Here is a 70,919-nt window from a genome sequence, read left to right on the forward strand (position 1 = left end):
AAAAATAGACTAATTTCAGTTTACCCCCCTGAAGTTTGGGGTCGACATCATGTTAGTCCCTGCAGTTTCAATTTAATCAGTAACACCCTCATACTTTTCAATTTCATCAACCGTGTCCAATGTCTCATTCTCCGTCCAATTTGGACGTTAACTCTAATACTTTAGAGGCTAAAATAGTCAATTCATAAAAAAAAAAAATTTAAAAAGAAGAAGAAGAAGAAAGAAAACACAAAACCTCCCCCTCCGTTCCTCTCTCTCTCTCTCTCTCTCTCTCAGCTCTTCTTCTTCATCTTCTTCTTTTTCTGATCTTCTTCTTCTTCTCATAGCAGTAACATAGAAACCAAAGACCCATCTCTGATTTCTTCTCAATTTTCACATTCCTCACCCCAAAATCAAATCTTTGGAATCACCCATTTCACAATGTCTATCGGAATCGTGACCCGGTTCAAGGAAGCCGGCCAATCGACCATGGCGGCACACCAGCTGTGGTCCAAATTCACCTACCCGACCGCCCTCAGCCTCCCTTCAAGCCTCTTCGATGCCTCGACCCAAGTCTTCCAGAACTTGACCCGGTTCTTTTTCTTCTTCTTATTCAGATAATCACATGCCTTGCCGAGGCCGGCGGGAACCTTGCCGGCGTTGTTGCGGAGGTCGGTGGAGAAGGAGGCGGTGATGATTGGGTCGTGGACGGAGGAGAAGGATCGGGGGATGGAGGGATTGGGCTCGGAAGGGGAGAGGCAGGAGAGAGTGGGCTGGAGGATGAAGAAGGTGGAGCCGATGAGAATGCCGACGAGGATAAAGAGGAGGCTCGATTGCTTGTGTAGTTGTTTCATGCTTTTGCACTCTGTCTCGTCTTCTTGTTCGTCGCAGAGATGGAGATGGATTAGGGTTGGTGGTGGATGATGGTGACGGAGTGTAGGGGTGGAATTTAATGTGTTGATTTAGGCATGTGGTTATTTGAAGCTATAGAAGAGGAAGGAGGAGGAGGAGGAGGAGGAGGAGGGGGGGGGGGGGGGGGGAGAAAGAGAGGGATCAAATTTGTCAGCCTTGAGGAGTGAACAAGGGGTCGACGAAGACGACGTATTTTTCCGGGAGGAGATTGGACGATCGGGGGTGGCTGCGGTGGGTTCAGATCATGGTTATGGAGGTGGTGATGGTGCTGGAAGAGGTCTTCCTGTGTTTTCAGGGGATTCATTAGATGTGTGATGATGTGTGATTTCTCTTTTGTCTTCTCTGGTTCAAATTCGGAAGATAGAGCCATGCTTTTTTTGGTTTAATAGAACTGAAAACACGAATGGAGGAATACTGAAGGATGAGGAAGAGGAGTTGGGCTGCGAAGAGAATGATGGTGATGGTGGAGCAGAGGCCAAGAGGCCAAACGACGTCGGATTAGCCCCTAAAGTGGGTTTTTTTTGTTCTGATATTTTTTTTGTCTTGAAATGACCACTTTAGCCCTTATAGTGGGCCCCCAACGTCAGATATAACGTCCAATTTAGACGGAACTCAAGTAATCGGACACGGTTGATGAAATTGAAAAGTATGAGGGTGTTACTGATTAAATTGAAACTGCAGGGACTAACATGATGTCGACCCCAAACTTCAGGGGGGTAAACTGAAATTAGTCCTAGAAAAATCATAGAACAGCAAAAAACGCTGGATTCTATGAAAAATATACTGAAGGACAAGAAAGTGTCTATAGTAAAAACAAAAAAAACTAATGGATTCAAACCATTAGAAAGACCAGATAAGAATCCTGTTCCAAACATGATTTTTCTGGAGCCATCTACTAGTATTCGGTATGAAAATCCTAAAGAAGATACTAGAGATGTCAAGATGATGAGCATCTTCGGAAAAAAGAAAGGAGTACAACTCCTAAATGCTGAAGAATACGAATTCAACGAAATTGAACAAGAGGTAAAAAACTCCTCAATTCCAAAGTTAGATTTTAAACAAATCTACAAAAGGGGAACATTTGACTTGATGGATAGCCATCATTTCAAATTACTGGAATTTACAACCCCTTCCACAACAGGAGAAACCGATCTTCTACTGATCACTCCTGAAGAAGTTGCCCGAGCAAGATAAAAAAACTATCAATTTATGCACATTGGAGCAGTCCAAGTAGGCATAAAATTGCTCGCTCGAGAAGGCATAAACTGTTCAGTTCTATGCGTCTTACAAGACAATAGACTGACAGATTTTCAAGCTAGTCTTTTGGGAACACTTGAAGCATCTTTGTGCAACCAAGTGGCTTATTTCAACTGCTTCCCAAACTTCTCAACCAGCTTGAAAGGTGCAGCGCATTGTCTCAGACTGAGAGTCAAGACAGATGGCATATCTATGAAAAATGATATGCAAGAACTGGCTATAGTATACAGAATATACTATAAACTGATGAGCACCACAGTAGAACCAAAGACAAGGATAACAAATAGCCAGAAGAACCATTCTCAACAGATTCACAAGGTTACTTGGAATGAAGTAACTTTTCCTATAGAAGGGAAACTGTCGGGTCCGAAGCAGCCCCCTGAAAGTGCTAAAGCAAAAGTTTATGAAAGCAGAAAGACTGGAGAAATCAGTCTCAATTTTGAAAATCACAGAAAAAGTGATTGTTGTCCTGAAAATACCAGGATAAACAAAAATCTTCTCAGAAGAAGTTACAGTACTAGAGAAGCTAGTACGAGTGGCACAAAATTCACTGTTGAAGAACCAACAGAGCCAATCACTGAAGAAGATTTAGAAGCTGATCTAAACAGACCAGTAAATATGCTTAGAGCAGAAAAGCTCTATGAACTCTATGATGAAGCAGAAACCTGCGAAAATCCTGAATGATTAGAAAAACTAATCGAAGAAATGAAAAATTTCCAGCCAGGAAAGGTTAGAAAAACCCTTCCCTTCCAGGATATAGAAATGGAAGAAGGAGATAGCTCCAATTCCAAAACAGTCATCATTAGAGAAAAGGGAAAAATAAAACTCCCTATTCAGAAGGCCCCTATGGGCAGAAATGGAGAAAGAAGTTCCCAAAGATTTGTCCCATAAGACAACATACCCAGAGTACCAATTTCTTCTTATGGTATCTGGCTAAATCTAGACAAAGCTCTAGACAAGAGAAAAACTCTTGACCAATGGGTAGACAGCCTGATGATGGCATCCGCTCTAACCCTTGGAAAATTTGAAGCACCAGATTTACAGGTGTACTATGAAACTACTCTCACTGGAGTAGCAAAGAATATTATCTCTCTTTCAAAGAGACCGCCAGAGGAAAAGACTGGCTTGAAGAAATAAAAAATTCAAAATCTCCGTATGATTTTGCAGTACCCCTGTATGATCAGTTCTGTGGAGATCTTTCAAATTTGAGTGAAAAAGCCAAAGAAATGGCAAAATCAAATATCTATGCTCTCAAAATCTGTGACAAGAGATATTTTGAAGAATACTTGAATGAATTTCAAGAATATTGATACCGGAATATAGCAACTGGAAGTAACTTACTGCTGTAAGATAGGACAGCTGATAGGTTGAGCTCGCCACTCCAAGGAATCCACCAAGAAGATAAGAGCAAAACTCGCCACTCTAGGAATCCACCTGAGAGATAAGAGTTTAAATAACAATTGGGAAGAATTTCTTCTCCAAGTTGAATTCTTATTTCTGATAAAAGTCAAGTCTGTTTACAATTGAAAGCAGATCCCCCTTTTGTAGGGTAAGGCTAGGAAAACAGAAAGACTACTTATTCAAACTTGAAAATAAAGATAGCTATTTTTAGCCTTGACTGCAGCTTCACCAATGTTTCTTAATTCCAAGGTCTGGGAACTCCATATCTGAATTGAATGTTCCTTGGAACTCAGTTCTTTCAATCAATGCTGCTACTCCTTTGTTATGTCCAGATTCAAAGTCTTCCTCGTTATCATTAAACTTCCGCTTCGCATGAACTCGTCACTGAGTTCTCTTCACAGTCATTCCCATAGTATGGAGAAAGATCCGCAACATTGAAAGTTGCTTGGACACCATAGTTCCCAGGGAGTTCAATCTTGTAAGCATTGTTGTTAATGCGTTGGAGTACCTTAAAAGGACCATCTGCTCTAGGCTTCAGCTTGCCATGCCTTCCTCTAGGGAACCTTTTTTTGCGAAGATGAATCCACACCAGATCCCTTTCTTTGAAAACAGCTGGCTTTCGGTGTTTGTTGGTTTGAGCTTGATATTTAGCATTTTTCTGGAGTATATTCTTTCGCACTTGCTCATGTAACTGCTTGATGTTCTTGGCTTGCTCTGTCGCATCACTGCTGAACTGAACTGTTGTTGGGAGAGGAGCTAAGTCCAAAGGACTCATTGGATTTCTTCCATAGACAACAAAAAATGGACTGGTACCAGTTGTTTGACTGGGAGACCGGTTGTAAGCAAATTCAGCTTGTGCCAAGATCAAGTCCCACTGACGTAGATTCTTTCCAACCAAACTTCGCAACAAGTTACCTAGGCTGCGGTTGACAACTTCAGTTTGCCCATCAGTTTGAGGGTGATGAGAAGAACTGAACTGTAGCTTGGTTCCCATCTTCCTCCATAAAGTGCGCCAAAAATGCCCAACAAATTTTGAATCTCGATCAGAAGTGATTGTTTTTGGAATGCCATGAAGTTTGACAACTTCTCTGAAGTATAAATCAGCAACGTTAGAAGCATCATTGGTTTTATTACATAGTATGAAATGGGTCATTTTTGAAAATCTATCAACCACCACCATGACTGAATCCTTGTTCCTCTGAGTCCGGGGCAAACCCGTCACAAAATCAAGGCTAACATCTTCCCAAGGCGCTGTGGGAACTGGCAGAGGAGTGTACAACCCTGTATCCTGACCTTGGGTTTTGGCCATATGACAAGTTCTGCATCTTTTAATATGCCGAGCAACATCCCGCTCCAATCGAGGCCAATAAAAATGCTCCTTGACTAGTGAAAGAGTCTTATCTCTACCAAAGTGCCCAGCTAACCCTCCAGCATGTGTTTCAGCAATTATGTTTTCTCGCAAGGACCCTTCAGGAATGCAGAGTCTATTTCCTTGGAAAAGATAGCCTTCTTGTAACAAATAAGAGCCAATAGGACCCTTAGAACAATTAGTCCAGATTTGCTTAAAGAATGGATCTTCTGAGTATTGCTCCTTAAGAATTTCAAACCCTGAAACTTTAACTTGCATTGTATTTAAAAAGGAATGTCTCCTGCTCAATGCATCTGCTACTTGATTCAACCTCCCAGACTTATGCTTGATATGAAAAGTATAGGCTTGCAAAAATTCCACCCATTTAGCATGTCTGTTATTCAACTTATGTTGTCCATTAATGAACCTCAAAGCCTCATGATCAGAAAAAAGAATGAACTCCTTGCAAATAAGATAATGCCTCCAATGATTTAAAGCTCTAATAATGGCATAGAATTCTTTATCATAAGTAGAGTACCTGGTGCGATAATGATTCAACTTCTCACTGAAAAAGGCAACAGGTTTACCTTCTTGGCTGAGGACAGCGCCAATCCCCACATTTGAAGCATCACAATCCACTTCAAAAACTTTGCTGAAATCAGGAAGCACTAAGATTGGGGCTTCTGTAATTTTTTTCTTTATTAGCTCAAAACTCTGCTGCGCTTTCGTGTTCCACTGAAATTTTCCCCCTTTCAAACACTCTGTTATTGGAGCTATAATGGTGCTGAACCCCTTTACGAATCGTCGATAAAAAGAAGCCAAGCCATGGAAGCTTCTGATGTCATGAAGTGTAGCAGGAATAGGCCAATTGACAATTGCTTCGACCTTGGTTGGATCCATTGTGATTCCATTGCACGAGATAACATATCCCAAAAAGATTAATTGGGAGGTCAGAAACTCACACTTCTTTAGGTTCACAAATAGCTTTTGCTCCCGCAACATCTGCAACACTTGTTGTAGGTGTCTAAGATGAGAACTTTGGTCCTTGTTGTAAATGAGAATGTCGTCAAAGTAGACAACCACAAATTGACCAATAAAAGACTTAAAAATGTGATTCATAAGCCTCATGAACGTGCTAGGGGCATTAGACAATCCAAAAGGCATTACCATCCATTCATACAAACCATCTCGAGTCTTGAAAGCAGTCTTCCACTCATCTCCTGGTCTCATGCGAATTTGATGATAACCACTTCGCAAATCAATTTTGGAAAAGACTGTAGCTCCATGAAGCTGGTCTAGCAAGTCATCAAGCCGAGGAATAGGGAATCGGTACTTGATGGTGATTTTATTCACTGCTCTACTGTCCACACACATCCGCCATGATCCGTCTTTCTTAGGCACAAGCAAAGCTGGTACAGCACACGGACTCATGTTTTCCCTTATTAATCCTTTAGACATCAACTCATCTACTTGTCTTTGTAATTCCTCAAATTCCTTGGGATTCATTCTGTACGCTGCCTTATTAGGAATAACAGCTCCAGGAACAAAATCGATATGATGTTGGATACCTCTCATTGGGGGAAGCCCAGCAGGAATTTCTTCAGTGACAACATCACTAAATTCATCAAACATCCCTTGCAACTCTGGTGAAGCTTTTGGGTGCTCCCGGGGTGCTTCCAAAATCACAAGCATAAAAACTGCACTTTGTTCTTGTAGCTCTTCAAGAAATTCTGATCTTGAAAGCAGGTTGTTGTTTCTGTTTCTTCTATTCGCAAAATCAACTTCAGATTTCTTAGCAGGCTCTTGTCTTTTTGCAGCCTCAATTTCCTTCACAGGGCCAAGAATAATCTGTGCTCCATCCTTCTCAAAACTATAGGTGTTTTTGTACCCATCATGAACAACCTTTCTGTCATATTGCCATGGTCTTCCCAGCAATAAATGACACGCATCCATGGGAACGACATCACACCAAACTTTATCTTTATAAATTGGACCAATTGAAAACTGAACTAAACACTTTTTGTCAACCTTTACCTCATTTCCTTTTCGTAACCAGGATAGCTTGTAAGGCCGAGGGTGTTTCTCAGTGTTGAGATTTAATTTTTCCACCATGGTAGTAGCAACCACATTTTCGCAGCTCCCTCCGTCAATGATAACTTCACAAACTTTACCATGAGCAGTGCACCTTGTATGAAAAAGATTGTTTCGCTGTGACTGATCTTCCTTTACAAGAGAAGTGTTTAGGCTGCGACGAACCACCAAACTTGTCCCTTGATCTCCATATGTGACTTCTTCATCAAAGATAGGTTCGTTGTCCCCTGCAAATCCTTCTTCCTCAGAGTCCTCCTCAACTTCTTCCACAAGAGATACAATTCTGCGATTAGGACACTCTGAGGCAATATGTCCCAATCCTTGACATTTGAAACATCGACGCGAGCTAGCACTCGAAGTATTGGCCTGCTGCTTATGACCAGATCCGTGTTCACCCTTAGATGAGGTCTTAGATAAAGGTTTGGCAGTTGGTGAAACCTTGGAATAAGAATCATTTCCTTTACTAGTTGAGGCATCACGACCTGAGTACCGAAAGCTACCCCCACGAGTTCCTTTTTGCTGTTTTTCCACTTTGAGGGCCAACTTACAGACATCATTGAAGGTCCAATACTGCTACAACTGAACCACATTACCAATCTCAGGTCTCAAACCCGCAAGATACCGAGCTATAGTCTGTTCTTCTGGCTCCACTAGATCGCATTTAATCATGAGATCCTCATATTCTCCAGTAAAATCTTCTACCGACATCTCCTTTTGTTTAAAATTGTGCAACTTGAGGAAGTTATCTTGTCGATAGTCTTCTGGTAAATACTTTCTTTTCAGTTCTCTTTTCATCTTCTCCCAAGTCACTATCTTGCCTCTTCCTTCTCGAGCTCTCTGACTCTTAAGTTTTTCCCACCAAGAGGAGGCACGTTTCCTTAACTTCACAACAACAATTTTCACCTTTTGATGCTCTGCAACTTCCTTCAAATCAAATACTCTCTCCACAGTATGAAGCCAATCAATGAACTCATCAGGTTGTGAACGACCCTCGAACTCCGGAACGTCAACCCTGATATCAAAATCTCGTTGGTGATGACGATGTCTTCTAGGATGAGGAGGAGGAGATTCCTCTTCACTGGAGTTTCGACTTGAAGCTCGGTGGAAAGGATTTTCATCATCACCATCTTCGCTGGAAACTTCATCTTCTGTATCATGAAGATTACGTCGATCCAAACGTTCTTGAAGTTCCTGCACTTGACTCTTTAATTCTTCTATCTCAAGGTCTCGATCACGAAACTCATCATTTTGCAATCGGCGACCACCACGACCATGTCCACCACGACGCCCAGCCATCTGCTCTGATACCAGAACTGATACCGGAATATAGCAGCTGGAAGTAACTTACTGCTGCAAGATAGGATAGCTGATAGGTTGAGCTCGCCACTCCAAGGAATCCACCAAGAAGATAAGAGCAAAACTCGCCACTCTAGGAATCCACCTGAGAGATAAGAGTTTAAATAACAATTGGGAAGAATTTCTTCTCCAAGTTGAATTCTTATTTCTGATAAAAGTCAAGTCTGTTTACAATTGAAAGCAGATCCCCCTTTTGTAGGGTAAGGCTAGGAAAACAGAAAGACTACTTATTCAAACTTGAAAATAAAGATAGCTATTTTTAGCCTTGACTGCAGCTTCACCAATGTTTCTTAATTCCAAGGTCTGAGAACTCCATATCTGAATTGAATGTTCCTTGGAACTCAGTTCTTTCAATCAATGCTGCTACTCCTTTGTTATGTCCAGATTCAAAGTCTTCCTCGTTATCAAATATTACTGTACAATTGGTGAACTAGAGAATACTGATCTAGTAAACTTGTTGCACAGAAAACTCCCTGAACCATGGAGAACAGCTGTGAGAGAAAGCATAGCTGAAAAACCAATTGAAAGATTCTCAGTTGGAGGGATTGCCGACAGAATCCGGCAATTGCTAAAAGAACAATGCAAAGCCAATCTTAGAGCAAAGATGGCTAAGAAACAACTCAAAGGAATTGAAAACTTCTGTTATGGAATATTGGATATGCCAACCAACTGGGGATGTCAAGACTCCAAGTTCCACAGAAAAAGAAAAGAAAAATATTACTCGAAAAAATTCAGAACGAGTAATAAGAAAAAAGATTGGAAATTCAAGAAGAGTTCCAATTTCAAGAAACAGCAGGATGAAGATCCTAAAAAGAAATTCTTCAAGAAAAAGAAGAATTATCAAAAGAACCATCAGAATGCACAACAAGGCAAGAAAGCCTGCAGATGTAAGTTATGTAAAGCTGAAGGGCACTATGCCAATGAATGCCCGGAAAAGGGTAAAAGATCTACTAAAGCTCTATTTGAAGAATACGAGTCTATAGTAGAAACAGCTAATATGAAAGGCTACGAAATAGCCTATTCTGATGATGAAGAAGATGACGACAGGTCAATTTACTCTGCCTGGTCTGAAGAAGAAGAATCATCTGATTCTGAAATAGATTCTGAAGTTGAATACTTCGAATCCAGACAGATGAATGTTCTCAGAGTCAAAAACTGGGAAGAAAGCAAGACGGAAGAAATAATGTCTTCTTATCAGGTGAACCCTGGTACATTCGTTTGTGACTACTGCTTATGTCATGAAAAGAATGGTCTCCCAATGTTCTGTGAAGAGTCGAAAAAGACTTATCACAAAGAATGCTTCATAGCTGAAGCAAGAAGAAAAACCAAAAATGGCCTTATAAGCCAATTGGTAGAACAAGAATATGAAGAATATCTCTGCGAAAAAAGAGATTCAGAAGTATTAAAGTCGGTTTCAACTTTTCTAAAAGAAGAAAAGATAGAACCAGTCATCGAAAAAATCGATGAAGATATTGAACTGGTTGAAACACCAGAAATTGTTCCAGAAGAATGTAAACCATTCATGCCACAAGAACAAGCTCAAGAAAATGAGCTTCAACAGTCGAAAATCGTCTCTACTAGTAGGTACAGCAACTACATAGAGATTGGATTAAAATTCCCTGATCACAAGAAATATCATCTACATGCCTTTGTAGATAATGGATCGGGATTCACTGTTGCAAAGAGATTTGCAATTCCAGAAGAACTCTGGAAAGAAGAAAAGAAAAGAATAGCTACTGGTGTCCAGTTTGATGGAAGCATCTAACAATGAATAAAGTAGCAAGAAATGTTCATATCACCATTGGTGGAGGAACATTTATCATCCATACTCTTTGGCAGTCTGAAGGCCAAGGATCCGATTTCTTGTTGGGAAATGATTTTATTCTCCCACAGAGATTTATCCAGGATGAAGAAGCGATAGGCTTCAGAAAAGGAGAACGGGTGTTCTGGGCAGATAGGCTTATTCAAGCCAAAAGTGTTGTATGACCAAACTTTACTACCCAATAACAGAGATTGCAACAGAATAGTGGTGATCTTACCCCCTACAAACCCAAATTTGAACTCATACTCCAAATCAAACAACAAGAAGAATTACTTGTTGAATAATCTTCTGAAGAAGAAGAAGAAACTAGTGAAGATGAAGAAGCTAGTTTCATACATGAGCATAACCTCAAGCACTTCCAGAATAAGCTTGAGTCTCAGAAAATTCCCACTCTTGAAAAAATCAAGAAACTACTCAAACAAAATATCAATGTAGATCCTCAGAAGTTTTGGGAAAAAGACCCAGTGGTCTGTGAATTAAGATTACATGATATGAATGCTATCTGTCATGTCAAAGCAATTCCTCAGTACAAAGAGGAAGATCAAAAAGAATTCAGAAAAGATATCGAAGATCTCCTGAACAAGAGATTAATTCGACCTTCCACTAGCCCTCATCATGCTCCAGCATTCTACGTGAGAAATCATGCAGAAAATCTTAGAGGAAAAGCTAGAATGGTAATTGACTACAGAGATGTCAATAAGAAGACTGTCAAAGACGGTTATCAAATTGCTCAAGTACGAGTACTGATAAACCAGCTCAGAGGAGCTAAGGTCTTTTCAAAATTCGATGCAAAGTCGGGTTTTTGGCAAGTCAAGATGCATCCTGAGAGTATTCCTCTCACTGCATTTGGAACACCTCAAGGCCATTTCGAATGGTTAGTAATGCCTTTTGGTCTAAAACAAGCTCCCTCAATCTTTCAGAGAAAGATGGACAACATCTTCAAACATGTTGCGGAGTTTTGCGTCGTCTACATTGATGACATCCTTGTCTTCTCCAAAAACAGAGAAGAACACATGAAACACCTCTACGAGGTTGTAAAGCTGATAGTTCATCATGGAATTATCCTAGGAGAGAAGAAAATCTTATTTATCCTCGATGAAGTTGATTTCCTAGGGATAAACATCAAGAATGGAGTGATAAAACTCCAACCCCACATTCTTGAGAAAATCTGGAAGTTCCCAGATAGCATTCTAAGAGTCTAGAGAGATTCTTAGGAGTCATAAACTATGGGAGAGATTTCATTCCCAAAATCTCGGGGCTAACAGCAATGTTATCTCCTAAAACAAGTTCCAAAAGAAAATGGAACTTCACAGAAGATGATGAAAAAATTGTGAAGCAGATAAAAAATCTCTACAAAAACCTCCCTCCTCTTCAACAACCAGAAGAAAATGATGAGATTATCCTCCAAACAGATGTGAGTGATAATTATTGGTCCGGTGTTGTTCTGGCAAAAACTCTAGGAACTAACATTGAAAAGATCTGTAAATTTTGTAGCGGCAAGTTCAGCCCTGCAGAACTAAATTATCCCACAGGGGAAAAAGAAATTTTGGCTGTCAAGAAAACAATTTTAAGTTCTCCAGCTTTCCTTGGAAAACCCTTTACTGTCAGCACCGATTGTGCTAGAGTAAAGAATTTCAAAAATTTTAAACTTGATAAAGCTGCTGATAGAGGAAGATTAGCAAACTGGAAATTATTTCTTAACCAATATGATTATAATGTTGAATTAATTGCAGGTAACAAGAATTATCTTCCAGACGCATTAACCAGAGAAATGGCAATGTTCAGCCGAAGAGACGACGATGAAGGTCGCAATCCCAGAAGCAGAAGAACTGGGAAGGAACATGAACCTAATGAGGATCCTAAAGAAAAACTCCTCAAAACATTCCTGCTAAATCCAAAAGGATTAGCAACAACTGATCAATCCCAGGGTAAAGGATTGGCTAGCCCGTCTCAAACGGCAGACGGTAAAGGCATATCAAGACCGTTGAAGGCTGTTGCTTTGCCAAAAAGCAAACCTACTCCAACCGGAGTAATAAATGTTTTTAATTACGAACTTCAAACGTTTGAAACTCCTGTGTTCAGAACTGGCAGGAGACTAGCTTACCACCAGAAGGCAATTCTCGACAACCTCTTATTCGCCTTTCAAGAAAGAAACAGTGGTATAATGTTCCCAGCTCTGTTCGCTCTAGCTGAAGAACTTTATGAGAATGCTAGACCACAGTTTGAAGAACATCATACACAGCAGAGTGCTGTCAGAAAAGAAAAAATTCACTTCCTCGAAGATCCAGAAGGTGCTAAAGTCCCTATCATAACACTCAATGAATCAGACTGGCATGAATTCCATAGTCTGATAGGAAATCATAATTCTGAAGACCGTATTCCTCCAACTCTCTTCATCGTCGCAGGACCCTATGTTGGAAGATACTTGGTCAATGTTCGGAGCGAACATCCTCAAGAACACACAAGCTTTGGCTTGTTGAAAATGGTTTTGTCCATAATCTGTGGACTAAAACAAATGATGATCTCAAAGGCTTACCCCCTATCATTGTCAACACAGTCAAAAACATAAGAAAAAATGACTGTATGCTGAGACTGAAGTTCAGATCCACTCCACCAGAATGGATACAGAAGGCAAATGGTGAAGTTGAATATATTTCTCCATATCATTATGTGAGGATTATTCAAAGAAGATATCTTCAGCCCGCCTGTGTTGCTTACAATGGCCAGCCAAACTCAAGCATTACATGGATGAAGGCCATGTCTCTAGAATATATTAAAAAGATCATCTCTAAAGACACCAATAATACCTTCCTGGCAGCAGGAGAAAAAACTATCATTACTGCTTACGATCATCCTGACGTAGTCAGCAGTGACCTATTCCTATCTCTCACCAGAAAAGAGATAGACTCGACACTGGCATGCTTACAGTGGGTAGAAAAGCTTTAAACAGACAACCACTACAAGATGTATGTTGATACAGATGTCGAAGATAATGCAACTACCGCTAGAATGGCCTAGGCAGATAACAACTCGTTTGTCTTCGGTCACAATTCAGAAACCGACGAGAACATGTGAAGCAGCAGGTGAGTTTTTAAATTGGGTTGTTTGCCTTGGATTGCTCATCCACCTTATCAATGTTTTTAAATTTATAAATATTCGTTTAAATCTGTTGTTTGCCTTGATTCCTATACTGTTTTTAAGTTTAGACTTTCTGTTTCTTAAGAAAATTTGCCCTAGCTTAAGATAGAAATAAGCAGCAGTGATTCCGCCTGTTAAAGTAACCGCTAGGCAAGAGGCCGTTAGGTGAAAGACGTTGGCATGTTGAAGGCTAGTTTTGTTTCTATTAAAGGTATGAACATGTTTTCTTAAGAAAAAGTAAAGGTTAGACCCAAAAGTCAGCATAGGATAGCTTTAGCACTACTTTAGAAAAGACTACCCTTATAGGTCTTTTCCTCTAAGATTTGTGTAATTGGGCACAATACAAACTCTTTGGTGCAAGTAGGCACAATACATGTGAATTCTGGGTAAACGGGAATTGTCTCAAATTTCAATACTGACAAGACAGGTTCCCAAAGGAAGGAGAGACCTCTCCAGCTAAATTATTATCTGGCACGGGGAAGATAGAATTGGGTTCCTATTACATTTTTCCTCCACCTAAATGAAACATTACGTTATGAAATCCACTTAACTATAATATTAAGAAAAGAAAATGCAGTAAAAGTTGACTTCCTTCAAACTGTTTGGACCCAAAATAAGCATTTTGGCCTGACAAGGCGTGTCTTGGAGAAATTGAGCCAATGTCAGTGGCTCAAGCTATATATTGTCGACAAGTTCGAAATATATATTTAGAGGCTAAATAAAGCCTACTATGAAAGCATGGAAGCATGGAAACATGAAAAGTCAACTTTAGCACATTTTCCTACTTCGGCTAGGAAAAACCGAGCTAGACAAGGAAGGAGGGGTGGCAGACTAACCAAATGAAATCGAAATGTGCTGAAACTTTCCAGATCCATTCTAGACAGCCCAAGGATCATTTCTTATGAAGAGTGCAAGAGCTTTTTTTGAGTGGAAGGCCTTCAAACAATCAGCCCAATTTTCTACAGAAGCAAAACTGGAAAACTGGACCTGTAAGAGGTCCAGCAGCATTTTCGGCCCAACCACATGGAATAAAAATCTGAAAATTTGTCAGGATGATCTACACTCATAGTGGAACATTTCATATGAAGAAGTCGAAGGCATATAATGAAGTCTTGTTGGAGAAATAATTGAAGGAATAAAGGGGCAGAAATTGACCTAAAACCAGCTCAATATTCACATGTTCATGTTTCCTACCCACATGAAGAAAGCTAGATGCTTTTCTCTTTTTCCTTGGATATATTTTTCTTCTACAATCTCTTTAATAGATCATTACCACTTCCATGTTGCTGCACCTTCATGCTTTGCTTTCATTTCATCTTTTCTCTATCTTTTCCATATTTTACAAGTGAACTTAGATCTACTTTCATTATTTTTCTTCCACTCATCATTTCACTCTTCTTTTTCTTCCCTATATAAACACATTGAGTTTTTCTATTGGAACCTCCAAATTTACTCACTTGACATCTATGCTTTTTACACCTCTTATCAAATTTTCAAATACTAAATTTACTCATTAAACCTCACTAAACTTCCTCAAATAACCTCACTCATATAATTTGCAAACAAATTAATGAATTATTATCTTTAAAATAAAAAATTTAGTCATTTCAATGATTTAATCACTCTATAAATCTTAAGTAAATATACATTTCTTAATCAAACTTGAGTTTCAAAAATTAATGTCTAATCAATAAGAAAATGCCATGAACTATTATGTTTTTTTTTTATATATATTTTTTCTATTTTAGCTGTGCAAAAAAAAATGAAGAAATCATTTGTTTTTATTCTCAAAAAAAAAAATCATTCGTTTTTTAATGTTTATTTTTTTTCTGTATTTTTTGTACCACATGATTAATTATTTAAATATATTTATTATTATTATTATTTTTTTTTTTTTGCGAATATAATGGATTGACTTAGATTTAGGTCATAAATCATAAGAGAATTTATTTTGTTTTTCCTCACCAGTATGCGTTCAACATATATATCATACATTTTTATGTCACATGATCTTAATCATATTTTTAATTCTTATTAAATATATATGAATGCTTTAATGAGTATGTAGTGAAATTGGAAAATGAAAATAGATAAGGAAAATAATAAGGAATACAATCTAATATTATTGAATTCGAAAGTCTACATAAAATAAATATAATATTTTTTTGGTATAATTATTGTCCTTAATAGTCATTTTATAGTAGGTTATATATGTCATTTAATAATTCATAATAGAGTGAGGTCAAGTGAGCAGATTTGGAGGTCCCAATAGAAACTCTCAAACACATTCTCTTCTCATTCTAAAACACACATTCACAACATCAAAACATCTCTAAGATGATCTAAGTTCTCTCTAGAGCAAACCTCTCTAAGAGCAACTCCTCTCCTTCTCTTTCTCTTAGCGGTGATCACACTCCTAGTCCTAGTCTTCTCAGAAGCCGACTTTCAGTGCCACCAAACCCTCTGTCAACGTGCTTCGGTCCTAGTCTCCTCGGGAGCCGACGGTAGTGCCGCGACCACAACGGTTACAGAACCAGCCAAGCAAGGGTAACGCCCTAGCAACCCAGCCAAGCTAAAGTCACGCTTTAGCAAGATCTCAACATTTCCCGGTGATGTCGCTCTGCTCGATCTACAATATTGAGTATCGATTGTGTTAACAAGAAGAAACTTCAGCAAAGTCCTCACCACGAGGCACAAAGAATCCCACGACGAGGTTGGTGCTCTCCTCGTCTACAATCGCTTGAAAGAAGTCAGGTCAAGGGACACCCCCGACGACCGGACCCGAACGGTGCTGGCACGCCCGCGCAAGAAAAGAGACTGTTGACCAGCTGCAGCAAAATTGGAGCCAAACATTTTGGCACGCTCAGTGGGACAAGGTTAGAATTTTTTTTTTTCTCTTTTCTTGAAGACATTCAACCACCGGGCTTCAAAACAAACATTTTGGCACGCCCAGTGAGACTACATAAGAAGTTTTTATCTTGAAGCACATTCAACCACCGGGCTTCAAGCCAAACATTTTGGCACGCCCAGTGGGACTATACTAGAGTCTTTTTTCGTCATCATTGAGATGCCAGGGGAAAATCTTTACCAAAAGAAATTCCTAAAGTGAATTGATGGACAATGTTGCCACCATTGGCGATACCGCCATTAATGATGAGTTTATGCCTATTCCCATCCCAGAGGGGGCAAGCATTGATGAACAGCTCGCGATCATCATGGCCAACATCGAGAGGAATAAAGAAAAGCAAGCCAGGGACATGGCCATTTTGATGGCAAAAACAAAGCAGAGGTTTCGCGATTGGGACCTAGAAATTGAGCAGAACGCTCGAGAAGAGGTCATTTATGAGGCTGATTTGCCTATAGGTGGCAATCAACCTAATGGCCTCACTGGTGAATCACAGCCTTACATAGAGGCTACTTATGGAGAACGTCATCAACAAGATTGTTCTTCAGACAAGAAAATTGTCTCTGAACAAATATCTGATGTCTCCACTGATCAAGCCAAATATGTGGCTACTGATCAGATGCATGGGGGGCAAGATATGACCCATGATGATCCCTTTGATCAAGAGAAGTTGGCGACAGTTGGCGACAAAGCCGATCTTGGGACACCGTCATCTTCCAAATTACAATTGGAGATCATGTCTCGTCAACCAACAAAGATACTTGGGGGGCAAGAATACCCCTCTCACGAGCCAAATTCCTCCAAATTCTTCAACGAGAAGTATCTTTGTTCTTTTTCTACAAGCTCTCATAGGAGGGATTTTTACACTACAAATTTTGATACATCGGAGCTTGGAGTGAAGCATAGATGGCCTCCCCCGTGGCCTTCTGGAGGTTAGCCAAATATAGTGCTGCTAACTTCTTTCTTTGTTTTTAAATTTCCTGTCAATTTTCAGTTTTCATTTTTATTTTCGTCATTTGTGAATCATAACGGAATAGGTGAAGTCTCTTTTGTTAATATTGGCCTAAACTCCTTATTGGTGCCTAGTTCAGGTCCCTTAAGGTTAAGGGCGGCTTTTATTAACACTTGTTGAACTGTCTTCACACTTATGACATTTCTCATCTTAGTAAGTATAGCCTATGTGAAATGGTGTCTAGAAAGGGGACAACGTTCATGACAGGTTCTTGAATCCAGAAGTGCGTGCAAATGGGCCTAAACCACTATGTGGGAGTAGCTCATGCCAAAATGGATTCTGCATCTCTTGTTCGCCCTCCCCCACCTGGCCATTTCAGTAAGGTTGCCCAAAGGATTTGAAAGAAAATTTGTGTCTAGACGATTATACTTGGGCCGCATGTCTAAACCTTGATTCACAATGTCTTATTAAAATTAAAAAAAAAAAATACAAAAATACAAAAAGAGTTTCAAATTTGTGCGTCGCGGAGGATGCAAAAAATTGTGTTCTTGCCTAATAGTGGCTGGAACTTGCTAATATACTTAAGAGGCCATTGGTATTGGTCTGGGCACATATACAAGAGGCATTTAATATGCCTAGTATGGTATTAGCAGTGGAGGAGGTCAAATCAATATTTTTGCCAATAATTGTGGCGAAAGCTGGGTTGCGAATTGTTGGCAGCGAAGTGGTTTTAATTACATGGCCTCGCAAAGGATGGTTCGCGAAGGAAGACTGGCGATTAATATATGTATGCTCACTATGTATAATTAAGAGGGAGAGAGGCTACTGTTCAAGTAATTTTAGTCAAGCCAATACAAGTGGCTTTGGAGCAACGACATTATAAGAGGAGTGCTGATTCAAGACCTCTTCAGTCAAGACGAAGACCTTTGACTTCGAGGTCTGGGGGGCAATGTTTGGACCCAAAATAAGCATTTTGGCCTGACAAGGCGTGTCTTGGAGAAATTGAGCCAATGTCAGTGGCTCAAGCTATATATTGTCGACAAGTTCGAAATATATATTTAGAGGCTAAATAAAGCCTACTATGAAAGCATGGAAGCATGGAAACATGAAAAGTCAACTTTAGCACATTTTCCTACTTCGGCTAGGAAAAACCGAGCTAGACAAGGAAGGAGGGGTGGCAGACTAACCAAATGAAATCGAAATGTGCTGAAACTTTCCAGATCCATTCTAGACAGCCCAAGGATCATTTCTTATGAAGAGTGCAAGAGCTTTTTTTGAGTGGAAGGCCTTCAAACAATCAGCCCAATTTTCTACAGAAGCAAAACTGGAAAACTGGACCTGTAAGAGGTCCAGCAGCATTTTCGGCCCAACCACATGGAATAAAAATCTGAAAATTTGTCAAGATGATCTACACTCATAGTGGAACATTTCATATGAAGAAGTCGAAGGCATATAATGAAGTCTTGTTGGAGAAATAATTGAAGGAATAAAGGGGCAGAAACTGACCTAAAACCAGCTCAATATTCACATGTTCATGTTTCCTACCCACATGAAGAAAGCTAGATGCTTTTCTCTTTTTCCTTAGATATATTTTTCTTCTACAATCTCTTTAATAGATCATCACCACTTCCATGTTGCTGCACCTTCATGCTTTGCTTTCATTTCATCTTTTCTCTATCTTTTCCATATTTTACAAGTGAACTTAGATCTACTTTCATTATTTTTCTTCCACTCATCATTTCACTCTTCTTTTTCTTCCCTATATAAACACATTCTCTTCTCATTTTAAAACACACATTCACAACATCAAAACATCTCTAAGATGATCTAAGTTCTCTCTAGAGCAAACCTCTCTAAGAGCAACTCCTCTCCTTCTCTTTCTCTTAGCGGTGATCACACTCCTAGTCCTAGTCTTCTCAGAAGCCGACTTTCAGTGCCACCAAACCCTCTGTCAACGTACTTCGGTCCTAGTCTCCTCGGGAGCCGACGGTAGTGCCGCGACCACAACGGTTACAGAACCAGCCAAGCAAGGGTAACGCCCTAGCAACCCAGCCAAGCTAAAGTCACGCTTTAGCAAGATCTCAACACTTCCCGGTGATGTCGCTCTGCTCGATCTACAATATTGAGTATCGATTGTGTTAACAAGAAGAAACTTCAGCAAAGTCCTCACCACGAGGCACAAAGAATCCCACGACGAGGTTGGTGCTCTCCTTGTCTACAATCACTTGATAGAAGTCAGGTCAAGGGACACCCCCGACGACCGCACCCGAACGGTGCTGGCACGCCCGCGCAAGAAAAGAGACTGTTGACCAGCTGCAGCAAAATTGGAGCCAAACACAAACTATTACTACTGTACTAATAATGCATCCATTTTTTTCCCAACACGACTGTTTTCGGTGTGTAGTTGCAATTATTGGGTCCAAGGGCAGTAAGCAGCACCGATTAATGTTGACTTTGTTCCAACTTCTAAGCATGTCTGTGGTCGTCTCTGTTTTCCTCTGTTTTGTTTATTGAATTTCTTCTATAACTGTATTTTCTAATTTGCATTTCAGTAATTACACGCCAATACAAATTTCATAAACCATATGTTGATTTTTCTAAGCATCTCGTATAACAATAACAAGGTGTGTTTTAATTTCCAGGAAATTAAGATATGACAAGCAAATCAATTTAATAAATCTGATAAAATGTGAAAACCGAAAGTACTGGTGAGGAGGCCTCCGAAATCTTCGGAGCGACCTCGTAGAGCAAGTCGGCGGCGGCGAACGCATGTTCCCCAGACCAAGCTTCGGCGAGGCTCCAGAAGAATGGCGGACCGCGACCCCTTGTCGGCTCCGGTCCCGACTTGGATCAACGGTGTAGAAGCCAACGAGTATGTTGGTGTCGGGGCTCGATTTGGACCTACCCTGGAATCAAAGGAAAAGCATGCCAATCATACTAGAGTGGTTCTGACAGACCCCCCTGATTGTTGTACCAAACCCAAGAATAAGGTATACTTGTTATGATCTTTCCATTCTACAACATCAATCTACACTACAATGTTTTACAGTAATTAGAAGTGATAATCTTCCTGATTGGAAGCTATCAGATATGCTCATCTGATTGTGTAGTGCATATCTTTTGGGTAGCTTGCACATGATGAGGTCATTTTGGTACACCGAGGAAATTGCAGTTTTACCACCAAGGCAAATATGGCTGAATCTGCTAATGCTTCAGCCATCCTCATCATAAATAACCGTCCAGGTATTTGCATCTAATTTTTCTTATCTTCATGGTCTAGAAAAGTCTCCATCCTAAAGTGCTCTAAATTCTCTTGCTGAGTAAAAATGTTCAATACATTTTTACAATTAATATGGGGGGAAACAGTAGCAACAGAAAAGAAAATTTCATTGTTATAATCGCTGTTCATTATAAAAAAAATGACTGTCAAAATTGATCAAGTGAAAATAAGTATAAGTAACAATAAGTATTGCTGTGTGTACTGTAGAAAAAAATGGTGGTCAAAATTGATTAGGTGAAAATAAGTATATGTTACAAAAAGTATTGCTGTGTGTCGTATAGAACTTTTCAAGATGGTTTGTGAAGACGACGAGCCTGATGTTGAGATAGGCATACCTGCTGTTATGCTTCCCAACAAAATTGGTGAAATCTTGGAAAATGGATTAACGAACAATTCCATAGGTATGCTTTTCCTTTTCTGTTCACATATACAACAATTTATTAGCCATCACAAAACATAATAATTTGAAAGGTTCTAGTTGAGAAGATTGCACTTAATGGATTGCAATTCAGATGCAGCATCACTGATATCCTTTCTGTTTGTGGGGGATTCAACAGAACATGCAATTCCTATACCAAGTATTAGAGTCAAGCACTCTTCAATTTTCTGTGCTCTCACACTCAATCGGCTTTGCCTGTGAGCTTCAGCTACATTGGTGGTGCCTTCTTGAAGAAGTAGGGATTCTGAAATCTCTGAAACCAGTTCAGGGAGAGCTGTTTTTACATAATTATGAAGATTCAAGCTATCATTGAACATGTGATCAGTGGGTCGCTTCCCCGTAAACATTTCTAACAAGAGAATGCCAAAGCTGTAGACATCCCCGTATGTGGATACCTCACTTCCCATACCATACTCTACAATTTAAACAATATCATAAATATTTGTCACTACATATTTATAAATCAAATAGCTCTTAGTGTTTTTGAAATATGTTACAGTAAAACAGGGCGAGAAAAAAATTCTGAAGCATATGAGGAAAATTACCTGGTGCAGCATAACCAACCGATCCTCTAATTCTAATGGAGCTTGATTGATTTCCAGAAACACTCATGGTTGGTTCTGAGAGAAACCTTGACAGCCCAAAGTCAGAAACATGTCCAGTCAGGTCACCATCCAAGAGAACATTACTTGGCTTGAGATCACAATGAACAATCGGTGTTTCACAATGGTTGTGAAGATAATCCAATGCACTAGCAACATCAATGGCAATGTTGAGCCTCTGAAAAAGACTTAAACTTTTGGGTGCTTCTGATACCTCTCCAGTTCCAGTAGATGAATGCAACCACTCTTCCAAGCTCCCGTTGTCCATGAACTGGTAAACAAGAGCCTTGAAATCATTGCCGCCAAAATCAATACTTGAACATGCAGTTAAGATCTTGACCAAATTTCGATGTCTGATATTTCTCAACGCCTCACATTCGGCCATGAAACTTTTAGCTGCTCCCCGTTGTAGCATGTTAAGGACCTTCACAGCGACAACAACTCTATCATCAGTAAGGATTCCTTTGTACACAAACCCAAAAGCACCCACACCTATCAAATTAGCTGAAGAAAAACCATCGGTAGCTCTGAGGAGTGTAGCATATGAAACTTGCAAAACAGAGTTCCCCAAAGTGCTTAAATTAGCTTCTTTCCTTTTCTTACCAAGAAGAAAAAGAGACAGCACCACAACCAGTCCCAAAAGAGTGAACCCAGAGACTAAAGAGATCATTAGTTTCATTCTCCGAGACAACCCTTCTCCTTTAGACTCATTAAGCTTGCACAGAGGAAGTCGAAGACTAGCCATACCTCCGCAGAGTCCAGCATTTCCAGCAACTGAAGTCGCACTTGCATTCTTAAAAATACCGCCAGTTGGTACTGCTCCCCAAAACTGGTTGAAGGAGAGGTTCAGGTACTCCAAGTTCATATTCTCAAGAAATTGTGGAATTTCTCCAGACAAATTGTTGCGAGAAAGGTCTAAGTATTGAATCCCTCTCAAGTCCTTCATAGATGAAGGAATGGCCCCCAAGAAGAAGTTGCCTTCCCAGGATAGGACTTCTAAGCTCTGGCAACTGCCGAGGCTACTGGGAAGTTCTCCTGATAACAAGTTGTTAGAAACGTCTAGTCTACCTAGATTCTTCAAATTTCCAATCTCCATGGGAAGGGAACCACTCAATTGGTTTCCATCCAATCCCAAAATTGTTGATAAAGATGAGAGACCAATAACTTGGGGCGGTATCGTGCCATTTAGATTGTTTCCAGAAAGAACCAATTTGATTAACCAATGGCATTTCCCTAGACTGGATGGGATGCTACCCTCTAGAATATTTTCCTGCAAGTGGAGACGTGTTAACAATGTTAAATTTCCAAGAGAAGATGGAATGCTCCCTGATAATTGGTTGTTGCCAAGATTCAAGTTGCCAAGACTTGAAAGCCTCCCAATGTCTGCGGGGATGCTTCCTGTGAAGGAGTTTCTTGACATATAGAGTAATTGCAAGTTAACAAGATTCCCTAATCCTGTTGGGATGCTTCCATGTAGGTGGTTTTCTCCCGTTGCAAGGGCTTGGAGATTGATTGAGAGATTGGATATTGATGTGGGCAACGTGCCTCCAAAATTGTTGAAGCTGAACCCCAACCGAGTTAGTTGTGTGGCATTGATCAATTCTGAGACAAAACTCAAGTCACCATCTTTACCGCTTCCCAGATTATTACCAAGGACAACGAACCACATAAGGTTATGAAGATTTCGTAAATTTGGCACCTGTCCAGAGAGTTTGTTTGAGGAACATTGAAACACCAGAAGATTTGTTGCCTTGGATATTGAGGAAGGGATGGCCCCAGTAAATTGATTGTCGAAAACGGAAAATATTTGAAGGTTGGGAAAAGCATTGCTCAAGTTTGATGGAAGACTTCCTTGAATTTGGTTTATTGCTACATTGAAACCAACTATACCAGAGAGGTTGTAAATGCAGGAAGGGATGACACCAGATAACCTATTTGATTCGAAATAGATATATGTTAATCTTTTCAACTGGCATAGAGAACTAGGGATGCTTCCTTCTAAGCTATTATTAACTATAGAAAATGTCTCGAGAGAAGACATGTTCCCCAAAGAAGGAGGGATCTCTCCTGTTAAATTGTTGTTTTGCAAAACAAAAGTCTGAAGCTTTGACAAGGAACTTAGTTCGGGAGGAATTTGACCCACTAGATTGTTTGCATCAAGACGGAGAGTGATGAGTTTGAACAAATTGGATATATTGGCAGGAATGGTGCCAGTAAATGAGTTATTGTGTAGATGCAATACCTGCAGTCTATGCAAATGGCCAATTTGAGGAGGGATTTGATGAGTGAAGCTATTGTTCTTAAAATTTACCTCTCTTAAGAAGCTTAGATTTCCTATGTGTGGAGATATGGATCCCACCAACGCTAGAGACCCCAGCTCCAGCTTCGTCACCCTTTGGTGATGTCGTCGACTGCAGGTGACGCCGTGCCACAGGCAAAAGTGAAGGGTTTCATTCCATGAGCTTGTGACCCGGTTAGGATCGTATTGTATTTGAGCTTTGATTGCTAGCAATGCTAGCCTATCCGTCTCATTCCCTTCGAGTCTCGGATTGTTCAATTGCATGAAGCTACAACAGAAAATGGACATGGAATTTAAAACTAATGAGTATATCAAAACCAATTTCATAACCAAAACTCCCCCCATTTTTAGTTTCTTCTTTGGACTAAAGGGGCTGAGATAAATATGGCTGGTGTTGAGTTGTGAAATAGGTAGTTTTGTGTTAGGCATGACAATCTAATTTATAGAATATGTGATCAAGAAGTACTCGAAGGGATGGAGATGTTGTAAAAAATATGGGACGGAATTCTTGTAAAAATAAAATAAAATAATATGGAAATATTTTGGGAAATAAGAATAATAATATAGATAAGAAAATAAAATAAAGTAAGGAAAAGTAATAATATATAGATTTATATATATAGGAAAACATACTGAGTCGAGGCGTGCAAACGCACTGTCCTAAGAGAAGATTCGTCCCCTACTGCACAGGGTTGAATGACGAACTTCCCCCAAGATACAACAACTCTTCGAGCTCCGTCGTGCAGCTAAGAAGCCCAATTGAACCTTAATCACCCGTGCACTCAAAATGGTGTATAAGTAAAGTATGTATATGTATATGTATATACCTATATGTATATGTATAGGTATTTGGCTAAAGTGGTTGCATTATGGTGGATTATACCATCATGTATACCCTCATTATCCGACAATCTAAACTCCCACACATGTGCATGTTTCATGTCTCACCATATGCCTTCCAACCATAGCCACATACCCTTATATAGGGCACACTTACCATACCATCAATAGCCTCATTAACCGTATAACGGTCAAATAATAATCATATATTTATAACATAAAACAGTTAAACCATAAATAGAGAAATAAACACAAAATAAAAATAACCCCCCAACATAAATAATGAAATAAATAAAATACATTTTAATTTTAAATCATAAAATTTCCAACAGGAGAACCACTGTTGATTGATTTATTGCATTCTTCCAAAAGAAGATTGACTTGACTCGCTTGCTTCCGACTAAAGACGACTCTCGTTTTCCAAAGGCAACTGTTGTTAGGGTGTTCCATGGGGCAAGCGTCTGCTGACCACCCCGAGTGGATGTCCAACTCGGTTTTAACAGTGCGTGGCTTTCACGTTCTGTTGATGTTTAGGAATACCAAAGAAAACTTTGAGGTTACTAAATTTATGTTTACTGCAATCACATGCGGTGCACATGTGTCATAACTGGATCAAAAATGATGACGACCGACCGAAATCCGCCGCACAGAGCAGCTTTGGCCGGTAAGAATCTGAAGGAGTTTGAATCTCATCAATCCAAACTTTTGCCTTCTGCTTTCGAAAAAAAAAAAAAAAAAAACTAAAATTCCCATTGATTTTTTTTTTTGGGTGTATTAACTAAACGAAAGGAGATTGTTCGTTGCTAAATAGGTGAGTTCCATTTGAGGCATAAAAAACTAAATTATAGATAGAAATTCCCTTTCTTTCCTACTCTTGTTCTCCAAAGACGACTGTTTAGTCCACGTATTAAAAACCGAGTTATCACTTATCAAAACCAAATTCAGAGCCAAAACTTACACCAGGGATTTTTTTTTTTTTTTGGTGGAACCAAAGAGAGGAAGATGTATGTGGGTGTTTGTTTGGTTATGCGGCGTTGGTTATCAAGTACAAGTTCGTTAGAGTCATAAAATCAATATATAGAATATATAATCAAGATGAGCACACTTACCTTGGCTTGATTATTGCTTCCTTGCAAAAGACTGACCGACTTATTTCTTTTCTTAACTATATTATAATTTCCTCTATCAAAGTAAAATATCTATCATAAGGGAAGAAGAAGCACCAAGACCAGTAGCATAACTGCATAAGCCATTGCCTACAACAATTAAGCTTCCCATCTTGTGAATAACGTGAAGCAGCAATCAAAGACCAATAAGCTAGTCTTCACTTCACATGCTATCACCATTAATTGTCTACAACAATTCACTCACATATGCACTACGTGAATCATGCAACAATGTACCAAGTACCGACCATGTCAATTGTCAAACATAGTGGCCACATTAATACGTGTGGGTCATTTCTTTTTGCATGAGAATGAACATCAATCTCAGAGAAGAAAGATTAGCCCCTAGCTCTTTCAAGTCCTGTGGTTTCTTTTGGCAAGCGTAACAACTCATGTAATATTATTTTCTTCAACTGAATGTGGTACAAGAAATGTGCTACACTATGATTTTCCACATTACGGGCAGGGGAAGAAAAACAATGTCAAAAAGAAGCCACATTCTTTTCTAAAATCTATTTTGAACTTCTTTGCCAATGAGTAATATAAAATAAAATTAACAATTGGGGTGGTGGAGGTGGTGACGGTCAATAAGGTAACTCTTAGAAGCCTGTTAGCATTTGGTCAAGATTGTTTTTTTTTTTTTTTTTATACGATTTGGTCAAGATTGTTAAATCAATTGTCGGTTAGAGAGATAATCATTTCCACTCTGGATTTGCTCCTGTATACAACAAGAGAAACAAATGACTAATCTGACACGGAATGAGTAACAGCTCCAGAGCCTATTGTTTGCAGGTCCTTATTTTTCAATGAACTTTGAGCTGATAAAACTAGATACACATTGGAATATTACTTGTGGAAGAAATCTTGTTTGGGTGAACAAATTACTCAAAGGCCAAAATCCAACTCCCTCTTCCAGGGGCCAAAAAGGCAATGCCAATATAAATTTCATCCTCACTTGGTAAGCTACAAAAGTACCAAATACCACATTTTTGAGTTGGAGACAAATAATTGACAGATATTAACTGGTCATGATAAATTGAGAGCTGTTCTTGATATTGGGTTTTCCTCTTATTAGCTAAACGAAATCCAATTACAATCCACTCATGTAAAGTTGAGTTTGGTTCGTGGTTCCAATAATAAAGGCCACTAAGCCAACAGGCAACAACCATGTTCATTCTGCTCTAAGGTCTCTGTTTTCCTCTGTTTACTTCAATCATAAATACTGACTTTTTTTTATGAGAATATATATACTGACTTTCTTCTAAAATTGTATTTTCTAATTTGCATTTCAGTAATTACAAGATAAGACAAAGTTCATAATCTGGATGTTGATTTTTCCGAGCATCGTATAGACTTATACTAATTACTTCATTAACATGGTGTGTTTTAATTCCAGGAAATTAAGATATGACAAGCAAATCAATTTGATATCTTTTAATGCCTTCTAGTTAACTGATTATGATAAACTTTATCAATTGATCTTAATCGCATGATTAATTCTATTAACAAGATAATTTTGAAGGAAGATGCTTGAAATTGTTTGATAAAAAATTGTCTGGTATCAAAAACTTGATTTCAGAGTTATCCATGGGGATTTATAAAACAGAGTTGGGATGAAATATGAACTCTATGTACCATTAAAAAGTTAACGGTACTCAGTAAGTTAGGAACTGATCAAATTTCAGTTTGCATGGGATCATGTGTTACAGATAAAGGGTAAGAGGTTACTAACACATTATGTAAGTTACCGTCTTGTATTCTTTTCATTACGTTCTCAGAGAGATCAAAATACAAGAAGGGCAAGAAGCATACAATCATATAAAATCGATCATAATATAGTAATTCAAGAAGATTTTTCCCTAATGGAGTGCAATTCAGATGGAACATCGATCAATCATATCTTTTCGGCTTGTTGGGAATTCAGTAGAACACGCAATTTCAATTCCAAATATTAATGTCAAGAACTCTTTGATTTTCTATTCTCTCACGCTGGTTTGTTTAGGAGCGTCATAAACATTGGTGATGCCTCCTTGAAGAACTCATGAATCCGCAACCTCTGCAACACGTTCAGGGAGAACAAATTTCACAAAATTATGACGACTCAAGCCGTCGCTAAACATATTTTCAGCGGGCGGTTTCCATATAAACATTTTTAACAAGAGAATATCAAAGCTGTAGACATCCCCATGTGCTGATACTTGCTCATTTTGATCAAATTTTTTTTTATTTTTTTTATTTATTTTTATAAAATCAATAAGAGGTTAGGCGATATTAGCTCATCAAGAGAGAGGGAGAAGACACATCGATCAGTTGGGTATTTGGGTGTGCATTTGGTAAGTTCTAAGTGAGGCACATGGAAAACTAATCTGCATGACAGAGTGACATAGAATTACATAAGAAGGTAAATTCATAACATTTGCATGGTGCACGTTTATTTTCCAGAAAGAAATGTATAAGGCCACTCTTATTTCTCCACCAATTCTTTTCTGGGGCATTCTTCCTTGACGTTCGTTTGTACAGGGAATGTGCATTTTCTCTTCCAATACACATTTATTACCAAAACATTGTCACGACGTGTTGTAACCAGATCGAAAGTTTGAACTCAATTTCTCTCACTCTTTCTAAATCTAAGCATGATCTATTATGGTTGATGAAAAGGTGCATCACATGCGGACTTGGGGTAGACTTTCATCTGGTTAGACAAAATTGATTCACACCAGACAAAATTTAGATAATAGTATTGTTCGTTTTTAACTATTTCCTCATCTCTCACCAAAAAAAAAAAAACTATTTCCTCATCAACCGTAGCGGAAACACAAAAATCACGCGCAGCACAAAAATACATGCTCAAGATCAATTTCATGCTCACTTGGTAAAATAAAAAATCACAACACAACCCAACAAACGTCAGGTTGATGCAGTACAACTGATCAAGCTGATGACAGCTCTTACTTGATTCATTGATTTGAATGGGATCATATACATGTTTCGATTTAGGATAACAGATTTACAGAATAAGTATTAGTACACTTTTTTATTCTTTTTAAGTTTTTAGTACATTACCATGAAAATTTCAAGAACCACTAAGGTAGCAACAAGACTTCAGAGACAATTCAAAAACAAAACAGATCAGAGTACAAGAACCATACAACAATTTATTAAAGCCATCTCAAACCATTAATAATTTGAAAGTTCTAGCCGAGAAGATTGCGCCTAATGGATTGCAATTGGGATGCAACATCACTGATATCTTTTCTGTTTGTGGGGGATTCAACAGAACATGCAATTCCTATACCAAGTATCAAAGTCAAGCACTCTTCAATTTTCTTTGCTCTCACACTCAATCGGCTGTGCCTGTGAGCTTCAGCCACATTGGTGGTGCCTTCTTGAAAAATTAGTGATTCTGAGATCTCTGAAACACGTTTAGGGAGAGCTGTCTTCACATAATTATGAAGATTTAAGCTGTCATTGAACATATGATCAGTGGGTCTCTTCCCTATAAACATTTCTAACAAGAGAATGCCAAAGCTGTAAACATCCCCGTATGTGGATACCTCACTTCCCATACCGTACTCTACTGTTCAAAAAGTATCAACAAATATTTGTCACTACATCTGTGAATAAATCAAACAGCTCTAATTGAAATATGTAAGAGTAAACCAAGGGAAGAGAAAATTCTGAAGCATATGAGAAAAATTACCTGGTGCAGCATAACCAACCGATCCTCTGATTCCAATGGAGCTTGACTGATTTCCAGACACATTATTGGTTGGTTCTATTAGAAACCTTGACAGCCCAAAGTCGGAAACATGTCCAGTCAGGTCACTATCCAAAAGAACATTACTTGGCTTGAGATCACAATGAACAATTGGTGTTTCACAGTGGTTGTGAAGATAATCCATTGCACTAGCAACATCAATGGCGATGTCGACCCTTTGAACTAGATTTAAACTTTTGGGTGCTTCTGTTAACTCTTCGGTTCCAGTAGATGGATGCAACCAATCCTCTAAGCTCCCGTTGTCCATGAACTCGTAAACAACAGCCTTAAAATCATTGCCATTGAAATCAATACTTGAGCATGCAGTTAGAATCTTGACCAGATTTCGGTGTCTGATGTTTCTCAATGCCTCACATTCGGAGATGAAACTCTTAGAAGCTCTCCGATGTAACATGTTAAACACCTTCACAGCGACAGTAGTGCTATTTTCAGCAAGAATTCCTTTGTACACAGACCCAAAAGCACCCACACCAATAAAATTAGCTGAAGAGAACCCATCAGTAGCTTTTAGAAGTGCAGCATATGAAACTTGCAAAACAGAGTTCCCCAAAGTGCTCAATTCAATTTCTTTCCTTTTCTTACGAAGAAGGAAAAAAGACAACAACATACCCAGTCCCAGAAGAGTGAACCCGGAAACCAGAGAGATCATTAACTTCATTCTATAAGACAACCCTCCTTCTTTAGTCTTGCACACCGGAAGTTGAAACTTAGCAATACCGCCGCAGAGCCTAGTGTTTCCAATAACTGAAGTCGCACTTGCATTCTTAAAAATACCACCAGTTGGTACAGCTCCCCAAAACTGATTGAAGGATAGGTTAAGATTCTCCAAGTTTCCAAAGCCCTCGAAGAACTGTGGAATACCTCCTGAGAAATTGTTGCGAGAAAGGTCTAAATCTCGAATCGCTCTCAATTCCTTCATAGATGAAGGGATGAGCCCATTGAAGAAGTTGCCTTGCAAGAGTAGGACTTCTAAACTCTGACAACTGCCGAGGCTACTAGGAAGTTCTCCTGATAACAAGTTGTTAGAAATGTTCAATACACCTAGATTCTTCAATTTTCCAATCTCCATAGGAAGGGAACCAGTGAATTGGTTTCCATCCAAATACAAAACTATTGATAAAGATGAGAGCCCAAAAACCTGAGGAGGTATTGTGCCATTCAGATTGTTTCCAAAAAGACACAATTCTTTTAACCAATGGCATTTCCCTAGGCTAGAAGGGATGCTGCCCTCTAGATTATTTTCTTGCAAATTGAGACTTATTAATAATGATAAGTTTCCAAGAGAAGGTGGAATGCTACCGGATAATTGGTTGTTATTAAGAAACAATCGCCCAAGCCCTGAAAGCTGCCCAATGTCTATGGGGATGCTACCTGTGAAGGAGTTTCCTTCCATAGCAAGTACTTGCAGGTTGATAAGATTCCCTAATCCAGTTGGGATGCTTCCATGTAGGTGGTTTCCTCCAACTCCAAGCCTTTGGAGATTGGTTGAGAGATTGGATATTGATGTGGGCAAGGTGCCTCCAAAATTGCTGTTATCAACCTGCAACCAGCTTAGCTCTGTGGCATTGATCAATTCTGAGACAAAAATCAAGTCACCATGTTTACCGCTTCCAAGATTATTATCACCAACAGTGAATTCCATAAGGTTATGAAGATTTCGTAAATTGGGCACATGTCCAGTGAGTTTGTTTGAATTACACTGAAACACCACTAGATTTGTTGCATTGGATAATGACAAAGGGATGGCCCCGGTAAACTGATTAATGGCAATGGAAAAAATTTGAAGATTGGGAAAAGCATTCACTACTAGAAATCTGTTCATAGACATCGCATGTTTTAAATCGGTCAGACTTGCACACGATGTAAAAACGTAATCTAACATCGTTTTAAGAAAATACCGATTTAAATGTATATCATTAACATCGGGTCTTAAAATGACCGGTGTTAAAAGTTTTGTTTGAAAATTTGCGGGAACCTATTTTTGCAAAACGCGCTAAGTTTTTAAGTAAAATGAAGAAGTAGGTACTAAAACTCAAAACTTTCACACTTAGAAAAAAATTGCGCCCGACCCCAAATGTGAAACAGATCGAAACCCTCGAGCTCAGTTGAGCTGGCTCCCAAACTCGAGCTCTTCCTCACCATCACAATCCTTCCTCCTCCATTTCCGGCGGAGTCTGAAACGCCAAGAGAGTCGAAGAAACATAGATCCTGACAATGTCGAAGAAACCCGAGCTCCTTCTCGACCTTTCTTCACCTTTGACCGAGATCAATTAGCTTCTCATCTCATCTCATCTCAGCTTCTCTCTCCAGATCGGTGTATGAATTTCTAAACCCAGCCCCCCTTTTCTTTTTCGCTCTTCGATGTTTTCTTCTAGTTGTTTTTATTCTATGGATTTGTGGGCTAGAGCCCGACCTCACATATAAGGAGAATGAGTTGGGTGAGTCAGTTTCCTGCTCTTCTTCCACCATGACCGATAAAGCTAAATCGTCCGACCCGTAATCCCTCAGATCCAATTCCTCTTCTTTTTGATTTTAAGCTAACTTTTTTGATTTTCTGAAATTTTTAGGGATTTTGATTTCTGATGCGATTGCTTTGAAAATTGTTGCAATAAGGGGACTAAGAGGGATTTCAGCTCTGCGATTCTCGAGCGGAAGAAGGCAGCGAATCGCCTTGTCGTCGATGAGGCCATCAATGATGTCAACTCTGTCGTCGCGCTCCACCCTGAGACCATGGAGAAGCTCCAGCTCTTTAGGGGCAACACAATCCTCATCAAGGTGCGATTTTGATGTCGTTTTGTTGGTTTATTCAGAATATTGTTGAAGAAAATTGATGGAATTTTACTTAATTAGGTTTTGGGTAGTGAGTGAAGGTAATAACCAAGATAAACTGTGGGATTGTCTGTTTTCAAGTCAAATGGTCATTGCTTGCATCTGGGTTTTATCTATTTTGGATGTTTGGAGGTTTAATTTTGAGATAAGGCTTCATGGTCTACATAGCCTCTGCAAGCCATGCAAGACTGAGTGCTTGACAGCTTAAAGATCACTGGGAGAGTTAGCAACTTAGCAATGAATTTCTTAACTTCTCTATTGCAAAGAATTTCTTAACTTCTCTATTGCAATGAATTTTGGTTTTAATTGCTTTATTCTATGATTTGTATGGTCACCTTGAGTTTGAACGTACTGTTGATTTTGTTATGGTTTTGAGATTGGACGGTCTGGAGGTTGAAATGTTTTTCTTGGGGATTTGGTGATTGAGGATTTAGCAAGCATGGCAGAAGTACATTGATATTGTTAGTGAGCTATATCGATCCTACTTGGACTGATGGTTTGATTGTACGTGGTGAGTGGTCTCGCTAGTCCTTGTTGTTTTTGATGTTTCTCTGTATTAGTACAGCGGTGTAGTTACTTACTTTCTGTTTGGTTTTCTTGTCGGATTGTTTGTTTTGTATTGCTAGAAGAGCAAAGGTGGAGATGGTAGCTCGATCGGTAATGATTCAAAAAGATCAATGGGACCGGTTTTCAGCACTTTTGTTTATGAGGAGGGATCTGAAAATGATTTGTAAGCTTCTTTACTACTGCTAACTATGGGAGGTTTGATATATTAGGAGTTCAGTTATATCTACATGGTTTTTCATGCTTTAAGTTCTGCTGAAACTGCCATAATCATGTTCAGCAATTTTTGTATGCTTGGGTTAGCTTTTTCGATCGTTGTTTAATTTATCAGCTCAGTTTGCGAACTAGAAGTGGAGATTACTTGTATCTTGGAATAGTGATTGTGGTGGTATTGTGTCTTGTCTGTGAAAACTATAAGTTGCACAATTGGAAGGCCGATAGAGTACTAGGTACTAATTATGTGAAGTTTTATACACAATATGATCTTGCTCTTTGTGTACAATATCTTGTAGAACTAAGAGTTCTAGTTATCTGGTGTCTAAGTGTTTAGTTATATAAATTTTGTTTTTCATAGTGCTTCAAAAGTAGTCATCTGAAGTCAATGAGCTAATCTTTGTCATATCTCTACAACTCAGTAGACGGACTTGGTAGTTGTCCAACAGAAAACATGAGATTCTGGATTTGGAGATTTACTTGCGACCAAGCTTTAGCCGTGACTACCTCAAATATCCTTACTTTAGAAATTTATGATTTTTGTTCTGTTATTTTCCCTTCAATGTCATTGGATCCTTGACTCTACGTACTTATTCATGCATTTATCCTCTTTGTTCAGGCAATTACTTTGTCAAACTGCATTGTTGCTCACAATAATGACTTGTTCGCTTTGCTGGTGTCCTATAACTTTGCCGAGATAAAAAGCAATGTGTTCAAGCGATATAGTAAGGAAAACATTCATAGCCTGGTATACTTTGGTGAGTTTGCTTCCTTTTATTGGCTTATAGCGACTATGTTAATTAAACTAGATCGATGTGGTTCTGTGTCCGATGAATTAAATTAGATTAGTCTTATATTCTTTTCAGATGGTCCTAAATCCTCTTTGATTTTATTTTATTTTTTGTTTGTGACCAGATTCTGTGGAGAGGTTCCACATTTATGCATTTATCATATTCATCCTAGCTCAAAACATTCTGGAGGAAACATTTGATGGGAAACTGTTTTAACATTTGGGTACTGCAGAACGCTGGTGTGGTATTCGTCTGTGAAATGATCATCGATATCGTAAAGCACTCGTTCATTGCTAAGTTCAATGACATAAAGCCCTTTGCATACTCTGAGTTTCTTGAAGGACCTATGCAAGCAGGTACTGTTTTGTTCAGCTTCAGCAAATGTTGAGTTTAGATCAGTTCAGCAAATGTTGACTTATGATTCTAAATTACACTACTCAATGAGTGGGATTGGAGATTTGAAAGGTGGAAGTGCGGGACGAGAACCTGAATATCGTGGCAGACGTTCAAACAGGATCAAGAGCTTTGCCTACTTTCATCAACTATACTCGTGATGGTATAGAGGTACATGTATAGTCATGACTTAATTGAAAATTTGAAATAACATTTGATGGCCTCTATGCTTCGCCTTCTATCAGGTAATACATCTTCTGTTGTACTGTCTCTTCCATCTATTTATTTTTTTTCTAAAGTATTAGCTCTTTTTTTCTTTAAAAAGTAAATGATGTAACTAAAATAGAGGTTTGCTTGCTTGCGTTAAGAAATACGTGCATTTAATTTGGTGCAACATGAGAATTCTAAAAGCGTGCATGTATGCACATGTATGGTATATGGGTGATTCATTTTTCTTGATTTATGTGTGTTTAAATTTGGTAAAGTCCAGTTATATTAGTATTGGATGTGACTTGTAGTTGTGCAGATCCATCTTGTAGTTCAGGTGCTGCAGTTTGTTTGTTTCTTTGTTTGAGTTTGTTTGTTTTGTTTTTGGGTTAATTAAATATTAACTTGTTTACCCAATGATTGTGACTTGATTGTGTTGGTTTATACAGTTGTAGTGGGCGGTAAAGACTCAGAAATCATATAGCCAACAGCGATGAGGTGTGCATTGAAGTGGCTGATTATATACAGACTTTGGTATAGAATTTTGACTACTAAAATGATTTGGAGTAAGGCTAGTTTTTTTCTTTGAGGCAATGTGTGTTGATAAAACTGATTGTAACTTGTTATTCATATGTCTCTAGGCTAGCTTTTGTAGGCTTGGAGTTTTCTGTTGGATCATGAATTTGGAAAGAAAATTAATGGAATGTCCCATTTTTGGATGATGTGCTTGAGTTAAGATGTTGAGATATATATATATATATATATATATATATATATATATATATATATATATATATATATATATATGAACTGATGTATATAAATGGGAACAAAACACTAATGTCAAAGAAAACGATGTCAATTCAGAGATTACAAATCAGTACCTAAAACTGGACTGATGTCTAATGATTATGAACATATCGAAATATCACCCAAAAATCGATGTACACAAAACCAATGCACATCGATATCTAAACACCAAACCGTTATCTATTGTCAACGTACAAATCAGCTGTTATAAAGTAAACTGATTTACCATGAAATACAGGACATCGGTTTTGAAAAATAGAAATGATGTCTACAAAATTACTAGACATCGTTTCAAATAACGAAAAACGATGTTCCTAGTAACATAAAACATCATTCTTAATAGATTAACTGATGTTGCCTAAAGGCACATACATCGTTCTCAGGAGAATAAAGTGGCAAGATGCACGTAAAAATAGACACGAACAAACAAATTTTTTTGGAGACTGATGTCTACGAGTGTACTGGACATCGCTTCTGGAATAGAAATCGATGCAAATGTTCAAGTAGGTATTGTTCGACATATACTTTTTTAAGCATAAAATGTGAAAATATGAAGAATTAGACATACCTAACATACAAAAATATTATGATTATAACGATTATACATCGATTTGTTTTTTAGAATCGATGTTGGTTGCTGTCTGGGACATCGGTTGAAAACGCGCTTATACTGATGTCTATACTTTTCTCTACACCCACTAAGACATCGGTCGAAAATTAGTTTAACATCGGTCTAGAACCGATGTATATGAACAAAATTCTAGTAGTGATTGCTCAAGTTTGGTGGAAGACTTCCTTGAATTTGGTTTTGTGTTACGGAGAATCCAACTATACCAGAGAGGTTATAAATGCAGGAAGGGATGATACCAGACAACCTATTTGAGTCTAAATAGAAAAAGGTTATTTTTTTCAACTGGCATAGAGAACTAGGGATGCTTCCTTCTAAGTTATTAGTAACTACAGAAAATGTCTCGAGAGACGAAAGGTTCCCCAAAGAAGGAGGGATTTCTCCTGTTAAATTATTGAGTTGCAAAACAAAAGTACGAAGCTTTGACAAGGAACCGAGTCGTAGAGGAATTTTTCCCACCAGATTGTTTACACCAAGATTGAGAAAATAGAGTTGGAAGCAATTGGATATATTGACAGGAATGGTACCAGTAAGTGAGTTATTGTTTAGATGCAATACCTGCAATCTATGCAAATGCCCAATTTGAGGAGGGATTTGATGAGTGAAGCTATTGTTCTTGAGATTTAGCACTCTTAAGAAGCTTAGATTTCCTATATGTGGGGATATGGAGCCGGCCAAGCCTTGGGAGCTGAGGTTGAGCATTGAGACCCTCTGTTGATGCCTTTGACTGCAGGTGACACCATGCCACTGGCAAAAATGAATGGAGTCATTCCATGATTTCATGACCCGGTTGGGATCGTGTTGTATTTGAGCTTTGATTGCTAGCAGTGCCTGCCTATCAATCTCATTCCCTTCGAGTCTTGGATGGTTCGATTGCAATGAGCTACAACGTAAAATGAACATTGCATTTAAAACTAAAGAGGATATCAAAACCAATTTCGTGACCAAAACTCCCCCCATTTTCAATTTTTTCTTTGGAATAAAGAGACTGAGATAAATATGGGTGGTGTTGGGTTGTGAAATAGGTAGTTTTATGCGAGACATGACAATCTAATTTATAGGACAGGAAGTTTTTTAATATTAAAAAACTTCCTGTCCTATAAATTAGATTGTCAAAGGGATGGAGAACTACTCTTGATTAATGATTCATTGCATTCTTCCAAAAGAAGACTGACTTAACTCACTTGCTTCCAACTACAGACTACTCTTGTTTTCCAAAGACAGCTGTTGTTAGTGTGTACTGTGTGATTACAATAGTTTGTTGAACAACGTGAAACTCATTTTAAGTGCAGGGTCCGATTGCGGCTATTATCTCTTTCTTGTCCGGTAGTTTCATTCGGCATGAAACTGATAAAATGTCAGCTGTCATATGACTTGAAGCAGGGAACTATTGAACCAGTTTGTGAACAAGTTCAAACATATTGACAAGTTATTTCCGAATTCTAAGGGAATACTCCCTTGCCGTCAACTCGGTTTTCTGCAATGTAAAGGACACTACTAGAAAAAGGGCCTAAGGGGACACATAACATGTGTGCCTTTTGATACCTATAGGGACAAATATGTGTCCCTATTGAGCTATAAAGACATATATCATATGTGTGCCTATTGCTAGTGTTCCTATTGCTAAATGGAACACATATCTCAAGTGTCCCCAAATAAAAGAGTAGGTCTCATGAGTCTCTCTACACTACAAATCTGGATTCTGTATCAATTATTGTACTACAGTTGTACAAATACATTAAAAATATGCTCACTCTTGGGGACACTTGTATATGTACCAATGACCTTTTTTTTTTCCGGTTGACAACAGCAGAGAGGTTATAGACGGAGGGATGGAGTGTGAAGCCTAAGAGCAAGTTCACCCGTAGTCAAGAAAAGGCAAAGTCGAGAAGTCAAGAATTCGACCAGTCAAGTTACTGTTCACTGCCACTGGACATGGGTTTCCACCCGTTTTTTTTCTTGACCGGTCAAGACTGTTCATATTTCACTGTTCATTTTCCATTGTTCATTTAGTGTTTTAACTGCTCATTTTTACTATGAACTCTAGTATTTTGGGTGTGAGATGTTAGAAAAAATTGTAGGTATTTATAGAGAAATTTTTAAGAATTTTTTACAATTTTTTTCTTACCGTTTTATTAACGTTACAATCCTATACATAGCTATTAATTCCATTACCGTCGGATCCACCTGTTTAATTGAAAACAACGGCCCAGATCAAAGGACCAATTCAATAACGCTAGGCGACAAACGCATGCATCCACGCGGTCAGCAAATGCGGCTCCCTGATTCGTGCGTGGGGACAACGCAGCCTCTCCTCCGCGTCTCTCTCTGCTTGGCTGACACTGACGTCAACCACGTTGCTTCTGGGCCGAGCTGGCAGCTGGGCAAGGAGGGTCAAATAATTAGTCACGGGCTTGCCTTTTATTTTGACTACGGTCATCAAAAGCCAAAATTTGGCTGGACAATCTTGGACCGGTGGAGGACAGTTTTTGCAATTGCCCGTTCACCACATCATCATTCCCTCGATTTGCCCGGTCAAAACAAGACCGCTGGACTTGCTCTAATGGTTGATCTTTTCAACTGGCCTACGGAACCTAGGAGTCTAGGAATACTCCCCTACAAGTTGTCACTATATGCATCAAACAATTCAAGTCTAGAGAGGCTCCCCAGGATGGAAGGATATCTCCTAATTAACTTATTATCTTGTTTGCAGGTCCATATTTTCAATGAACTTATAACAGATACTGTTTGGCTCCAATTTTGTTGCAGCTGGTCAACAGTCTCTTTTCTTGCGCGGGCGTGCCAGCACCGTTCGGGTGCGGTCGTCGGGGGTGTCCCTTGACCTGACTTCTATCAAGCGATTGTAGACGAGGAGAGCACCAACCTCGTCGTGGGATTCTTTGTGCCTCGTGGTGAGGACTTTGCTGAAGTTTCTTCTTGTTAACACAATCGATACTCAATATTGTAGATCGAGCAGAGCGACATCACCGGGAAGTGTTGAGATCTTGCTAAAGCGTGACTTAAGCTTGGCTGGGTTGCTAGGGCGTTACCCTTGCTTGGCTGGTTCTGTAACCGTTGTGGTCGCGGCACTACCGTCGGCTCCCGAGGAGACTAGGACCGAAGCACGTTGACAGAGGGTTTGGTGGCACTGAAAGTCGGCTTCTGAGAAGACTAGGACTAGGAGTGTGATCACCGGTAAGAGAAAGAGAAGGAGAGGAGTTTGCTCTTAGAGAGGTTGCTCTAGAGAGAACTTAGATCATCTTAGAGATGTTTTGATGTTGTGTTGTGAATGTGTGTGTTAGAATGAGAGGAGAAGGTGTTTATATAGGGAAGAAAAAGAAGAGTGAAATGATGAGTGGAAGAAAAATAATGAAAGTGGAGTATGAAAGTGATTTGTAAAATATGGAAAAGATAGAGAAATGATGAAATGATGAAATGAAAGCAAAGCATGAAGGTGTAGAAACATGGAAGTGATGATGATCTATTAAAGAGATTGTCTTGAAAAATATATCCAAGGAAAAGAAGAAAAGCATCTAGCTTTCTTCATGTGGGTAGGAAACATGAACATGTGAATATTGAGCTGGTTTTAGGTCAGTTTCTGCCCCTTTATTCCTTCAATTATTTCTCCAACAAGACTTCAGAATGAGCCTTCGACTTCTTCATAAAAAATGTTCCACTATGAGTGTAGATCATCCTGACAAATTTTCAGAGCTTTATTCCATGTGGTTGGGCTGGAAATGCTGCTGGACCTCTTACAGGTCCAATTTTCCAGTTTTGCTTCTGTAGAAAATTGGACTGATTGTTTGAAGGCCTTCCACTCAAAAATATCTCTGGCACTCTTCATAAGAAATGATCCTTCGGCTGTCTAGAATGGATCTGCAGAGTTTCAGCTCATTTCAAGTTCATTTGGTTAGTCTGCCGCCCCTACTTCCTTGTTTAGCTCGGTTTCTCCTAGCCGAAGTAGGAAAATGTGCTAAAGTTGACTTTTCATGCTTCCATGCTTCCATAGTAGGCTTTATTTAGCCTCTAAATATATATTTCGAGCTTGTCGAAAATATATAGCTTGAGCCACTGACATTGGCTCAATTTCTCCAACACATGCCTTGTCAGGCCAAAATGTTCATTTTGGGTCCAAACAGATACAACTAGATACACACTCTGGGATAGTACGTACTTGTGGAAGAAATCTTGTTAAGGTGAACAAATTAATCAAGGCCAAAAGCCAACTCCCTCTTCCAAGGATTAAAAAGGCAATACCAATATAAATTTCATCCTCACTTGGACAAAATACCTAAATCATGCTCACTTCGTAGAAAAGACCAATGAACACACACGAACTCCAAATTTCTAATTCCTTCAATTCTAACCAAAAATTGAACTTGAGTATAACAAAGATCATGTAATGTTTAGAGGGTCTATTAACGTCGGAAATTGACCGAAGTGAACTAAAACCACCGCTGCAAACCGTGAACCCCAAGCAGCCTCAACACCTCAAAATACCAATTCTTCCAAACCCAATTGAAATTGGAAATCACACAATCATGTAGAGTTCATCAAGTCGACCAACTTTTATACCTGAGTTGAAACCCAACGTCGCCGGAAAACACAGTACATGGCCTGAAAACTCACACACTTCGAATGCTTGATTCTCTCTCCCAAGTTGACGAATTGAAAAGAAAATACTACAGGCCTCTTCACCTCGCCAAGACGAAGCTATCGCCACCGGTCTCACTTGCAGCCGTGGACGGAGTAGGAAAATCTGCCGGAGAGCCCGAGAATCTTTCGGGCTTCGTTCTGCCGCCGTCGCTGCTAGTTCGGAGAAGGGAGAACCGGCTCTGCTTCGCGCCGCCTAAAGGAAGCTAACGGCGCTAGTGCGACGTTGGCCGATGGCCGGAAAGTGAAGAAATTGTCGGATCGCCCGTCGCTGCAAAACGGGTCGGGGAGAGGTCGGTTTGGGCTGTGATCTGAGGCTTTTCGAGCTGCTCCAAGTTAAGTATATAGTTAACTTCTATATAAGAATTGTCCAGATGTAGCCGCCTGTAATTTCTATTTTTAATTAAATTTCTGGATAATACAAATTTCCAAAAATCATTAAAAATAATTTGGGTTTCCAAAAATTCTCACGTAACGAATTCTAGTTTAATCATTCGGGCTTGAAAGATAAAATTTGAAAAATTAAAAATTTAAATAATTTTTAAAAGCTATATATAAAGAGTTTTAAAAATAATAGAAATTCAAATAAAATTAGCTCGAAATTATTTTTCTTTTCAAAAATAGAAAACCGAAATATCGAGATCTCACAATCCAACCTCCTTAAAAAGAATTTCATCCTGAAATTCAAATAAGAGTACTTGGTAGTAGAATTCTTTAATATCTGTCTCACAATGTTGTTTCAGTGCTATTTCTCCAGTCATAAATCTTACAGTGGAAAGTAGTACTGTCAATTTGCATTCATTAATCAATAAGCATTCAATTGCAGAACATCTAGGGGGATCCGACGATCAGTCGGGCCCAAATTTGAATTCAGTGTCGTAACTATATAAACACAGATAGCGAAGTCTGTTTATACTTTATTCACATTACTTTCTGTATACTGAACCACAATTAGCTCTCTTACCTCATTCATGTCACTTCAACTATTTGCCACTTCATACTCAATGCATTCTAACTTCACCACAAATAACCATATGCCAAATTACTAGTCTAATAACATCCAAATCAATGCCAATTTCCAATTTCCATTCTTCCAATATCAATTCCTTGATCCGTATATAAGAACCTTACTTATTATAACAAATAAATGTCAACAAGGAAATATCCTTCAGTATTCTAGATTCTGATTTCACATTTGTCAATCTCCGTCAAATTCTGCCTTCTGAGTATGTTCTCGATCGGCTATGTTAAAAGGTTTGAATGCTAGAAAAGATTTTTCCATGCCATTAATTTTCAATTTAGTTTTGTACAATGTCGGAGTCAAATGAGGAAATTCTTGATTTTTTTTAATTGACCTAGGTAACTAGGAGCAAGTTATTGCTATCTATAAGAAATCTCAATACTGACAAGACAGGTTCCCAAAGGAAGGAGAGACCTCTCCAGCTAAATTATTATCTGGCATGGTGAAGATAGAATTGGTTTCCTATTACATTTTTCATCCACCTAAATGAAACATTACCTTATGAAATCCACTTAAGTACAATACTAGCCTCTTAACACACGCTAACGCGTGTGTCAATTTGCTTTTTCTTTTTGTTATATATTTATGTAATATTAATCTGATTTTTTTTTGTTTTCAAATAAGAATACTCTTTGCAAACTGCAATTGCAGTTCTAATGCAGTTGGGAAAGAACTGCCCAGCCTCTCACTTTTTTTTTTGGGGGGTGAAATTTGCACCCCTAAAATTGCAAACCACACCCCCCTTTCATTTTTTTAATGATATTTCATATCACTTTGTTTGCAATTCCTAAAACACCCTGAAACACTCTCTCTCTCCCCCCTCTCTCTCTTCCAGACCACCACCAAAGTCCTCTCTCTCTCTCTCTCTCTCTCTCTCTCTCTTCTTCCCGATCTTCCTGAAAACCTTCTCATCATTCTCCTCATTCTCCCTCTGCCGAATCCTCAGCTGCATCAACAACCACTTGACGACACTTTCTCCTCCGGCGACGACGCCCCAGCCCGACTCTCCAGCAGCCGAGTATCTCCGGCCGAATCCGCCGCCGCCGATCCCGTCGCCTCGCTCCCGGTCTTCGCCTTCTCTTCCATCAAGCACCGCCGAGCCTCCTCCACTGCCGACTGCACCGTCTGCCTCTCGAAGTTCGAGCACGACGATCAGCTCCGGCTACTCCCTCTGCTGTCACGCCTTCCATGTAACACGTGGCTCCACCAGCAGACCTGCGCCGCTCCTACTCCATCGGATCGTTCGACTACCTCGTCGAGAACGACTCCAAGGTCCGATTTTCCAATGCCAGAAACGGCTCGTCTGATTGGAAAGAAGAGGTGATTGTTGTTCTCGGCGAGCTCTAGCCGCCGCTGCCGTCGGAGGCCAGTCTAGCCACTGACGTGGCCTCGGGAAGGAGATGGCTTAAAGCTCCGGCAGATTCTTTACCGGCAGTAGTCGAACGCTATGGATGTGGCAATTGCATTTTGTGTAATATCGGGTGGTAAACGATTATAAATTTGGTAAACGATATCTGATTTGATTTGGTAAATGATATAGTGCTTAGGATTTTGGGGATGGTGGGTTTGTGGAAAGAAAGGATTTTGGGGTTGAATTGAGGTTGGGGGGTGGGAATGGTGTGGTGAAGAAAGTGCAGACCAAGTGTTCGACGAAATGGCTGAGTTACGGCGGGTGCATTCCGGCAATGTTGACGGCGTTGGAGGAAGTTGAGGACTTGGATGAGGCTCTGAGGCCGTGGGGAGAGACGCTTAGTAACAAGGAAAGGAACATAATTTTGAAGGAGCAGAGGAGTTGGGAAAGGGCTTTGGAGATTTTCGAGTGGTTTAAAAAGAAGAGGTGTTATGAGTTGCATGTGATTCACTATAATATAGTGCTTAGGATTCTTGGGAAGGCGAAGAAGTGGAGTCATCTAAGGAGTCTTTAGGATGAGATGAATGTGGAAAGAATAGCACCCATTAACTCAACTTATGGGACTTTGATTGATGTTTACAGTAAAGGTGGGTTCGAAAAGGAAGCGCTTATATGGCTGCAGAGGATGACCAAGCAAGGAATGAAACGTGATGAGGTTACTATGGCCATTGTGCTGCAGTTGTATAAGAAAGCAGGGGAGTACCGAAAAGCGGAGGAGTTTTTTGAGAAATGGTCGGAGAGCTCCTTGCAAACAGAGGGGAGAGAGAGGGAGGAGAGAGAGAAGAAAAGACCCAAAAAGAAAAGAAAAAAGAAAATTTGACTTTAAGGGTGTTTTAGGAATTGCAAACAGAGTGATATGAAATATTATTAAAAAAATGAAAGGGGGGTGTGGTTTGTAATTTTGGGGGTGCAAATTTCACCCCCCTTTTTTTTTTTTCATTTTCTGTTTAGGGTTTTAGGGGGGAAAAGACTCATAAGGGTAGTCCTTTCTAGGGTAGTCCTTTCTAGGGTAGTAACAAATATATCATATGCTGACTTTTGGGTCCAAAACTCACTTTTTTTTAGAAAAACCTGTTCAAACTTCTAAGAAAAACAAAGCTAGCCTTCAACATGCCCAAGTTTTTCACCTAAAGGCTCCCTGCCTAACGGTTACTTTAACAGGCGAAATCACTGCTGCTTGTTTCTATCCTAAGCTGAGGCAACTTTTCCTAAGAAACAGAAAATCTGAACTTACAGGTAGTATAGGATAACTTCTGAACACGATAGATAACAATATATAACTTGCAAATTTTATAAAAGACGTGATGAAGTGGATGAGCTTACTGAAAATATTTATTTAAACATAATTACAAGCTAAGGATTCAGAGCCTCATTCTCAGGTAAACAGCTAAAAAGCTGTTTAGCTATCCATGAGAATGATTACAGATACTTACTTGTAAAGAAAGCACACTACTTCACACTAGACAGGAAGGAAGGAGCACACTGCTATTATGGCATTCTTTACTTTTTGAGAGAAAACTCTTCTGCTCAAGTTTCTTATCTAGAATTTTTCTGATGCTCTGTTTTCGAATGCCTTACAACTGAAACCTAAAGCTCCTTACATAGGGAGCGGAATTCAAACTGGAATTCAAAACAATAAAATGTATAGAACAACTCCGTGAATTTCTGCTTTCATGAGTGCTCCTGATGATGGAGGTCGGTTGGCGAAAAGCAGATTCCCTTAGGTGAAATGTTTTTCACCTTGTTCTTTTCTGAAAAGCAAAAGCAGCTTTTGGGAAGAATCCAAAAGTACTTTTCGGTGCTTTCTACACCTGCTGCTTCACATGTTCTCGTCCGTTTCTGAGTTGTGGCCGAGGACAAAGGAGTTGCTGTCCATCCTGACCATTCTGGCCGTAGTTGCATTTTCCTCGACATCTGTATCTACATACATCTTGTAGTGGTTGTCATTTTCAAGCTTTTCCACCCACTGTAAGCATGCCAGTGTCGAGTCTATTTCTTTCTTTGTGAGATATATGAAGAGGTCACTGCTGATTGCTTCAAGATGATCATAGGCAGTGATTATTGTTTTTTCTCCTGCTGCCAGGAAAGTATTTCTTGTATCTTCTTGGATAATCTTCTTGATGTATTCAAGAGACATGGCCTTCATCCATGGAATACTTGAATTTGGCTGGCAATTGTATCCAACACAGGCGGGCTGAAGATATCTTTTTTGAATAATTCTCACATAATGATAAGGATAAATGTATTCAACTTCACCGTTTGTTCTGTGAATCCATTCTGGTGGAGTAGATCTGAACTTCAGTCGAAGAGTACAGTCATTTTTCCTGACATTTTTGACTGTGTTGACGATGATAGGGGGCATGCCTTTGAGATCATCATTTGTTTTGGTCCACAGATTATGGACAAAACCATTTTCAACAAGCCAAAGCTTGTGTTCTTGAGGATGTTCACTCTGAACATTAACTCCGTATCTTCCAACATAAGGTCCTGCAACAATGAAGAGGGTTGGAGGAATACAGTCCTCAGAATTGTGACTTCCTATCAGATTATGGAATTCAAACCAATCTGTTTCTTTTAAAGCTATGATAGGAATTCTAGCACTTTCTGGATCTTCCAGATAGTGAATTTTTTCACTTCGAACAGCACTATGCTGCACTTCTTCATGCTGCGGTCTAGCATTTTCATGGAGTTCTTCAGCTAAGGCGAACAAAGCTGGGAACATGATACCACTGTTTCTTTCTTGAAAAGCAAATAAGAGGTTATCTAGGATTGCCTTCTGGTGGTATGCTAGCCTCCTGCCAGTTCTGAACACAGGATCAGCAAAGGTTCTTAATTCATAATTAAAAATATTTATAACTCCAGTTGGAGTTGGTTTGCTTTTTGGCAAAGCAACAGCCATCAACGGTTTTGATGAACCTTTACCGTCTTTCGTTTGAGACGGGCTAGCCAATCCTTTACCCTGGGATTGATCAATTGTGGCTAGTCCTTTGGGACTTAGCAGAAACCTTTTGAGGATTTTTTTCTTTGGGATCCTCAGCAGTTTCATGTTCTTTCCCAGATCTTCTGCTTCTGGGATTGCGACCTTCGTCGTCATCTTTTCGGCTGAACATGGCCAGTTCTCTGGTTAGGGCGTCTGGAAGATAATTTTAATTTGTTTCCTGCAATTAATTCAACATTATAATCATATTGGTTAAGGAACAATTGCCAGTTTGCTAATCTTCCTCTATCAGCAGCTTTATCAAGTTTAAAGTTTTTGAAATTCTTTACTCTAGCACAATCGGTGCGAACAGTAAAAGGTTTTCCAAGAAAAGCTGGAGAATTTTAAATTGTTTTCTTGACAGCCAGAATTTCCTTTTCCCCTGTGGAATAATTTAGTTCTGCAGGGCTGAACTTGCCACTACAAAATTTACAGATCTTTTCAATGTTAGTTCCAGGTGTTTTTGCCAGGACTACACCGGACCAGTAGTTATCGCTCGCATCTGTTTGGAGGATAATTTCATCATTTTCCTCTGGTTGTTGTAGAGAAGGGAGGTTTTTGCAGAGATTTTTTATCTGCTTCACTATTTTTTCATCATCTTCAGTGAAGTTCCATTTTCTTTTGGAACTTGTTTTAGGAGATAACATTGTTGTTAGTCCTGAGATTTTGGGAATGAAATCTCTCCCATAGTTTATGACTCCTAAGAATCTCTCTAGACTCTTAGCATTAGGAATTCTATCTGGGAATTTCTAGATTTTCTCAAGGATGTGAGGTTGGAGTTTTATCACTCCATTCTTAATGTTTATTCCTAGGAAATCCACTTCATCGAGGATAAAGAAGATTTTATTTTCTCCTAGGATAATTCCATGCTGAACTATCAGCTTTACAACCTCATTGAGGTGTTTCATGTGTTCTTCTCTGTTTTTGGAGAAGACAAGGATGTCATCAATGTAGACGACACAGAACTCAGCCACATGCTTGAAGACGTTGTCCATCTTTCTTTGGAAGATTGAAGGGGCTTGTTTTAGACCAAAAGGCATTACTATCCATTCATAATGACCTTGTGGTGTTCCAAATGCAGTGAGAGGAATACTCTCAGGATGCATCTTGACTTGTCAAAAACCCGACTTTGCATCGAATTTTGAAAAGACTTTAGCTCCTCTGAGCTGGTTGATCAATACTCGTACTTGAGCAATTTGATAACCGTCTTTGACAGTCTTCTTATTGACATCTCTGTAGTCAATAACCATTCTAGCTTTTCCTCTGAGGTTTTCTGCATGATTTCTCACGTAGAATGCTGGAGCATGATGAGGGCTAGTGAATGGTTGAATTAATCTCTTGTTCAAGAGATCTTCTATATCTTTTCTAAATTCTTTTTTATCTTCCTCTTTGTACTGAGGAATTGCTTTGACATGACAGATGACATTCATGTAATGTAATCTTAATTCACAGACCACTGGGTCTTTTTCCCAAAATTTCTGAGGGTCTACATCGATATTCTGTTCGAGTAGTTTCTTGATTTTATCAAGAGTAGGGGTTTTTTGAGACTCAAGCTTATTCTGAAAGTTCTTGAGGTTATGCTCATGGAGAAAACTAGCTTCTTCATCTTCACTGGTTTCTTCTTCTTCTTCAGAAGATTCTTCAACAAGTAGTTCTTCTTGTTGTTTGATTTGGAGTATGGGTTCGAATTTGGGTTTGTAGGGGGTAAGATCACCACTATTCTGTTGCGATCTCTGATACTGAGTAGTAAAATTGGGACCTACTACACTTTTGGCTTGTGTAAGTCGGTCTGCCCAGAACACCCGTTCTCCTTTTCTAAAGCCTATCGCTTCTTCATCCTGGATGAATCTCTGTTGGAGAATAAAATCATTTCCCAACAAGAAATCTGATCTTTGGCCTTCAGATTGCCAAACGTTGTGGATGATAAATGTTCCTCCACCAATGGTGATAAGGACATTTTTTGCTACTTTGTTCATTGTAAGGTGGCTTCCGTCAAACGTGACACCAGTAGCTGTTCTTTTTTTATCTTCTTTCCAGAGTTCTTCTGGAATTGCAAATCTCTTTGCAACAGTAAATCCCGATCCATTATCTACAAATGCATGTAGATGATATTTTTTGTGATAAGGGAATTTTAATCCAATCTCTATGTAGTTGCTGTATCTACTAGTAGAGACGATTTTCGACTGTTGAAGTTCATTTTCTTGAACTTCTTGTTCCTGTGGTATGAATGGTTTACATTCTTCTGCAGGATTTTCTGGTGTTTCAACCAATTCTATATTTTCATCGATTTTTTCTTCATTGATCTCTTCTTCTTTTATTTTTGAGGAAGAGGGTTCCATAATTTTTTGGAACTGAGTTTCTACTTCTTTCTCTTTTTGTTCAGAGAAATATTCTTCATATTCTTGTTCTACCAATTGGCTGACAAGGCCATTCTTGGTTTTCCTTCTTGCTTCAGCTATGAAGCATTCTTTGTGATAAGTCTTTTTCGACTTTTCACAGAACATAGGAAGTCCATTTCTTTCGTGACATAGGCAGTAGTCACAAACGAATGTACCAGGGTTCACGTGATAACAAGACATTATTGCTTCTGTCTTACTTTCCCAGTTTTTGATTTTCAGAACATTCATCTATCTAGATTCTAAGTATTCTATTTCAGAATCTATTTCAGAATCAGATGATTCTTCTTCTTCAGACCAGGCAGAGTAAACTGACCTGTTATCTTCTTCATCATCAGAATAGGCTATTTCGTAGCCCTTCATATTTGTTGTTTCTACTATATGCTCATATTCTTCAAAGAGAGCTTTAGTAGATCTTTTACCCTTTTCCGGGCATTCATTGGCATAGTGTCATTCAGCTTTACATAACCAGCATGTACAAGCTTTCTTGTTTGGCTGTTTATTCTGATGGTTGCCTTGGTGATTCTTCTTTTTCTTGAAGAATCTCTTTTTAGGATCTGTATCCTGTTGTTGTTTTTTGAAATTGGAACTTTTCTTAAATTTCCAACTTCCTTTCTTATTACTCCTTTTGAATTTTTTAGAGTAATAGTTTTCTTTTTTCTTTCTGTGGAACTTGGATTCATGACATCCCCAGTTGGTTGGCATATCCAGTATTCCATAACAGAAATTTTCAACTCCTTTGAGTTGTTTCTTAGCCATCTTAGCTCTAAGATTGGCTTTGCATTGTTCTTTCAGTAATTGCCTAATTCTGTCGGCAATCCCTCCAACTGAAAATCTTTCAATTGGTTTTTCAGCTATGCTTTCTCTCACAGCCGTTCTCCATGGTTCAGGGAGTTTTCTGTGCAACAAGTTAACTAGATCAGTATTCTCTAGTTCACCGATCGTACAGTAATATTCTTGAAATTCATTCAAATATTCTTCAAAATATCTCATGTTACAAATTTTGAGAGCATAGATATTTGATTTGGCCGTTTCTTTCGCCTTCTCACTTAGATTTGAGAGATCTCCACAGAACTTATCGTACAGGGGTACTGCAAAATCATACGGAGATTTCGAAGTTTTGATTTCTTCTAGCCAGTCTTTTCCTTTGGCAGTCTCTTTGAAAGAGAAGTAATACTTTTTTGCTACTCCGGTGAGAGTAGTTTCATAGTACACCTGAAGATCTGGTGCTTCAAATTTTCTAAGGGTTAGAGCAGAGGCCATCATCAGGCTATCAACCCATTAGTCAAGAGTTTTTCTCTTGTCTAGAGCTTTGTCTAGGTTTAACTAGATACCATAAGAAGAAATTGGTACTCTGGGTATATTGTCCTCTGGGACAAATCTTTGAGAATTTCTTTCTCCATTTTTTCCCGTAGGGGCTTTCTGTATAGAGAGTTTTATTTTTCCCTTTTCTCTTATGATGAAAGTTTTGGAGCTTTCTCCTTCTTCCATTTCAATATCTTGATAGGGAAGGAGTTTTCTTTCCTTTCCTGGCTTGAAATTTTTCATTTCTTCGATTAGTTTTTCTAATCGTTCAGGATTTTCGCAGTTTTCTGCTTCCTCATAGAGATCATAGAGTTTTTGTGCTCTAAGCATATTCATTGGTCTGTTTAGATCAGCTTCTAATTCTTCTTCAGTGATAGGTTCTGTTGGTTCTTCAACAGAAAATTTGGTACCACTGCTACTAGCTTCTCTAGTGCTGTAGCTTCTTCTGAGAAGATTGTTGTTTATCCTGATATTCTCAGGATTGACATCACTTTTTCTGTGATTGTCAAAATTTAGACTGATTTCTTCAGTCTTTCTACTTTCATTGATTTTTGCTTTGGCACTTTCTGGTGGTTTTTTCGGACCAGCTAATTTCCATTCAATAGGAAAAGTTACTTCATTCCAAGTAACCTTGTGAATCTGTTGTGAATGATTCTTCTGACTGGTAAGAAATCCAGTAGTAAGACCTGGGATATTAGATATCCTTGTCTTTGGTTCTACCGTAGTGCTCATCAGTTTATAGTATATTCTGTATACTATTGCGAGTTCTTGCATATCATTTTTTATAGATATGTCATCTGTCTTGACTCTCAGTCGTAGACAGTGAGCTGCATCTTTCAAGCTTGTTGAGAAATTTGGGAAACAGTTGAAATACGCCACTTGGTTGCATAAAGATGCTTCAAGTGTTCCCAACAGACTAGCTTGGAAATATGTTAGTCTATTGTCTTGTAAGACACATAGAACTGAACAGTTTATGTTTTCTCGGGCAAGTAGTTTTATGCCTACTTGGACTGCTCCAATATGCATAAATTGATAATTTTTTGATCTTGCTCGGGCAACTTCTTCAGGAGTGATCATCAAGAGATCAGTTTCTCCTGTTGTGGAGGGGGTTGTGAATTCCAATAGTTTGAAATGATGGCTATCCATTAGGTCAAACTTTCCCCTTTTGTAGATTTGTTTGAAATCTAACTTTGGAATTGAGGCGGTTTTTACCTCATGTTCGATTTCATTGTATTCGAACTCTTCAGCATTTAAGAGTTGTACTCCTTTCTTTTTTCCGAAGATGCTCATCATTTTGACGTCTTTGGCTTCTTTCGGATTTTCGTACCGAATACTAGTCTGACTAGTAGATGGTTCTAGGAAAATCATGTTTGGAACAGGATTCTTCTCTGGTCTTTCTAATGGTTTAAATCCATTAGCCTTCTTTGTTTTTACTGTAGGCACTTTCTTGTCCTTAAGTATATTTTTCATAGAATCCAGCGGTTTTTTGCTGTTCATTGATTTTTCTACTAACATTTGTTAGCTTTTCTTCTTCCGTTTTTGGAAGTTCCTTGATATAATCTATTTTGTTTTCCAATTTTTCTAATTGGTAGAATATATCAGGTAATTTTTCTAGATGATTTTGACATCTAGATAGTTCTTTCTGCAGGGTCTGATGTTTCTCATCAGAGGATTTAAGTAGAGAATTCAACTTCTCTAATATTAAATCAGACATTGTCCCCATTGGGGATTCCCCTTTTGAGCTCTGATACCAGTGATTTGCGGATCTAACCAATGCTCATATAATCAAGAGGTTTTTGTTCCTCTTTGAGAGTATATAAGAGATTTTCAATATTCTGCTTAACTTTATAGATTCTTGTTTGAATTCTAAAGATAATATCCCAGTAGTCGGGAGTTTCTCTTTTAAGACTTTCTCTAAAGTCTTTCAATTTTCTCAACTTTTCTTTTTCCTTTTTCAATTCTTTGCTCGTAATATTACAAATAGCAATTAGCTCAAGTCTATCAATAATCGATATTATGAATAGTAAAATTTAACTGTTTACCTTTGAATATAGAGGATGAAATTTAGCTGCAATTATAATTTAGACAAATAATTTCAAAATGGGCCCACCACGTTTCATTAAAAGTAAAATAATAGGAAACAAAATAATAGTAAAAGCAAGAATTGGAGAGAGAGAATGGTACTAATGGTATAAACATTAAGTGAAAGGAATAGTTGGGAGAAAAAGAGAAAACTTTTGTGTGAATGGGGTTGAAAATAAGTTGGTGAAGTGTATGGGGTGTATTTTGATATTTTATGGGTAAGTGGTCATTATCCCTACATTAAACTACAGATTTTAAAATTTAATAAAAGAAGGGCAATTTCAGGTGTTTTGAAAATTTAACCTTAAGGATTGTTTGCTTAATTAATACTGATTAGGAAAAGAAAATGCAGTAAAAGTTGATTTCCTTCAAACTATTACTACTGTACTAGTAATGCATCTTTTTTTTTGCCAACACGACTGTTTCAGGCTTGACTTTGTTGTTCGGCGGCGGCTTCAAGAGACTCTGACGGACGAGGTCTGTGGAGGGTGTGGTGGTTCTCTAAGGCGGTCGGCGGCGGCTGGGTCGCAGAGGAGTTAAACCTCCAATCTCCTTTCAGTTTCGGGTTGGATCGGGAGATTCCCTCGCACCCCACAACGATGGTGGAGGTCCTGGAGGATCGAGGCCGGCCGCCAGAAGAATGGATTGATCTGAAAGGGAAGATGGGTTCTGGGATAAATGGATTGACAGAGAGGTGTGTGGATAGTGGCGGCTGTGCTGGTGCTGAGTCTCGGTTTGAGCTCGGCTGGTTGTGAAAACGACTTCGTTCTGGTAAATTCACTCTAAATTTTCTTAATTCGATTGGATTTCACCTTGTTGTCAGTTGAATTTCAGTTTGTATTTAGAGACTTACTGTCGATCAGTTTTAATTGCAACTCGATTCAAGTCCATTTTTTTGTTTTTATTCGCTTGTGTTTAGTGGTTGAATATGCTGTTGTGGTGACTTGAAAATGAAACTTTAGCTGGGAATTTGAACTTAAGTAGCCGATTGGAGTTGTTTTTGTTTGGTTGTTGAGAAAAGGGTAGAAAATATGTGAACAAAAATTGATGGATGAATCTGCTGTGTTGGCCTTGGAAATGGAAATTTAGTACAAGAAAAAATAAAATTATAAAAACTTAAGGTCCGTTTGGTAGCATTTTATATCTGTTTTCTTTTTGTTAGATTAAAGAGGGAGAAAAAGAGGGGAGGAGAAAAAGAAAGGATAGCCACAAACCGAAATCTTTTCTCTGTCCTTCAACAAAGAAAGATCAGAGAACAGAACATAAAGTTGATAAAAGAAATATAACCTAACTCTCTTATTCTGTGAATGGAAATTCAATTCAGTTAAGTAATTACGGTAATACTTTGTTATACTTGAGTCTTATTATATATTTTACTTTAGCTGGCTTACTTGGAAATTAAATTTAGCCTAAGATTGTTGTGGAGGCATGCACTTTTGTTTTCATCGCTTATTGTAACCTATATCTTGAACGGAGTCCTATTTTTGGTAACATAGGTAAAGGTTCCGACTTGGATCAACGGTGTAGAAGCCGACGAGTATGTTGGTGTTGGGGCTCGATTTGGACCTACCCTGGAATCAAAGGAGAAGCATGCCAATAATACTAGAGTGGTTCTGGCAGACCCCCCTGATTGTTGTACCAAACCCAAGAATAAGGTATACTTGTTATGATCTTTCCATTCTATAACATCAATTTACACTGCAATGTTTTACAGTAATTAGAAGTGATAATCTTCCTGATTGGAAGCTATCGGATATGCTCATCTGATTGTGTAGTGCATATCTTTTGGGTAGCTTGCACGTGAGGTCATTTTGGTACACCGAGGAAATTGCAGTTTTACCACCAAGGCAAATATGGCTGAATCTGCTAATGCTTCAGCCATCCTCATCATAAATAACCGTCCAGGTATTTGCATCTAATTTTTCTTATCTTCATGGTCTAGAAAAGTCTCCATCCTAAAGTCCTCTAAACTCTCTTGCAGAGTAAAAATGTTCAATACATTTTTACAATTAATATGGGGGAAAACAGTAGCAAGTGAAAAGAAAATTTCATTGTTATAATCGTTATTGTTTATAAAAAATGACTGTCAAAATTGATCAAGTGAAAATAAGTATATGTAACAATAAGTATGCTGTGTGTACTGTAGAAAAAAATGGTGGTCAAAATTGATTAGGTGAAAATAAGTATATGTTACAAAAAGTATTGCTGTGTGTCCTATAGAACTTTTCAAGATGGTTTGTGAAGACGACGAGCCTGATGTCGAGATAGGCATACCTGCTGTTATGCTTCCCAACAAAATTGGTGAAATCTTGGAAAATGGATTAACGAACAATTCCATAGGTATGCTTTTCCTTTTCTGTTCACATATACACCTAACTATTTGCATATAATTTCACCTTCTAAGAGGGGTTTTCTTTTGTTTGTACTATTGTCTATGCGATCCCTTTCTTCAGTTTCTGTGCAGCTATACTCTCCATTGCGTCCACTGGTTGATATTGCAGAAGTATTTTTATGGCTTATGGCTGTTGGTACCATCTTATTTGCTTCTTATTGGTCTGCATGGACTGCAAGAGAAGCAGCTATTGAGCATGACAAGCTATTGAAGGTTATGCTATGCCTTTTTGCAGCTATTTTGTAACTCTAGTGCTGTATATGTGGCTTCAATTATTGCTGGGTGCTTAATTGCTGTGTGCAGGATGCTTCTGACGAGTCTTCACATGTGGAAGGTGGAAGTGCTGGTCCTCTAGTGGAGATTAGCACCATGGCAGCAATTCTCTTTGTTGTGATTGCTTCATGCTTCTTGGTTATGTTTTACAAACTTATGTCCTTCTGGTTCATTGAGATTCTGGTGGTTTTGTTTTGCATTGGTGGGATAGAGGTATCCTGTTTTTGTATTATACAAATTTTTTCTCTATAATTATAAATTCTTAATTGAGCATATACTGGTTAATATTATTTTCAATGAGTCCTCTGAGGTGAATACTGAACCATGCAGTCTCTTTCTTTTTATAGGGCCTACAGACTTGCTTGGTGGCCTTGCTATCATGGTAAATGTCTTTTTCCTCCTTATGTTAGTCCTTAGCCTTTGTGATGCTTTCATGTTGTACTTTATTTTTTATTTGTTATTTTGGTGGAGGCAGGGGAGGATTTGATGGGTAATTCATTTAGACATCCATTCATCACTTGATTCTGCTAGACCTTGTTTTTTTGGGACGAACTTTGTTTTTTTTTTTTTTTTTCCTGTTGGCATTTATTCTATAGTGTGATCTGTTTTATCATTCTTTATTATGGAAGCAGAATTTGATAGGTAATTCGTTCATACGTTCGTGTAAATTACATAACCTTATTATGCTAGCTCTTTCTTTGTTTGTATCCTTTCTTCTATTTTTTGTTTTGTTTTGTTTTTTTTTTATTTTTTTTATTTTTTTTGGTGAATTCTCTTATAGTTTTGTCATTAGCTTCCAAACTATAAGAGGGCCAAAGAATGCTGATTACATGGGTTGCATTGCCAATGTGTACCAGTGCTTCTTTAAGAAACACTTTTACTTAGAAGTGCTTTTTGTAAGCAATGCCATAGATCTCCAGAACTAATGACCTTTGATAATACTACTGATGAGCTTTATGTGAGAACGCAAGCAAGCATCATTATTCTAGAAATCTAAATGAAAATTGATCTGTTATTAAAACTTGTAAGTTTTGTTTGTAAAGTCTCCTGAATATGAAGCTGACAACTAAGCAAATATAGTTTCAGACGGTTTAAACGTGCTGGAGAATCATATGTTAAGGTGCCCTTCTTTGGAGCTGTTTCATATTTGACACTAGCTGTCACTCCCTTCTGCATAGCATTTGCTGTTGTTTGGGCAGTGAATCGCCGTGTGTCATTTGCTTGGATTGGCCAAGATATCCTTGTAAGAAAATAAATTCTCATCTTTTATTTTGATATTGATCTGGTTAAATTTTCACTGGAATGTTCTAAATCCATACCTAATGCAGTGAATTTTGCTTCTGTATTTCCCTGTTTTACATTCTGCTGATTTATATATATATATATATTTTTTTTTTTTGTTTTTTTGCACTCCGAGCCAGTAATCTTTTCATTACAAATATTTCGCGAGAATAATATTTTTAAGTCATGCAAGGTCTGAACTCATAATTAGGCAATGTCAGTGTATCACAAGAGAATTTTGAGAAGTATTTATACATCAGGGGATCCAGGAGTTAGCAATCAACTACTGTGGATGGTAATTGTACATTCTTATTGGATTTTACTGAGTAATAAGGAGATTGGAAAACCTTTGTTTTAGAAGAAGGGTGGAAACTTCGTCACTTAATTGATATAGCATTAAAAAAGATAAGCAGAGAAGACCATAATCATATGTAGGAAAATTTAACTAATCACCCATAAACCATTTGTTCTCAGCTTTTCCGTTCAAATTTAGGTTGGCAGATAATCTCGTATTCTTATCTTCTCAGCAAAATAGAAAAATAATAAAAATTCAGCTGTATTTAGTTTTTTCCGATTCATTTGGATGTATGTATTGCTATCATATTACCAAAGGTAGAACAGTCATTGTTTAAATACCTATGATATGACTGATTGCTATTTGGTACCTGAAGTTTGACTTTGCCCTTATGCACTTCAGAGTTCTGTTTTTTTACGAGAAGGAACTGGTAAACAGATCACGCTCGTCCTTTTGTTTTATATGGACTGCATTTATTTCATACTATTATGGATAATACTGATAGCCGCACGTTATCTTTCACATTCAAGTGATATTTGTAACTTGTAATATGTTTGGTAGACACTAACTTGCGCTGAAAAATAATCAGGGTATTGCACTGATAATCACCGTTCTTCAGATTGTTCGCGTACCAAATCTCAAGGTGATGATTCACAATCATTTTTCCTTTTCTGATTTTTGTCGAGCAAAATGTGAACATTTTTCTTTTCATCTATTATTGTGCTGCTTACTATTGATGTTACATAAGAAAATGCAAGGTCATATCTATTAATATTCTTTTCCTGGGTTTAATCTGTAATTCTGTAAACAACATACTCTCAAGTCCTACTGTGCACTTATTTTGTTAAAAACACATGATGACTTCTTCTATTTTTTTTTATCTTGTCAATTATACTTTGATTTGTAGATATTCCTTATTTACTTATTTATTTATTTATTTATTTTTTGGTGAATTGGGGACCGAAGGATATCTCTTATTCGTTACATATTCTGTTGGATTATTAGCAATTAAGACAATGGAGCAATTCATACTGAACACCTTATTGAGAATGCACAAAGATAACCTCCCTAATCTCTCTCTCTCTCTATAATCAGGTTGGAACAGTTCTTCTCGGTTGTGCCTTTTTTTATGACATCTTCTGGGTATGTGTTTCTAAATGGTGGTTCCATGAGAGTGTCATGATAGTGGTGAGTAAATCAGAACTTCTCTGCCACTCCTAAAGATTGGTTTTGGGTATTGATACCTTTTTTACAAGTTGAAGACATTGAAATATTTATCTTTCCTATGTAGGTGGCTCGTGGTGATAAAAGTGGAGAGGATGGTATCCCAATGCTACTAAAAATCCCACAGATGTTTGATCCTTGGGGTGGCTACAGCATCATCGGGTTTGGTGATATTATCTTACCTGGATTGGTTGTAGCCTTTTCACTAAGGTTTGTATTTGTAAACCACATGTCTTTGAGAATCCCTTTTAAGTACCCTACAACTGAAACCTTGATCATAAATGTTTCAGAGACTTGTTTTCTTGTTATGTTATTTTTATTGGTCAATATGTCCATTGATTAGATATTTGTATATATGTTTTGGGATTTTATAAAATGAACATGAAAGAACATGTTAACATTGATTAGATATTTTGGGAGTTACTGTGTTATTCACAAAACTTGGATCAATTAATGATGAAAACATGGGACTTGAAACTAAATCATGACAGTTACACTTCATTAGTTATCACATCGTCCAAACACATACTAAATCGTGACAGTAACTTTTACAGGTATGATTGGTTGACAAATAAGACTCTTCGAACGGGTTACTTTGTGTGGGCAATGACAGCTTATGGTGCAGGTATGTACTGTGCTAAATTTTGGGACACGTTGCACTTTTTTTCTCTTTGTTATGCCAATGTTGCACCTGGCATTCATAAAATGCACTAATTGAGCCATCTAATAAATTTTGGGCGACTTAATAACTCTTGTTTATAAATTTCTGTGTGTTTATGGTAAACAGAGCTCAATGGAGATAATGAGTGGAGCATATATGAGCTATTTGAAAAATTAAGATATTTTAGGACATAATGACATAAAGTTTTCATGGAAAAATGCATTGCATCCATAGAGTGCAGTATATCACCAGAGGGAAAACTTCCCTGCAAAAGATAGAGATAGAAGTTTGGGGAAAGCCACTTAAGGAGCAAAGCAATTTGTCCACTGTCAAAGTGACCCTGTTTTTTCTCTATATAATAGTTGTTATGTTTATGTAGAAAGTCTAGTGCTCTATTCTAGCGAATATATGCAATTGGTTAGCAAGCCACCAGATATTTACATCATTGGTTTCGTCTTTAATAATTGCTTGGCAATTCGCACTGCAGGTCTCCTGGTCACCTATGTGGCTTTGAACTTGATGGATGGACATGGCCAACCTGCTTTGTTATACATAGTTCCATTCACACTTGGTAAGATTCTAAGCTTGGATAATCTGGCAGTAACATGCATAGTGTGCCTCTGACCTTTCTGCGCTAAATTATTCATAACATGAGCAGCAGTAATATAAGCTAGTTACGTTCTGCAGGTACCTTCTTAACCTTGGGACAGATGAGAGGTGACCTCAAAGTTCTGTGGACGAGGAGAACCAGAGAGGCCTTGCCCGCACGTACGACTCCAATCCTCTCACTCTCAATAGAAGAATCTGGATAAAGTAATTGTGTGATAGTTGGTTAGTATACTAGTTAGTAACTCAGATACTCTTTACATGTCAAAGCTGTAGGAGACCATAATACGATTAGAAAGTTGTTACTAAGATGATTTTAAATCACTTGATATAAAAACGGGACGTTTACAACATCCAACATGCATATGCCCAAGTTTAGCTCCATAAACATCATAGAAAGGCAATATCTCAGAAAGATTTGTTTCAACTTTCGCCTCTTGATCCCTTTCCAGATTGTACGCAAAAGCATACTGTTTATCTTTTACCAGTGTTGACTATGTTTGAAGTCCGCATCATCACAAAGTTCATGTTTTGAAAGAGTGAAAGACCAAGAAATGGTCTGATGGAAAGTTGAGATCCCTATTAGCTTGGATATAGGGATGGGAGAGGTGAAAGATTTTAGGCACACGCAAAATCTATCAGGGATTCATATATACCGAAACCCATCAGCACTAGCCTTAAGACAGTTTTCTAAATTAAATTGCCTATCTAGACGTCATGACTCCAAAGCAGTTGAATTGTAGAAAGAAAAAGAAGAGATGATGAAGCATTAAGCTACTGCAACCCATAACACAGCAGAAAACTTTCCGATGTTTCTGATGCAAGAAGACGGTCTCTAATGGAAAGCAATTCAGATGCAACGTCACTGACTTCTATCTGGTCTCTTGGGACCTCAGCAGAATACGTAATTCCAATTTCAAATATCAAACTCAATAGCTGTACATTTTCTTTAGTATAGTCGGTATCTCCTTGAAGTAATCTTGATCTGTTCTCTGTAACACGTTGTGCTAGAGCGGTCACTGAACATGTGATCAGTTGGTTTCTTCCCCATAAACATTTCTAACTAGTAACAAGAGAATGACGAAACTGTAGACATCTCCATATGTGGATACCTCATTTCCCATACCATACTCTACAATGAATACTAAAACTTGTCACCACAATTGTACATTTGTACTTGTGTAAGACAAAAGAAAGAGAAAGGAAACTGTGAATCATATTTAGGACAAGTAAATACCTGGAGCAGCATAACCAATTGATCCTCTGATCCCAACTGAACTTGATTGATTTGAAGTAGTACTGTGGTTAGTTTTGGGAGACCATTGCTTGGCGTGAGATCCCGGTGAACAATTGGTTGTTCACCACGATTTTGGAGATAATCCAGTGCATGAGCAATATCAATGGCAATATCGAGCCTTTGAATAAGACCTAAATGCTTTGATGGTCTCTTGCATCTTCTTTCCAGTTCTAAGTGAAAGTGGTATATGGTTCTGAAATAGGTAAGTTCCAAGTGAGGTATATGACAAATCAATTTATAGACATGACAAAATTACTTCACTCTTCGCTTCTTGTTAATTATAGCTGTTGATTTTCTTAAGGGACATAGGAAAGTGCAATGATTACATAACAAGGCAAGTTCATAACGTTGGCATGGTGCACCTTTATTTTCCAGAAAAGAAGTGTACAAGGCCACGGTTATTTCTTCCCTGAGTTTCGTTGGTACATGGCATCTGCAATTTCTCTTCCAATACACGTTTATTACTAAAGAAAAAGACATTGTCACGGCATGTCGTTACCAGATCGAAAGTCTCAACTTAATTGCCTTTTGCTGAGTCACTCTTTCTAAATCTAAGCATGATCTATGGTTGATAAGAAGGTGCATCACATATGGACTTTGGGGTAGACTTTCATCTAATTAGACAAAACTGATTTACACTGGATTGATCGAGACACATTAATTTAGCCAATAGTAACAGAAACACATTAATTCGTTTTTAATCATTTCCCAGCAACTGTAGCAGAAACACTGAAATCACACATAGCACAAAAGACATGCTCAATATCAATTTCATGCTCAATTGGTAAAAATACATGCTAAATCACAACACAACTGAATGAAGGTGAGGATGTTGCAATACAACTGATCAAGCTCATGACAGCTCCAGCTTGATTCATTGATCCGAATGGGATCATGTACGTGTTTCGATTTAGGATACATACTTACAGTAAGCATTAGTACTCTTTATTCATTTTAGTACATTAACATGCAAATTTCAAGAACCACTATGGTAGCAACTAGCAACAGGTCTTCAGAGAATTCAAAAACAAAACAGATCAGAATACAAGAACCATACAACAATTTATTAGCCATCACAAAACATAATAATTTATTGAAAGGTTCTAGTTGAGAAGATTGCGCCTAATGGATTGCAATTCAGATGCAACATCACTGATATCCTTTCTGTTTGTGGGGGATTCAACAGAACATGCAATTCCTATACCAAGTATCAGAGTCAAGCACTCCTCAATTTTTTGTGCTCTCACATTCAATCGGTTGTGCCTGTGAGCTTCAGCTACATTGGTGGTGCCTTCTTGAAGAAGTAGTGATTCTGAAATCTCTGAAACCAGTTCAGGGAGAGCTGTCTTTACATAATTATGAAGATTCAAGCTATCACTGAACATGTGATCAGTGGGTCGCTTCCCCGTAAACATTTCTAACAAGAGAATGCCAAAGCTGTAGACATCCCCGTATGTGGATACCTCACTTCCCATACCATACTCTACAATTTAAACAATATCATAAATATTTGTCACTACATATGCATAAATCAAATAGCTCTCAATGTTTTTGAAATATGTTACAGTAAAATAGGGCGAGCAAAAAATTCTGAAGCATATGAGGAAAATTACCTGGTGCAGCATAACCAACAGATCCTCTAATTCCAATGGAACTTGATTGATTTCCAGAAACACTCATGGTTGGTTTTGAGAGAAACCTTGACAGCCCAAAGTCAGAAACATGCCCAGTGAGGTCACCATCCAAGAGAACATTACTTGGCTTAAGATCACAATGAACGATCGGTGTTTCACAATGGTTGTGAAGATAATCCAATGCACTAGCAACATCAATGGCAATGTTGAGCCTCTGAATAAGACTTAAACTTTTGGGTGCTTCTGTTACCTCTCTAGTTCCATTAGATGGATGCAACCAATCTTCCAAGCTCCCGTTGTCCATGAACTCGTAAACAAGAGCCTTGAAATCATTGCCGCCAAAATCAATACTTGAACATGCAGTTAAGATCTTGACCAAATTTCGATGTCTGATATTTCTCAATGCCTCACATTCGGCCATGAAACTCTTAGCTGCTCCCCTGTGTAACATGTGAAGCACCTTCACAGCGACAACAACTCTATCATCAGCAAGGATTCCTTTGTACACAGACCCAAAAGCACCCACACCGATCAAATTAGCTGAAGAAAAACCATCGGTAGCTCTGAGGAGTGTAGCATATGAAACTTGCAAAACAGAGTTCCCCAAAATGCTTAAATTCGTTTCTTTCCTTTTCTTACCAAGAAGAAAAAGAGATAGCACCACAACCAGTCCCAAGAGAGTGAACCCGGAGACTAAAGAGATCATTAGTTTCATTCTACGAGACAACCCTTCTCCTTTAGACTCATTAAGCTTGCACATAGGAAGTCGAAGAATAGCCATACCTCCGCAGAGTCTAGCATTTCCAGCAACTGAAGTCGCACTTGCATTCTTAAAAACACCGCCAGTTGGTACTGCTCCCCAGAACTGGTTGAAGGATAGGTTCAGGTACTCCAAGTTCCGATTCTCAAGAAATTGTGGAATTTCTCCTGACAAATTGTTTTGAGAAAGGTCTAAAACTCGAATCCCTCTAAGTTCCTTCATAGATGAAGGGATGGGTCCCATGAAGAAGTTACCTTGCAAGCCTAGGATTTCTAAGCTCTGGCAACTGCCGAGGCTACTGGGAAGTTCTCCTGATAACAAGTTATTAAAAACGTGTAGTCCACGTAGATTCTTCAAATTTCCAATCTCCATGGGAAGGGAACCACTCAATTGGTTTCTATCCAATCCCAAAATTGTTGATAAAGATGAGAGTCCAATAACTTGGGGCGGTATCGTGCCATTCAGATTGTTTCCGGAAAGAGCCAATTCGTTTAACCAATGGCATTTCCCTAGGCTGGATGGGATGCTACCCTCTAGAATATTTTCTTGCAATTGGAGAAGTGTTAACTGTGTTAAATTTCCAAGAGAAGATGGGATGCTCCCTGATAATTGGTTGTTGTTAAGAAACAACCGCCCAAGCCCTGAAAGCTGCCCAATGTCTGTGGGGATGCTACCTGTGAAGGAGTTTCCTCCCATACTGAGTGACTGCAGGTTGACAAAATTCCCCAATCCAGTTGGGATGCTTCCATGTAGGTGGTTTTCTCCAATTGCAAGGATTTGGAGATTGATTGAGAGATTGGATATTGATGTCGGCAACGTGCCTCCAAAATTGTTTTGTCTTAAGTCCAATTCAGTAAGCTGTGTGGCATTGATCAATTCTGAGACAAAACTCAAGTCACCATCTTTACCGCTTCCAAGATTATTAGTACCGACAATGAATAGTCCAAGGTTATGAAGATTTCGTAAATTTGGCACCTGTCCAGAGAGTTTGTTTAACGAACATTGAAACGACACAAGATTTGTTGCCTTGGATATTGAAGAAGGGATGGCCCCAGTAAATTGATTGTCGAAAACGGAAAAGATTTGAAGGTTGGGAAAAGCATTGCTCAAGTTTGATGGAAGACTTCCTTGAATTTGGTTTCCTCCTACGTCGAAAAGAACTATACCAGAGAGGTTGTAAATGCAGGAAGGGATGATACCAGATAACCTATTTAACGAGGAATAGATACGTGTTAATCTTTCCCACTGGCATAGAGAACTAGGAAGGCTTCCTTCTAAGTTATTAATAGCTACAGAAAATGTCTCGAGAGACGAGAGGTTCCCCAAAGAAGGAGGGATCTCTCCTGTTAAATTGTTGACTTGCAAAGAAAAAAACTGAAGCTTTGACAAGGAACTTAGTTTGGGAGGAATTTTACCCACTAGATTGTTTTTACCAAGGTTGAGAGTGATGAGTTTGAAGCAATTGGATATATTGGCAGGAATGGTGCCAGTAAGTGAGTTGTTGTTTAGAAGCAATACCTGCAATCTATGCAAATGCCCAATTTGAGGAGGGATTTGATGAGTGAAGCTATTGTTCTTGAGATCTAGCTCTCTTAAGAAGCTTAGATTTCCTATGTGTGGAGATATGGATCCCCCCAAAGCTTGAGAGCCCAGCTCCAGCTTTGTCACCCTTTGGCGATGTCGTCGACTGCAGGTGACGCCGTGCCACAGGCAAAAGTGAAGGGTTTCATTCCATGAGCTTGTGACCCGGTTGGGATCGTGATGTATTTGAGCTTTGATTGCTAGCAATGCCAGCCTATCCGTCTCATTCCCTTCGAGTCTCGGATGGTTCAATTGCATGGAGCTACAACAGAAAATGGACATGGAATTTAAAACTAATGAGTATATCAAAACCAATTTCATAACCAAAACTCCCCCCATTTTTAGTTTCTTCTTTGGACTAAAGGGACTGAGATACATATGGGTGGCGCTGGGTTGTGAAATAGGTAGTTTTATGTGAGGCATGACAATCTAATTTATAGGACAGGAAGATTTAGAATATGTGATCAAGAAGTACTCGAAGGGATGGAGAACCACTGTTGATTGATTCATTGCATTCTTCCAAAAGAAGACCGACTTAACTCGCTTGCTTCCAACTAGAGACGACTCACGTTTTCCAAAGACAACTGTTCTTTGTGTGTACTGTGTGGTTACAATAAGTTTGTTGAACGTAAAGGAGGGTGAACCTCATGAATATCAGCTACATTCCAGTGCAGGGTCCAATTGCAGCTGTTATGTACTGTTGATTGATTCATTACATTCTTCCAAGAGAAGACCGACTTAACTTGCTTCCAACTAGAGACGACTCTCGTTTTCCAAAGACAATTGTTGTTAGTGTGTACTGTGTGGTAACAATAGTTTGTTGAACGTATGGGGGGTGAACCTCATGAATATCAGCTACATTCCGGTGCAGGGTCCAATTGCAGCTATTATGTACTGTTGATTGATTCATTACATTCTTCCAAGAGAAGACTGACTTAACTTGCTTCCAACTAGAGACGACTCTCGTTTTCCAAAGACAATTGTTGTTAGTGTGTACTGTATGGTTACAATAGTATGTTGAACGTATAGGACTAGGAGGGTGAACCTCAAGAATATCAGCTACATTCCAGTGCAGGGTCCAATTGCAGCTGTTATGTACCACAAAGGCAGCTATTATCTCTTTCTCGTCCAGTAGTTTCGTTTGGTAATATGACTTGAAGCAGGGAACTACTGAAGTAGTTTGTGAAAAACTTCGAAATGTTGACAAGGTAAATCTCAATTATAAGGGAATACTCACTGGCCCTCAATTCGGTTTTGTGCAATGTAAAGGGTGACAACAGCAGAGGATAAGACGGAGGGAGGAAGAATGCCACAGAACAAAGTAAAGCCTAATGGTTGATCTTTTCAGCTGGCCTAGAGAACTAGGAGTCTGGAATTCCGTCTCAATTCAGCACAACACAGAACTCAAACAGTGAAAGTGACATACAAAATAGAGAGAGGTTATATGAAAGTGGAAGTGGAATGTTTGATTAAAATCAGCTCAGGCATTACAAACTTATAATAAAGCTCACAAATTGTAATTGTTAGAACCAAAATTGCAAAGATAAATGAGATATATTCATTATTCCTTAAAAAGCGCAAGAAATAAATGTGATCTCATACAAGCTTGTGATAACCGAGCAAAATTTAGCTCATGACACAAATTACTGTATAATTTATTTGTCCCACTAGAAGTACCAATTACAAAAGTTACCCCCGAAAACTGTGTCCTACTTACCCCAACAAAAGAAAAAAGAATTGAATTCTACAGAACAACAACAGAAAAAAAAAATTCAAATAACTTTGGGACACGTTGCACTTTTTTGGGACAACAACAACAAAAAAAATTTGGGACACGTTGCACTTTTTTTCTCTTTGCTATGCAAATGTTGCACCTGGCATTCATAAAATGCACTAATTGAGCCATCTAATAAATTTTGGGCGACTAAATAACTCTTGTTTATAAATTTCTATGTGTTTATGGTAAACAGAGCTCAATGGAGATAATGTGTGGAGCATATATGAGCTATTTGAAAAATTAAGATATTTTAGGACATAATGACATAAAGTTTTCATGGAAAAATGCATTGCATCCATAGAGTGCAGTATATCACCAGAGGGAAAACTTCCCTGCAAAAGATAGAGAAGTTTGGGGAAAGCCACTTAAGGAGCAAAGCAATTTGTCCACTGTCAAAGTGACCCTGTTTTTTCTCTATATAATAGTTGTTATGTTTATGTAGAAAGTCTAGTGCTCTATTCTAGCGAATATATGCAATTGGTTAGCAAGCCACCAGATATTTACATCATTGGTTTCGTCTTTAATAATTGCTTGGCAATTCGCACTGCAGGTCTCCTGGTCATCTATGTGGCTTTGAACTTGATGGATGGACATGGCCAACCTGCTTTGTTATACATAGTTCCATTCACACTTGGTAAGATTCTAAGCTTGGATGATCTGGCAGTAACATGCATAGTGTGCCTCTGACCTTTCAGCGCTAAATTATTCATAACATGAGCAGCAGTAATATAAGCTAGTTATGTTCTTAACCTTGGGACAGATGAGAGGTGACCTCAAAGTTCTGTGGACAAGAGGAGAACCAGAGAGGCCTTGCCCGCACGTACGACTCCAATCCTCTCACTCTCAATAGAAGAATTAATCTGGATAAAGTAATTGTGTGATAGTTGGTTAGTATACTAGTTAGTAACTCAGATACTCTTTACATGTCAAAGCTGTAGGAGACCATAATACGATTAGAAAGTTGTTACTAAGATGATTTTAAATCACTTGATATAAAAACGGGACGTTTACAACATCCAGCATGCATATGCCCAAGTTTAGTTCCATAAACATCATAGAAAGGCAATATCTCAGAAAGATTTGTTTCAACTTTCGCCTCTTGATCCCTTTCCAGATTGTATGCAAAAGCATACTGTTTATCTTTTAACAGTGTTGACTATGTTTGAAGTTCGCATCATCACAAAGTTCATTGTTTGAAAGAGTGAAAGACCAAGAAATGGTCTGATGGAAAGTTGAGATCCCTTTTAGCTTGGATATAGGGATGGGAGAGATGAAAGATTAAGGCACACGCAAAATCTATCAGGGATTAACCTTAAGACAGTTTTCTAAATTAAATTGCCTATATAGACATCATGACTCCAAAGCAGTAAAATTGTAGAAAGAAAAAAAAGGAGATGATGAAGCATTAAGCTACTGCAACCCATAACACAGCAGAAAACTTTCCGATGTTTCTGATGCAAGAAGACGGTCTCTAATGGAAAGCAATTCAGATGCAACGTCACTGAAATCTATCTGGTCTCTTGGGACCTCAGCGGAATATGCAATTCCAATTTCAAATATCAAACTCAATAGCTTTACATTTTCTTTAGTATAGAGTAGAAAAGAATACTTCAATTCAGGGTTAATTTGATAAATCTATTCATCCCACAATGAGGGTATATATACAAGTACAAAGGAGTAGTCTAACTCTAATAGGAAACAATATTTCCATAATTACAGGATATCCTAATTAAATAAAATCCTAATTACATACAGATTTACAGCGATTCTACACTCCCCCTCAAGTTGGTGCATAGATATCTATCATGCCCAACTTGTCAACTGAGCTGTCAAATACCTTCCTGGACACTCCTTTAGTAAGAACATCAGCTAATTGCTCCTCTGAGTTTACAAATGGAAAGCGAATAACCTTTCTGTCAAGATTTTCTTTAATAAAATGACGGTCAACCTCCACATGCTTTGTTCTATCATGCTGAACTGGATTATGTGCAATCTCAATGGCAGCTGTATTATCACAATGCAAATCCATAGGCTTTTTAAGCTTGTAACCCAAGTCTTTCAAGACATTACGAATCCACAACATTTCACAGACTCCGTGTGCCATACCTCGGAACTCAGCTTCTGCACTTGATCTGGCAACAACTTTCTGCTTTTTGCTACGCCAAGTGACAAGGTTACCTCCAACAAAAGTGAAGTACCCAGATGTAGAACGTCTGTCAGTTTTATCACCAGCCCAATCTGCATCTGTGTACCCAACAACTTCCAATTCATCTTTTTTCTGAAACAGTAACCCTTTACCTGGCGCCATCTTCAAGTACTTCAAAATACGAAAGACTGCATCCATATGCTCTTCACTAGGACAATGCATAAATTGACTAACAACACTCACAGCATAAGCAATATCAGGTCTAGTATGTGAAAGATAAATCAACCTTCCTACAAGACGTTGATACCTCCCTTTGTCAGTTGGAACTTGATCAGGATAAATAGCAAGTCTGTGATTCATCTCAATGGGTGTCTCCATTGGTCTGCAGTCCAGCATCCCTGTTTCAGCAAGTAAATCAAGGACATACTTCCTTTGTGAAAGCAAAATCCCCTTCTTAGACCTTGCAACTTCAATACCCAGAAAATACTTCAGTTGTCCCAGATCCTTCATTTCAAACTCCTTTGACAAATACTTTTGCAATTCATTCCTCTCTTTCGGATCATCCCCTGTAACAATCATGTCATCAACATACACAATAAGAGCTGTAATCTTACCATTCTTGCGTTTGATAAACAAGGTATGGTCAGAATTGCTCTGTCTGTACCCAAAGGCTTTCATGGATTTTGAAAATCTTCCAAACCAAGCTCTTGGAGACTGCTTCAGGCCATACAAAGACTTCTTCAATTTACACACCTTGCCAACGTCACTTGGGTAATTCTTAACACCTGGGGGCACATCCATGTACACTTCTTCCTCCAAATTCCCATTAAGAAACGCATTCTTCACATCAAACTGGTGCAAGGGCCAATCTTTGTTTGCTGCAAGTGAGATTAGAATCCGGACAGTATTAATCTTTGCCACAGGTGCAAAAGTCTCCTCATAATCAATCCCATAGCGTTGTGTATATCCTTTGGCAACCAACCTCGCCTTGTATCTATTAATAGTTCCATCTGCATTAAGCTTCACAGTAAATACCCAACGACACCCTACAGTCTTCTTTCCAACCGGCACAGGTACTAGCTCCCATGTTGCATTCTTTTGAAGAGCTTCCAATTCTTCATTCATCGCCTTTGTCCATTTTGGATCAGTCAATGCATCCTGCACGTTACTAGGAATAGATACAGTAGATAATTGATCAACAACAAGTGCATGTGACCCAGAAATCCTATGGTTAGACATAAAATTAGCTATAGGGTATTTAGCTTTGGCTTTGATATCTGGTTTATATTGTTTCTTAGGAATTCCCTTGGTAACCCTTTGTGATTTCCTAGGTTCGACACTTTCTAACCCAGAAGATTCATTAAAGTTTAGGGGTACCTGAGGAGGATCATTCTGACCGGGATCTTCAGTTGGTGATGCAGAAGGGGGAATATCTTGTGTGCGAGCTTCAGATACGTCTTGATTTTGATTCAAACTATCCAGAAAAGTCGTCTCTTCTGTCTCAGAATTCACAACACTCTGTTCGGCAGTCACATTTTTTGTTTCGGAACTCGCAACACTTCGTTCGGCAGTCGCATTGTCTATTTCGGAATTCATAATGCTCTGTTCGGCAACTGCATTTTCTGTTTCCAAATTTCTACCCTCAAATGTATCCTCCAAATTTTCCAAGTCTTCAAAGACATCAAAATCAATAATAGAACGAGGATTCCCTTCACAACCTCTCTCCCCCTGAAGGGAAGACTGAGAAGCTCCCCCTGAGTAATAAGGCTCGGATTCACGAAAAGCAACATCAAGAGAGACATGTAAAGTGCCAGTAAGAGGATCATAACATCGATAACCCTTCTGGAAGTCAGCATAACCAACAAATATACACTTACGGGCACGGGGATCAAGCTTGCTGCGTTGAGGCTTGGGAATATGAACATAAGCTGTGCACCCAAACACTCGGGGCTCCAAATTAGGCATAGAAGGGATGGTCAAAAGTGTATGAAGCTTTTGATGAGGATTTTGAAACTCAATCACCCGTGAAGGAGTACGGTTGATAAGATATGCTGCTGATTTCACTGCTTCTCCCCAATAGGACCGAGGTACATTCATTCCAAACAAGGAAGCACGAACAACTTCCATCAACTGCCTGTTCTTCCGTTCTGCTAAACCATTCTGTTGAGGAGTATAAGAATTGGAGGTTTGATGACGAATTCCATGTGACCGGCAAAACTCAATCATAGGGCCATTCACAAACTCTCCACCATTGTCAGACTGAAACACTCTGATGGATTGTTGATACTGAGTTGCCACCATTTTGTGAAATTCGGTAAACATTCCAAATACATCACTCTTATTCTTCAGTAATGACACCCATGTCATGCGAGTGCAATCATCAATAAACGTTACAAAATACCGAGCTCCAGAAAGAGAAGGAATTTTCGCAGGACCCCAGACATCAGAGTGAATCTTCATAAAAGGAACAGGACTTTTATTAAGACTTGGTGAATATGAAATACGGTGACTCTTGGCCAGTTCACAAATGTCACAGTGGAAATCCAAATCACTAACAACTGAAAACAATTGAGGTTGCAGCTTCTTAAGATAACGAAAGGATAGATGACCTAAACGGCGATGCCATAACCATACAGCTTCCTTCGCATTCTCTACCCCGTTGATCTGATTAGCTTGTCCCAAAAGATGCTTATGTTTCTTTCCAGTCTCTGTCAGATCCAGATAGTATAATTTCCCCCTTCTAACACCATAACCAAGAATCCGTCGAGTCAGAATGTCCTGAAACACACAGAAAGACGGATAGAAGGTCACAATTCATGCAAGAGCTAAAATAATTTGACCAACAGACAGGAGATTATAGGCTAGTGATGGAACAACTAGGACAGATTCAAGGGTTAAGGTATCAGATAAAGCAATAGAACCTTCTCCGGTGACCGGAGTTGGAGTACCATCAGCAGTAGAGACAACGTCTTGAGGGGAACGTCTAAGGTTTTTCACAAGACTTGGGTCATTGGTCATATGGTCAGATGCACCTGTATCAATTATCCATGTACTATTAAAAGTAACTTTACCCTTCATACCTGACTGCGCTACATTAGCGGAGGCATTGTCTAGGTAAACTTCCTTTGTAGTAGCAACAGCGGCCTT

The 70,919-nt window shown here is 38.7% G+C and overlaps 7 protein-coding genes and 1 pseudogene across 8 annotated transcripts in view; 4 read left to right on the forward strand and 4 right to left on the reverse strand.

Moving 5' to 3' along the window:
- LOC133716701 (uncharacterized) overlaps positions 1–824 on the forward strand; it is a 3,066-nt gene extending 2,242 nt beyond the window's left edge. Inside the window, exon 2 of the mRNA XM_062143376.1 lies at positions 597–824. Coding sequence (XP_061999360.1) covers positions 597–824 — 228 coding nt within the window. The remainder of the gene's footprint in view (positions 1–596) is intronic.
- An 18,851-nt stretch (positions 825–19,675) lies between these two features.
- On the forward strand, positions 19,676–20,901 carry LOC133716702 (signal peptide peptidase-like 4). The gene is made up of 3 exons (XM_062143377.1): positions 19,676–20,151; positions 20,290–20,404; positions 20,723–20,901. Exons 1-3 carry the CDS (start codon positions 19,969–19,971, stop codon positions 20,899–20,901), a joined length of 477 nt encoding a protein of 158 aa, XP_061999361.1. The 5' UTR covers positions 19,676–19,968.
- LOC133716703 (probable LRR receptor-like serine/threonine-protein kinase At3g47570) lies at positions 20,891–24,126 on the reverse strand. The gene is made up of 2 exons (XM_062143378.1): positions 21,426–24,126; positions 20,891–21,295 (listed from the first exon to the last, which is right to left on the reverse strand). Exons 1-2 carry the CDS (start codon positions 24,124–24,126, stop codon positions 20,916–20,918), a joined length of 3,081 nt encoding a protein of 1,026 aa, XP_061999362.1. The 3' UTR covers positions 20,891–20,915.
- A 4,757-nt stretch (positions 24,127–28,883) lies between these two features.
- On the reverse strand, positions 28,884–30,528 carry LOC133714019 (probable LRR receptor-like serine/threonine-protein kinase At3g47570). Its single transcript, XM_062140034.1, has 2 exons — positions 29,488–30,528; positions 28,884–29,361 (listed from the first exon to the last, which is right to left on the reverse strand). Exons 1-2 carry the CDS (start codon positions 30,482–30,484, stop codon positions 28,982–28,984), a joined length of 1,377 nt encoding a protein of 458 aa, XP_061996018.1. The 5' UTR covers positions 30,485–30,528; the 3' UTR covers positions 28,884–28,981.
- Positions 30,529–36,132: 5,604 nt separating this feature from the next.
- On the reverse strand, positions 36,133–36,960 carry LOC133716705 (putative receptor-like protein kinase At3g47110). The gene has a single exon (XM_062143379.1). It carries the CDS (start codon positions 36,958–36,960, stop codon positions 36,133–36,135), a length of 828 nt encoding a protein of 275 aa, XP_061999363.1.
- Positions 36,961–41,881: 4,921 nt separating this feature from the next.
- LOC133716706 (E3 ubiquitin-protein ligase ATL4-like) lies at positions 41,882–43,944 on the forward strand (annotated as a pseudogene).
- Positions 43,945–52,258: 8,314 nt separating this feature from the next.
- Positions 52,259–58,950, forward strand: LOC133715877 (signal peptide peptidase-like 4). 2 transcript variants are annotated; one of them, XM_062142567.1, is made up of 14 exons: positions 52,259–52,616; positions 53,342–53,500; positions 53,621–53,750; positions 54,066–54,185; positions 54,299–54,450; positions 54,541–54,723; positions 54,858–54,892; positions 55,591–55,753; positions 56,676–56,729; positions 57,182–57,274; positions 57,378–57,520; positions 57,865–57,935; positions 58,459–58,542; positions 58,659–58,950. In XM_062142567.1, exons 3-14 carry the CDS (start codon positions 53,699–53,701, stop codon positions 58,781–58,783), a joined length of 1,275 nt encoding a protein of 424 aa, XP_061998551.1. In that variant the 5' UTR covers positions 52,259–52,616; positions 53,342–53,500; positions 53,621–53,698; the 3' UTR covers positions 58,784–58,950. The 2 variants fall into 2 exon arrangements, with proteins under 2 accessions (XP_061998551.1, XP_061998550.1); XM_062142566.1 differs by having other exon boundaries at positions 52,270–52,616; positions 53,639–53,750; positions 58,659–58,948.
- Positions 58,951–60,875: 1,925 nt separating this feature from the next.
- On the reverse strand, positions 60,876–64,406 carry LOC133716707 (probable LRR receptor-like serine/threonine-protein kinase At3g47570). The gene is made up of 2 exons (XM_062143380.1): positions 61,488–64,406; positions 60,876–61,357 (listed from the first exon to the last, which is right to left on the reverse strand). The coding sequence occupies exons 1-2, from the start codon at positions 64,270–64,272 to the stop codon at positions 60,978–60,980; spliced, it is 3,165 nt and encodes a 1,054-aa protein (XP_061999364.1). The 5' UTR covers positions 64,273–64,406; the 3' UTR covers positions 60,876–60,977.
- Positions 64,407–70,919: the final 6,513 nt, after the last annotated feature.

The sequence above is a fragment of the Rosa rugosa genome, chromosome 6 (assembly GCF_958449725.1).
Source record: "Rosa rugosa chromosome 6, drRosRugo1.1, whole genome shotgun sequence".
Lineage (NCBI taxonomy): Eukaryota > Viridiplantae > Streptophyta > Magnoliopsida > Rosales > Rosaceae > Rosa > Rosa rugosa.

Bases quoted from the DNA above. Each gene is read 5' to 3' on its own strand.
- LOC133714019 (XM_062140034.1), bottom strand. From the start codon at position 30,484: ATGAAGGAATTGAGAGCGATTCGAGATTTAGACCTTTCTCGCAACAAT. The intron at 29,362-29,487 runs GTAATTTTTCTC...TTTGAACAGTAG, and splicing joins GGTTGGTTATGCTGCACCAG to AGTACGGTATGGGAAGTGAG.
- LOC133716707 (XM_062143380.1), bottom strand. From the start codon at position 64,272: ATGCCTCACATAAAACTACCTATTTCACAACCCAGCGCCACCCATATG. The intron at 61,358-61,487 runs GTAATTTTCCTC...TTTAAATTGTAG, and splicing joins TGTTGGTTATGCTGCACCAG to AGTATGGTATGGGAAGTGAG.
- LOC133716702 (XM_062143377.1), top strand. From the start codon at position 19,969: ATGGCGGACCGCGACCCCTTGTCGGCTCCGGTCCCGACTTGGATCAAC. The intron at 20,152-20,289 runs GTATACTTGTTA...TCTTTTGGGTAG, and splicing joins GTACCAAACCCAAGAATAAG to CTTGCACATGATGAGGTCAT. The intron at 20,405-20,722 runs GTATTTGCATCT...TGTGTCGTATAG, and splicing joins CATCATAAATAACCGTCCAG to AACTTTTCAAGATGGTTTGT.
- LOC133716703 (XM_062143378.1), bottom strand. From the start codon at position 24,126: ATGGGGGGAGTTTTGGTTATGAAATTGGTTTTGATATACTCATTAGTT. The intron at 21,296-21,425 runs GTAATTTTCCTC...TTTAAATTGTAG, and splicing joins GGTTGGTTATGCTGCACCAG to AGTATGGTATGGGAAGTGAG.
- LOC133716705 (XM_062143379.1), bottom strand. From the start codon at position 36,960: ATGGGGGGAGTTTTGGTCACGAAATTGGTTTTGATATCCTCTTTAGTT.
- LOC133715877 (XM_062142567.1), top strand. From the start codon at position 53,699: ATGGCTGAATCTGCTAATGCTTCAGCCATCCTCATCATAAATAACCGT. The intron at 54,451-54,540 runs GTTATGCTATGC...TGCTGTGTGCAG, and splicing joins AGCATGACAAGCTATTGAAG to GATGCTTCTGACGAGTCTTC. The intron at 58,543-58,658 runs GTAAGATTCTAA...TACGTTCTGCAG, and splicing joins CATAGTTCCATTCACACTTG to GTACCTTCTTAACCTTGGGA.